Source organism: Amphibalanus amphitrite, unplaced genomic scaffold (assembly GCF_019059575.1).
Source record: "Amphibalanus amphitrite isolate SeventyFive unplaced genomic scaffold, NRLGWU_Aamphi_draft 000296F_arrow, whole genome shotgun sequence".
Lineage (NCBI taxonomy): Eukaryota > Metazoa > Arthropoda > Thecostraca > Balanomorpha > Balanidae > Amphibalanus > Amphibalanus amphitrite.
Genome location: NW_024881791.1, coordinates 206,735 through 278,340, shown reverse-complemented (window position 1 = coordinate 278,340; position 71,606 = coordinate 206,735). Strand labels below are relative to the sequence as shown.

Sequence of the window (71,606 nt, the reverse complement as noted above, 5' to 3'; positions counted from 1 at the left end):
AGCAATAACAGGGAAATGACCATCCCTTACAGTGTCATTCACGGTTGTTCTCATTTGAGGGAGCTCATCAATTTTGAAACTAATTTGTGGGAAAGCTATGCATTATCTTCTCCGTAGATCAGACTGAGCGATTTGCTTTTCTCAGTTCTCTGATTGCAAAATGGGAAACTGCTTGCCGCTTGTCTCCCCACTTACTTGGCTGAAGGACGTCACATGCCCCAGCGTCACAAAAGTCGGAATCCCTGGCTATTCGCTCGTCCGCACGTCGAGCTATTTACACTTGGAAATAGTTCCAGGCGACAGGAATGCTGTTCATTGGACACTCGTGCTGTCGATTGGCCTCCATATGGTCGTAAATAAATTAACATTGATGAGTTCACTAATTAATGGGTATGTCAATTAGTGGAGCGTGATGTTGACGCTTTGCTATGATTTGCTGGTGGGACGGATGCTTAGTTTGTGCTGTGCCGTATTGTGCTGACCGCTGTCCTTATCAACCGACTGTGTACTGTATGTTGTGCTGTGCTGGTCAGTCGATGGTTGCGTGCTGTGCTGGTCACTGGTCAGTCTATTGCTGTGTGTTGTGCTGGTAAGACGGCTCCTGTGTGCTGTGCTGTGCTAGTTGGTCAGTTGCTGTGTGTTGTGCTACGCTGAGTGCTATGTTGATCATTCCATTATGTGCTTGGCGGGTTAAAGACAGCTGCCAATTCTGATATGCGCTGCGCTGTGTGCCTGCAGCAGCCACGGCCATGGAGGAGGTACGACTGTTGGCCGCCAGGTACCGGCCCGAGGAGCTCAACAAGCTGGCCAGGAGCTCTCGCTTCACGCGAAAGGAAATCCAGCTCATGTATCGCGGCTTCAAACAGGTACCTCACACGAGAGGGAGAGAGAATGAATAAGAATAAGAGAGAAAAAGGGGGAGTGGGAGAAAAGAGAGATAAAGAGACGAAGAGAGGGAGAAAGAGAGAGAGAGAGAGAGAGAGAGAGAGAGAGAGAGAGAGAAAGGAAGAGAAAGAGAGAGAGAGAGAGAGGGGGGGAGGGAGAGAGAGAGAGAGGGAGGGGAGGGGAGAGAGAGGAGAGAGGAGAGAGAGAGAGTGAGACTGAAAAGAAAAGAAAGAAGAAGAAAGCATAATCAATTTTGTCACCCATTTTATTTTTCGCTTTGTTTCAGGAGTGTCCTTCGGGATTGGTGGACGAGGCTGCCTTCAAGCTCATCTTTGCGCAATACTTTCCACAGGGAGGTGAGTTATTGCATTCAATACGACTCCCTTTGTCTGCGAGAATGTTTTCATTTTGTCCCCGTAAACTTGACCAAACGGGTGGGTATGATATGAATATGGTCGTGATCTCTCGCACAGACACGCGAAGAAGTGGCTAAATTGTGTTTGGCTCGTTTTATTCGCAAGAGCCGTTGTGTTTATGACAGCCGTATATTTTACCACACTCTCGTATCACGAGATGGTGACCTGGGACACAGGGCTGTGCCTCAGGTCAGACGACTCAGCTTGAGTATGGCCACTGAAGGGAGAAAGTATGGCCCTTGTTTTGAGAGAAAATAACCACATTGAAATGAAAAATATTAATTTGCTGTGGCGCCAGAGTCAAAAAGACGATAAATATCTACCAGGGGTCTATACGCATGGTGTATATGTAAATAGCATCGTCCTTAAAAACATACTCGTTGAAGATCGGAGCTGCAATCTAACAGCAACAACAGCAACAACAAAAATCGAGACATTACGCGCCAATGGCAAATGCTGTCCCAGGTTTTACATTGCTTCAACCCAGCTTGCAGCCTCTGAGCCCATCGATCGGTGGGAAATACACAGAGTAGCATGTTCCTGCGCAATATCCGTGAGCGGGCACGTAGTGTAATGGCCATTGGTCGGAGAAGGGAAGGGGTGGAGAGTGGAGCGGCCTCCGTCAGCAGCGCCGTGACGGACGGTCACGTGGGGCCGGACTTCGCCGCACCAATGCACACTGCACCCATACAATAATGCATCCGCGGGATGTGTCCAAACATACAAACGTCAAACACAGTGCTTTGGATTTAGTTGAAGAAGAAAACTGTCGTATCAGCTAAAGGTGTGACTTTCGACATTGGTCTTTTAGCACTTTAAATGGGCACTCAGATAGTCGATAGACAACTCAGATCAACCACACGCCCCCAAAAGGCCGTTCAGACTAACCAATCATCCCATTGATCACCAAGCTTTACCAAATTCCCTCTCAAGACCAGCTCACGTCAATTCATATTTCATATCACCATAAGCATTTCAGTTCAGCGCTACTTTACGACTTGCATGGTACGCTATCAATGTGACTTCTGTTTGAAGTACCTATGTACCTATTGTCTCTTGTTGAGATGAGATGAGAGAGACGGAGAGAGAGAGAGAGAGAGAGAGAGAGAGAGAGAGAGAGAGAGAGAGAGAGAGAGAGAGAGAGAGAGAGAGAGAGAGAGAGAGATACCCTCTAAGCGAAAATCTCATTTCAGATGCCAACCAGTACGCTCACTATGTTTTCAACACTTTGAAGCCAAATCAATGCGGCCAAATCAACTTTGAGGTAAGTCCTTGGAGTCATTTATGAACGTTTGACAGTCCATAACTAGCATGCATTATAGGGATTCTTGGTATTTAATATGACGATGCATTATGCAATATGCATCATCTCTATTTTGCAAATTAGCTATCGACTATCGTAGCCAATTTCCATGAAAATGGTACCTATTGGCCGTTTTCACGACGGAATAGCAGGCATCTATTTAATCCCCATTTGATCCTAAAGTTCCTCAGGAATTTTAGTAGTTCTTTTTAGTAGGTTCCCCAGCTTTCGAATGAATGGTGCGTTAGTTTGCTATTTTTCTATTAAATATCACATCGATTTACTTTATCTAAGGATTTATCACTAATATCAACATAAAGCGTAAGTACAATTATAAAATTATGAAATTATTAAATACTAGTACAATAGTTAAAAAAAGATACTGAGTTGCCAGGCTACAAAGAATATATTCATTTATGGCGCACGACAGACATTTAGAAAGCAGCGCCCTGTTTTATTGCACGCTGCTAGCCGCTTCCATTGGGTTTTGCAGGCCGTCGTCATTGGTCGTTACACGTATGATGTCACGCGACTTGTGGCCTGTCACGGCTCTTTAATAATGATCTCCACTAAATGAATGCAACAATGGCCTTTTAAGTTGATCTCTGTGACCATCTGTCTATGGAGCGACCAATATGAAAGTTGGGTGAATTTACCGGGGTTACATGACTATGAGCAAGCAAATGTGTATCAGGAATGGATTTAGGTGGAGAATTGCGCTGGACCATGAGTGCTCGAACGCTCCCAATTCCACGCCGGTTTGGCTTTGGAGCCGAGACAGACGATGCGGGTCAAGGTCACCGCTGGGGTAACGGTGGATTGGGTGCGCCCGAGCACCCGTAACGCGGCACAATTCTCCATCTATGGATTTTCCTATTCGCTCAGCATTGTGATAGGCGTTCGTAATAGCATTTACTCTGCTCATGTACCTATCCCCGGTTATTTAAAAGAAGTTTTTGTGGGGGAATATCACGGCTTTAGGTACTCGGTGGCCCTATTCACGACTTTCAAAGAATGCTCCGATAACTATAAACACCGCACAGACCTACTGCATTAGTGAATCTGACAGAATGTCTGTGGAATTACATCCCCCCTCACCACACCCCTAAAAACTCATCCAGTGTCCAAAACCACTTTTATCGACTCGCAAAAAAAAAACACACACACACACACATACACACACAAAGCATGGGGCATGTCAGCTCTCAGTTCATTTATTATTGTCTTTACCATGGTTCAATTGCATTGCGCGATTTAAAGCACGTGAGTGCCTATATAGTATATATGTAGAAAATAATATCTACAGCAAAACATCCAAAATTACAAAGGCTACAATGCTTAAAAAGTAGGTTCATCAAGGAAGCCCATTTTTACTTGCGTTGTGTTCCCAACCATGCGATTCCAACGCGGGCTATTCGCAACGTCTGTTAAGGCACGTTAACAACTGACAAGCCGCCACCGCTGCCACTTATTCATAGATGGTTGATATCGCAGCTTGGGCGTCAGCAGCGCGGCCCACAACGCGTCGGCGCCAGCGCACGCAGCTGTTGGCACTCGGCAGCCGGTGTTGCGACTTAACGGCCGGCCGGCCCCATGAAGGAGAAGCTCTTGGTGAAGCTTTGTGATCGCCTCATAGCCGCCTTGGATGTCATCTTTCTTGGCAGATCCATCCGTTCAGATGGTACGGTGCAGTCTGGATAAAGGACGAAGTCCAACGCCGCTAACCCCGCGACCGCCACCCCACAACGTGGCCGCAGACCGAACGGGCGTGAGGGCCGTAAGGGCCACCCCGCCATCCGGTAGGTGGCTGAGCAGCCGGGCGCAGCGGCGCCTGGGCGGCGGCCGCGCTGAGATGAAGTCCCAAACCGCCATGTCGCCATCACCGCCATCACCATTGCTGCAGCTGTTCCCAACCGCCTCAATCGCCGCCGTTTTGCCAGCAGTCGCGCCGCGGAATGGCAGAAGCTCCAGAGTAGCCTCCAGCGCCCCTCTCCGCACGTGTGCAGGTGCACTGCGGCCGCCGGGTCCGACGTCCAGGCAGAACATGATATTTCCATGCTGCTCCGACGGTGGGCTGGTCTTGTTTGGGCGTTCCTCCACTGTGACGTCGGTCACGCCTGCCCCGGCCAGGGCGCAGAGGCCGACGTGTCACCATCCGGTTGCAGTCCTCAGTCGGGTCGCAACGTGTACCTCTTCCGCAGCGTGGAGCGCGCTCCCGCTGGGCAGCGATACAGCCAAAAGTAGCATAGCATGCGGGCGGCCAGCGCTGCGCCGGACAGCGGACCCATGCCGGGGGTATGCCGGTCTCGGCCATTAGCGGGGTCGTCGGGGCCGAGGCTGTACTATTGGTCTCAAGATAAGGGTCCAGGCGGCCTGGAGGTTTGATGCGGTGAATACCCTCACCCTCGCCACAGCTGGAGTGGGGGTAGGGGAGGGGGTGCATTCGGCCCGAGTTTGACAGCGGGGTCGCTCGCCGCAGTGTGGTGTCCCGCGGTGCAGTCGGAATCAGGCGGAATTATGCCGGCGGCGGTAACCGGCCGAAGGGTCTGGCTCAGTCGCGTCTCGAGACGAGTTACCGAGCAGGGTGTCAGCGATAGATGGGAGGGGTGTGGTCAGGGCGCTGTTTGATCACCAAATCAGCATGCTGTCAGTTTGCTGGCGTTTCTCATCTTCTCATTGGTCGTTGATGAACCACACGTGGTGTGTGCGATTGACCAATGAGAGACTAAGAGACGCCTGTAACTGGCTTCCATATATTGGAAAACCGACAGCAAGCTGAAAACACGACAGTGCATGGGGCGCACTAGCTTTGAAGGTCGCTCCGCAAAAGCATAACTTTCCATAGATGAGGGTGACGGGTGTTACCTACCCCAGACTTCTTGCGATTGCTCTCAACAAGGAAACCTGAAAGCTGAAAAATAGCACACCTGACTTGATTCAAGCCCATTCTCTGGTGACACCAACGACCAATTACATTTTCAATTCTTGTCGAGTCACTGACCTATGACGTCATACAAGACTTCACTCGGTCCCAAAATATTGCGGCTTGGCAACTCCGCCATTGCTAGGTCAACTTCTGCAAACAGGACTTCATATTCTTCCGAGACCTTGCAACTTTTATGTCTCGTAATTTCTAGAAGTTCACGTAAAGCTAGGTCAATGACGTGACCTCCCTCACCATCATAATTCAACAAGGGAAATATCAAAATTTATGTTGATGACAAAAAAAAGATTTACGACTATCGTTTGCACATGGAGTCGTGCTCGTGTCGCTTCACTACTTGCAAGATCGATGCTCAACTTTTGCGTTGTGAACCATGTGCAACGTCATAAGCGACGTTACGTAGATATTGGAGTTTTTTTTTGTCATTATTCCGCACCGTAGACAGTGTTTACAATTGCTTCACGTGCAAAGAGAAAAAATTGCCAGATGTCGTTTACCTGATTTGTTAAACGTCTAGACGTTTGTCTAGTCTGAAATATGCCGTATTTTTACATTAAATGTATTTTTTAACTTAAGTGACCGAAAGATGCCAGCGGTACGGGATAAAATTATTAAACCACTCGTAGGTAGACAAATATTTTAAACGTCTCGCCTATCGACTCGACGTTTCAAAAATTTGTCCTACCTACTCGCGGTTTAACATAAATTAACTACCGTTGCAACTCAAATACAAGGTGGTTATATATTAAACCGCGAGTAGGTTGAACAAATATTTTAAACGTCGAGCGGTTAGGCGAGACGTTTAAAATATTTTTCTACCTACGAGCGGTTGAATAATTTTATCCCGTACCGCCGATATCTTTTGGGCGCTTAATGATAAAAAATACATTTTATATAAGAATGCGACATATTTCAGACTAGACGAAATGTCTACTAGACGTTTAACAGTTTGTTAATCGTCTAGACGTTTAAAAAATCAGTTACACGACATCTGATAATTTTCTTTCTTAGCACGTGAAGAAATTGTAAACACTGTCTACGGTGCGGGATAACCGCATTTAAACATCCACGCGCTATCCTCTAAATTACAGGGTCATCAATAAAAGATGACATAAAGTTAGCCCCGCCAGAGGCGTAAGACATATTGCATAAACAGGTCACCGTTGGAATGATAAATCTTAGACATTTTACATAGCACAAACAGAAATCAGTTGTGTCGCTCGAAGAAAACTTGCTTCTCCGTGCGGCAGACCTCGGCCAAGAACTTCGCTCCGTGCACATCCTTGTATGGAATCAACTTTTGTGGATTCTTCGGCGAAGGAGCCTGTATTATTCTTGCGGGTGCTTGCTGTAGCGCGAGCCACTTTTCGTCACTCAATATCACCCTTTCGAACCATTCTTCCGCTTCACTGAGCCGTGAGCCAAAAGGTGAACGCTTCCAGCCTCGACACCATGCTGTCAGGGGAGATGACGGTCATTAGGATCGGACGATACTGTTTCCAGTTCAGTTTCTTCTTGTGGAGGAGTGTCCATATTAGAGATGTCAATAAAATACGAACTTTTTGGCATACCGATACAAAACCGATACCAACTTGGTATTTGGCGTTTCGAGGCTAACACATTTGGTATTTTGTTGGTATTGTAAATCCTTGCTACTGTAAAAGAGACTGTGACTTTGGTAAAAAGTTGGCATTTCCCTGATATTCCCAAGTCGGTTCGGTTTCGGTATTTTCCCACGGTTCCTGTTGGTATTTGGTTTGGTATCGGTATCACGACTTTCTGTAATTGACATCACAAGCTCATATATTAAAAAATGCCTTCCCAGGTTTCTTAAGCCATTGCAAACGTGAATACTGGACAGATTACTGAAAAATTGCTAGACTCTCTTCACCTTCGAGCAACTGAACAAGATCCCAGCACCCCTGGTCACTCTGCAGTCTGGATTTTTCCTGCCTGGACTTCACCGTTCAACCTCAAGTAACTCAAATTGCGGAGCGAACTCAAGAGTCCAAGACGCTTGATGAACTGAACGCTGCCGTGAGTCGTCGAAGGCTTCGTCTGCACGATGGCCGGCGATCATTTGGGGCTCCAGCGGGGGCTTACTTTACGTTATTCGCTAATGAGCAGTGAGCACCCTGCACCTGTGCACGTGACCTGACCTCAGAGGTCACATGCTGATCTGACACCTTTAACTTGATTGTGAATCGCTGGGTGTTGTTTTTGTTTGCAAGGCTTTTAGCTTAATAATGGGCGAAACGGCGGCGGGGTCCCCCCCCCCCACACACACACACACTCTAGACGTCTCTCGGTATTCAGAAAGCCGATAGGTCCGACGAGGAATAACGGATAAAACGACAACGAGATACGTGCACTCTTGAAATATGTTTGTTACGTGTGGATTTGATTTTTGAGAACATTTCCTTGTCTTGTCTACAAGCTGAAGCTCGCCAATCAGCCTTATGCATTACCTAGCTGCATCGCTTCGAGTCCCATCAGTGGGAATGGCTTCTTACACTCTACACTTTTAGTGCTTTCTTAGAATGATATCACGCTTGATAGAATTATAAAGCGAACACATAGCGAACGGGGCGAGAGTAACACTTAACATATTGTTTAATGGTTAACCCTACCGGAGGTTTAACAATGTAGTTATTGAAATGAACTGTTCAACACTTGTTCAGCGCCATACATGAAATTGTATGAAACAGTAGGAAATTAAAAGTTATTAAGGTTGAAATAATTCAACCGTTCAGATATAGCGGATTCTTCATGGCTCCGAGTGGAAGATAAGGATATCTTTTCCAAGCGGGTTACTGAAAAAACGAGCGACGAAGGAGCGAGGTTTTTCTGTAACACGCGAGGAAAAGATATCCGATCTTCCACGAGTGAGCCATGAGGAATCCTATATCTTTCTATGTTGAGGTTTCTTCTTAACCCTCGCCCTGGCAGGGGGGGGGGTCGATGCGACCCCCCCTAAGGTTTTTCGAAGATAGCGTAAAAACGGCGGCGCGCAGCGCCGCCAAATTTGGCACAGCCTATGCGGCAACCTTTTTACACATGAACTGAAAATTTCAGGTCCGAGTGACCTTGGGTCAGGTCACCAGGTCAGAAAAACCGGTACAAGGTCATGGTCAAATTTCAATTTTCTTTTTGCACCTGTCCAACTCACAGTTTTCGACTGATTTCCTTCAAACTTTCAGGATGTGCTAAGTTTACCGAGTTGTTTAAAATATAGTCCGGCTTTTTTGAGGTCACTGACCTGAGGTCAGTTAGAGGTCATTACGTCGTAATGTTAAGCCTATGGGAAAATACTAAATTCGGAAAATACTGGAGATATCCGCTTCGTTCTATCACTTTTGTGCTTTGAAACCACGGTACTTAACAGCAGGTCACTTGGTGCTTCTTTGTTTGGTGTACTTATCCATGGGTCAGGTCAAATGAGGTCAACTGAGGTCAAATGACGTTTTTGCCAATAACTTGGCACATAATGACGCTAGAGCTTAAAAATGGTATCATTGTGTTCCTGGTGATCAGTCGAATCGAATGATATGCGATATGATGCAATTTGGTTAACTTGAACTTAATTTATTAATTTAAGTTTACTTAAAATTTAAGAAAAACTTTAAGTACACTTAAGCAAGCTAAAAAGTATATCATTCGACGCGCCTTGACGTGCTGAGTTCACTGGTGCTTTTCTTTTTGCTCTATCTTAATTAGATTAAAAGTTATAAGCGAAAAACTTTTGACCTGTTTTTAGCGAAATTTTTACATTTATACCCCCCAAAACCCCCTAAATATTGACCTAGAGCAGCCAAATTTGCACAGGGGCGAGAACTCCAGGGGGCCCACCTACCTACCAAATTTGGTGTTTCTAGGTGCCATAGGAGCCAATCGCGAGGGGGGGGGGTCGCATCGACCCCCCCCCTGCCAGGCCGTGTTATGAAAAATGCCCTGCCAGGGCGAGGGTTAATTAATAAAATATTATCTTTAAATGCATTCATCTATGTAAAAATAGATTCAGAGTAGTTTCTTCTTATTTCATAAGTTTCATCCATAAGCAACCATTAAAATGTCGTTCGGTTATTGACCCATCATCACATGAACTCTTGATTTTTTCGCTATGAAGCCTCGAGACCTTATCTTTGCATCTCAGAGGGATGCAGAGATAACAAATTCTTATCTTTGCATCTCAGAGGAGTGCGAGATAGAAATATCCCTGCACTGTAGACCGAAATGGCAAATAAACCTCAACTAGAAAGATAATGATATAAATAGTGACGTTCTCGGCGGTATGCCGATCATGACAACATTAATTGCTATGTCCTAAACAAATTGCCACGTCTTGCAGTCTAAGGTGAAACTGCAATGAATGATGCGTGAGCTACATGGTCCGGCATAAGTTTTATCCTCTAAAAAAAATGTTCTCTCTAAGTTACTACATAGGGGACAGCGATTCTCTTTAGCGTTCAGTTTATTTCCCACGAACAGGGACTTACATACGAACGCAAATTTACATGTTGGCAACTAGGTTGTGCAGTAAATACGGCTGGATTTTTTATCATGCCCGTTTGAGCTGTAGCGACAAGGCGCCGAGGTTGGCCGCCGGCTTCTGTTTGTCCAGGTCCTGCTGGACGACACCCCGAAGTTCGTCGATCAGGATGAGGTCCGGCTCCGGAGGGCAGCCGGCTAGCATCTCTTTCCTTCAGAAGTGTGGCACGTTCAATTCGCACCACCGCTAGGCCTTGGCAGAGCGATGAGTTGGCGCACCGTCCTGATTGAAAATGCATGTCAACATGTCATTGACCATGCGTTGGCTTAGTATTGGGAAGAAGGTAGGTAATGAGCCTTGGAGAGCTCTTCCAATTGCGTCTCACGGTCCTGTTTGGAGATGTGATAGCGGTTCAGCGCGAGCCGCTTGGCCAATTTTGTCGCCAACTACTGGCCCCTCTTCCCGGTCGCCTTTTTCGATGCGATTTCTGTAACGTTTGAAATGGTAGGCGCACACCGGCAAACTGGAACGATCAGCAACACTGCCAGCAGCCGTATGCTTATCCCACCAACACCGGACTGTGCAGACAGTTCGTCTATAATTAAGACTTGCAAACAAAAACAACAGGCAGATGTTTCAACCAATCAGCAATGACACGCTGTGACATTTCGGCCTGGAGCATGCCGACTGTCTGGTTCAGCTCCCTTGATAGAAATTTCAGACATTCACGTAGCGACGCAGCCGTTCAGGTGGACAATCTCTGTGAAACTGGCCGTAGCTCGGTGATCCGTGACCCGAGGGTCGTTCGTCACCTCATGCTCTGCAGCCAAGGACTCGCAATGCAGGAGTGCAGCCTGAACCGTCATCCTTCAGGTGTGGACACGATTAGGAACAGGGAAGTAGTGGACATAACTTTTGCGGAACGATATATTGTCGTCCTGTAGTGTCTTTCATTGTCAGCGAGACGCTACATGGAGTTAAAATGGCGAGCGACCCTCCCGCCGGAATGGTGAGCGTCCTTCTCTGTCAAACGCGGCGCTAGTTTCCGCCTAAGCTCCGCTGGCCCGCTTAACTGCTATGTCATGCGGCACAGTCTACAAGTACAGGTGACCGGTCGCGAGATCGGAGCTCCGTAGCACCGAGCGAGTGTGGCGAAGGTGGGGGTATTCACCGCATCAAACCTACAGGTCGCCTGGACCCTTATCTTGAGACCAATAGTACATACAGCTGGTGACCGCGTGAGCCGCCAATCGAAGCTCACGGCTTATAAGCTCGACGCGGGCATCACACGCCGTCCCGATGGGAACTCCACGACGCCGCCGCGAACTCCAGCGCGGCTCGCAGCGCGAAGACCAGTACGGACGGTCGGGGCAAACGGCGTGCGGGAGTCGCAGGCGACGTTCTGCGGACAGAAAGGGTTGGGCATAAGCTGGTCGGCAGGACACTCTTGAGCCGAGCCTTTGATGTAATTACAGATGATCCAGAAGCATGCACAAAAATTCATGACACACTATTCTCATTTATGTATTTGCTACATATGATATGATATACCAGCTCATGATCAGTGACGCATTCTAGGCAATATGTTCTAAAGTGAAGTAACTGAAGTTACAGCTTAAAAGCTTAAAAAAACAGCTTAAAAAACACACACACACACATTCGATAGCTTATGAGAATAACATGCCTTGTGTGCTTAATGCAGGAAAATATTTTTTTTTTCACTTTTTTAGAAACAGCAAAAGAGTTGTCAACAAGCCATGTCAACTATCTAAACAATTTTTATGGAAACTGCTCTAGCTAGCTTAAAGTTCCACAACGTTTCCGGAGCACTGTACCCAAACTCAGTTCATGTTACAAAAAAACAGTAATAATGCCTCCTAATTTTGAATGAAATATAGGTATAAGTTATTTGATTTGGAAAGCAACAAATTTCCGAAAATCATTTTAGCAAAATCACTATTTTCTTCAGGCCACCAGGTTTTAAACAAAACTATAGTAAACTTTATGATCTAGTTGACACAAAACCAAAGCCCCGATTTTAACAAATGTAGATAAAATTTTAACAATTTAAACAAATGTATCGTGGAGAAAATAAAAAGTGTAGATTTGTAAAGCCGGGATATTTCAATTTCACGGATTAGGCACTTAAAGAAATATCTTCACCTTTCTTTGAGCCACCAGCCTTCACCCAAGTTTTACACGAATATAGTGAAGCAGACAATGTGGCAACTCAAAATTGTGATGGTTTGAGATAATTATGACGGTAAAAGAAAAAGCAACACAAGGTTCCTTACCCTCGTTTTTTCACATGGGTTGAGATGAGGCTTCAACTGTTGCCGACCTGAGGAGCTATAGGGACTTGAGCTTTCCAAAACTCAATTTCTAAGGGCACTGAGCAGTGTTTGGCTTTCACACGAATGCGATAGTAAGTTATATGAAGTTGACAAAGCAAGCAAAGCAAAGCATGATGCCCCGCGCGTCCGCCCGCGACCACGCCCCGCGTCCGACTCCCGACCGCCGCGTGACCCGAGGCGCCCGGCGGTCACGTGACCTACCGGCCGGGACTGCAAACAGCCTTCACCACCATTCTTGTATGACGTCATATCCTACTGAGGTGCTGATTGGTCGGAATTAGATACCTGAAGGTAATTATCTGCCGTAGTTATTTTTGTTTCATTGTTTTGCGTGTTTTCTTATATGAAATGTAATTAAAAAATTTGTCATATTTTAATCACCATTAAAACATAACTGAATAGGTATAAAAGAGAACTCGATATATACTTTCCTTGTTTTTAAGAATTCCGGAATTAGATACCCGAGGGAGCAAAGAGGGAGCAAGTTGCCACGCTGATTTAATACCTCATAGTTGAAAGGTGGGCTACTAGAACCAAAAATTGCTGTGTTTGTAAATAAATAAGTGATTTGAGGGCAAAAAATGCCCAGATTTAAACTTCTAAAATTATTTTGAACATAAAATATTTCAGTTTGAGGGATGTTAAGGCCTCTAAGGGTAGGTACTTTTTAGGTATCAAATAAGTTCCTCTGCGAAAGTTCCGTCGTGAAAACGGCCATTATGCATTTCAGACCATGTGGAACAGTCCTTTTCGGCTATTTCTCGTTGTATATGCGTTTGCTTTTAACCAAATTTTGGCATTGGTAGTTTGAGATCCCTACCTAATTTTTATCAATATGGTCTATTAACAAAAAATGAAAAATAAGGGCACTTGTCATTGAATGATAATGTTAAGGTCGTCAGAGGCCTGCTTAGAGGCTGATACAGACTGGGCGCCGTCTCCCCTCTGATTGGTCGTGACGCACTGGCACGCTGCGGCTAGGCTCCGCCCACCTGCGGTCCAGCCTCGGGTCATGTCGGCGGCAGTCGCAGTCTGGCCGGCCGGCGGTGGTGCGCGCGGCGCAGCGGAGTGGCACACTTGTTTGCATGTCATGAACTTTAAAATCAGTTGTTCAACGACTAATAAGGACGGAGGAAGGAAGAAAAAGGAAGAGGAGACAAAGTAACAATGAGACGAACGGTAGACGGTGGCTAGTGGACAGCAAACAGTATGCATAAACTCTAGAGCAGAGACAGGAGACAAAGACGGCAGACGCGAATGACAGAGACAAAGATGGTAGACCAGAGATAAGTGACAGAGATAGAGATTATAGACGAGAGACTGAAAAGGGGGCATGAAGGATGGGAGATCATTAACTCTCGATATTGCATATCTACATTTTCAGATTGAGTCGTCCTATCTTTCCCTATTTTATTGTTTTTCGGCCTTAACATCTATCAACAATATCCTTAACCCTATTCCTGGCGGGGGGGCCTCAGGAGCCCCCCCCCCTGAGGTTTTTTGGTTATTTCTCCCAAACGCGTTGAGCTAAGAAGCTCAAATTTTCTGACTTTTCCTAGAAGGCTTCTACGCAACATGTCTGAAAATTTTGAGTTGATCTGACCTCAGGTCAGGTCACCAGAGGCGGTTTGGTGACCCTACCTCAGAAAAGTTTGCAATCACGCCAGAGCTAGAGTTTTTGACCGATCAATTTCTTCTCTTCAGGCTTTAGTTAGGGTACCAGTATGTGCAATTTGTATATCTCGGAATTTTGATATCGGTGACCTAAGGTCAGGTCAGTTTCGCGACCTCCCCATTATAAGTCAATGGGGGAAAAATCAACTCCCTGTTTTTACCACTAAAACGGGTCGGAATGGCCCCATATACCATACATGACTTCATATACGATCAGCCTTCACTACCTTGAGGTCTGTTTTGCTGTTGGGCAGCTGTGAGGTCATGTGACGTCATCAAAGGTCACCAAAGGTTTTTGGCCAATAACTCCGTACAGGAACAAGATGCAGACGCGTGGATGGTCTCATTGTGTTCAGCTCATCAAGACGCATCGAATGATATACATGATGACCTCGAGGTCACGTGACCTGAGGTCAACCTTTGACCTTGACCTTTCGAGGTCAACATATATATCATTCGATGCGGATTGACAAGAGGATCACGATGATGCCCTTAGTTTGTTCCTATCTTGACTAATTCGAAAGTTATTCTAGAAAAACTCTCCATATCTAGCGCCGCCATTTTGACTTTTTCGACCCCTGTGACGTCATCTTTGACCTGACCTGAAAATGACCTTAGTAAAAATTGTAGACCTTGTCCATGCGTATCCGATGCCGTTTACCGCTTGTCGTTATCTTGCTTCGTTCTCGAGATCTCAGGGGGGGCCGAATCGGCCCCCCCCCGCCAGTTTCTTGTCCCGGCGGAGCCCGCCAGGAATAGAGTTAAAGCATTGTGGAAATATTATGGAGAAATTGAATATTTTTTTGCCCAAAAAATAAATAAATTGTATTCTCAAAAAAAAAACTAACAACGAGTACATACATATGTGGATATCCTCAATTAAATAAGGCCTTTGAATGTCACCCTACGCACGCAGATTCTGTCTCGTTGCTCTTTAAATGCGCCATAGTCTGTAGGAAAACAGGGCAGCGGAGAAGCTCGCTATAAATTATTGAAAATGACTCTTTAATTTTGAAGGAATAACATTCTGGAGCTTAGTCTGTAGCTAAAAGGAGTGCTTACCGTTTTATATATACATCGATCTGCATTGAATTTTTCATCCTTATTCTCTCCGCGCGAGATACGATATTCACGCAAGGATACCTGCGTTAGCGTGCAGAGGCGGATCCAGCTCAGAGGTTTGGGGGGGGCAAACCATAAAAATTTATCGATTCTTTCCATGCATCGTCCATAGGCGTAATGTTAAAATCATGCCGTTTGGGGGGGGGGGCAAATGCCCATTTTGCCCCCCCCCCCCCTGGATCCGCCACTGTTAGCGTGTGTCTTGTTCCAATCCGTCAGAGCTCCGCACTGCTCTGACCCCGAGCGGCGAATGGCCGGTCTCGGTGTCGCGGCGCAGTGGGCGGAGCTTAGCTGCGGCGCAACAGCTGACGCTGCTACGCCGTGCTAGCCTCTACCACGGCGCAGAGTTTTCCGATCAATTTTTACCATTACAAGTCAATGACATGTGCCTTTCATTTTGATATTTTGTGAAAAGACCATGTTAGTAAAAATTAGGTAGGGCCTTGAAACTCATTGTGTCAAAGTTTGGTTGAAACCAAGCGTATAGGTAACGAGAAAGAGCCAAAAAGGACTGTTCCGGAGGGTCTGAAATGCATAGTAATGTGCAAAGAGCAATGCTGCCACGTGCCACGTTATGCCATTGAATTTAATAAGTTCAAAAGAGCAGGATCGCTATCCCGAGTTCTCCCTTCCTTTATTGTCGCGACCGATATCCATGCCATATTACGCAGGCCGACTCTGGTCCCGGTTTATGGTCCCCGTTTGATACCTCTGGCCGTGGCCTCTGCCGCTGGATCAATGCCAGGTGTGACGGCTCGGCCGCAGTGTTGTTAGGACCGCCGTAAACCCTGTCGCCTGTTGATGTGTGCCGCCGACAGGATTTTCTTCACGCGCTGTCGCGGGTGTCGCGCGGCACCACCGATGAGAAGGTGCGCTGGGTGTTTGACCTGTACGACCTGGACGGTGACGGACTCATCACCAAGCACGAGATGCAGCTGGTGGTGACGGCCATCTACGACATGCTCGGTCGGCACGTGCACCCGCACCTGGACGAGCACGCCGCCAGGAACCACGTGGACACCATATTCCACGTGAGTAGTCGACTGTCCGCTGACCTCGGGGCCATGGGTGATCTTACGTCCTTCGGGGAGAGTCCAACGGCTGACTTGTATGGCGTGGGGACCACGAGTGACCCCTTCATCCATTGGAGAGACTTTTACAGGCCAACAAAATGCCAGAGCGACCTTGAATGACAGTGTTACCTGTAGTGATTCTGAACGACCTTCAATTAGCTTAGCTGGGGTGGCCCTGCGGTCATTCACGCCCTCTCAAGTGCCTTCGAGACACCACACTCACTGGAGTGACCCCTCTGTGGCCATCCAGCACCTGTTGTGACCCTCCAGCACCTGGTATATGAACCTATGTTGTTCTCCCGACTAATGTGACTAAGCAGCAAGTCACCTACTAAAAGCTGGTTTAGTGCCTTATTAACCCTCGCCCTGGCAGGGCATTTTTCATAACACGGCCTGGCAGGGGGGGGTCGATGCGACCCCCCTCGCGATTGGCTCCTATGGCACCTAGAAACACCAAATTTGGTAGGTAGGTGGACCCCTGGAGTCCTCGCCCCTGTGCAAATTTGGTTGCTCTAGGTCAATATTTAGGGGGGTTTTGGGGGGTATAAATGTAAAAATTTCGCTAAAAGCAGGTCAAAAGTTTTTCGCTTATAACTTTTGATCTAATTAAGATAGAGCAAAAAGAAAAGCACCAGTGAACTCAGTACGTCAAGGCGCGTCGAATGATGTACTTTTTAGCTTGCTTTAGTGTACTTAAAGTTTTTCTTAAATTTTAAGTAAACTTAAATTAATGAATTAAGTTCAAGTTAACCAAATTGCATCATATTGCATATCATTCGATTCGGCTGATCACCAGGAACACAATGATACCATTTTTTAAGCTGTAGCGTCATTATGTGCCAAGTTATTGGCAAAAACGTCATTTGACCTCAGTTGACCTCATTTGACCTGACCCATGGATAAGTACACCAAACAAAGAAGCACCAAGTGACCTGCTGTTAAGTACTGTGGTTTCAAAGCACAAAAGTGATAGAACGAAGCGGATATCTCCAGTATTTTCCGAAATTAGTATTTTCCCATAGGCTTAACATTACGACGTAATGACCTCTAACTGACCTCAGGTCAGTGACCTAAAAAAAACGAACTATATGTTATACAACTCGGTGAACTTAGCACATCCTGAAAGTTTGAAGGAAATCAGTCCAAAACTGTGAGTTGGACAGGTGCAAAAAGAAAATTGAAATTTGACCATGACCTTGTACCGGTTTTTCTGACCTGGTGACCTGACCCAAGGTCACCCGGACCTGAAATTTTCAGGTCATATGTAAAAAGGTTGCCCCATAAGCTGTGCCAAATTTGGCGGCGCTTTACGTTATCTTCGAAAAACCTTAGGGGGGTCGCATCGACCCCCCCCCCTGCCAGAGCGAGGGTTAAATGTCTGGTATGAGTCCACTGCTAGAGCTTCGACGGTAAATCTGCTTCGATGAGATATCGCATTGTGTATTTAATACTTTGCTATGCACTATTGCATACTGCGTCTCTGGAAAAAGCAAGCGATCGAAATAGCATGCGTTCAGCTGTTCTGGGCTTTCCGAGGGGAGACCAGGGCAGTAACGTTAGCAGTTACGATTGCAAGGGTGTGAGAATTTCTCGGTCTGAATCGGGAACTGCTCGGTCGGAACAAGCTAACGGGCCACTCAAACATTTACGCCGGGCTCTCAGGTATCCCGGCTGCAATGGCGAGCGGCAATAATTTAACACTCGCCGAGTTATCTATAATTCGGCTCGACGGTTGGTGCGGTCAGCTGCACTCAGTTCACATTGCCAGCCATTTTAAGGTAACGGGATACATAATGGTCTGATCTGAAACCAAGTGATAAGTCAGAAAATAGCATCCTTTTAACTCACGACTTGTCCTGAGGAAGTATTGCCGTATCAAGATTATCCCTCGCATGTGTAGGGGGGGGGGTCGGATGGACCCCCCCATGGTTTTTCGCGAATAACTCGCGTAAAAAGCGGCCGATCGCGACAAAACTTTCAGTACCCTCGCATTGATCAATTTGACACCTACCCTGAAAATTTCATGACCCTGACCCAAATGACCTTTGACCTCTTTTCCGAGACCATGTTTGGCCGGAATCGCGATTCGGCGTACGTCGGCTCGCATTAGCCGCGCGTTTGCAAGCTTTTCGTGATTTTAAACGTTCAAACATGTGATTTGATGTTGCTCCCATGCATTAGGGTGGGTGTCAAGGTCACCTGAAGGTCAGGTCAGGTCATTGACCTTTGGTGACCTCGGGTGACCTCGGTTCACTTTTTCGAGTTTTACATGTTTCTAGGCTAGTTTTTGGAGCTGAATTCGAATTTAGCAACCATTTGAACATTTACGAAGTAGTTTTAGTGCCTTCGTAACATGTTACGAAGCTGTCAGAGGCGGTTTACACGTACTACGAATACCCGTCACGACGCCTACTGATTGACCTGACCTGACCTGACCCGACCTGGTCTAAATGCTTAAAGACATCATCTGTGATCAAAACTAACACGATATTCGTAATCAGCACCCCGAAAAACCCCTTAGCAGCCACACTTTACGACTTTGTAATAGGTCCCGATTTTCCCGACTTTGGGTCATTGACCTGACCTGGAAGGTCAACCAATGACCTAGGACCTTAAAATTGGGTATCATCGGCTTCCTCTCGTCACGGGCAACACACTCGTTTTTTCCGCGAAGCTCTAGCTCGATCAGGGGCCAAACGGCAAGGGGGGGTCCAACCGACCCCCCCCCCCTACACATTAGAAGCTGGAAAACGCCGCACACATGCGAGGGTTATCATAGCATCACCAAACTTATAGAACCACCTTTCACGTGTATGTCTGTTACATACGCTCACTATAGGTACAGTCGTGTACAGGTTGATGGTCCGCTACTCTTTATCCACCGGGTTCCTATGGCTCAGCATTGGCAGCAGCCGCCTGGTACCGGTAGGCTGTGCCGCATGACCCGAGAGTGAAGCGGCACAGCCTACCCACACTGTATGACACCGGCTCGGGTCGCCTGGTAGAGCGATTTGACCGAACGCTGCGTTACACCGGCTGGGGGAGGGGGGGGGGGTAAGGGTCAGGCCTGCCGATTTGGCTCGGCTCGGTGGATGAGGCGGGCTGGACGGAGTACTGTGGTGTGGGGCGGGGGTGATGTGGGGAGGGAGTGAGCGGACCTGGGGCTGGGTGTGTGTGGTCACTTGTCGCATAGAACCGATCATTCGTAATCCACCCTCCAAAAATTCGCTTTAGAGATATTCACAAAACCCAAGGGGGTTCAAACACCCATCTCCCAAGTGGGGTGCGGAAGGACAGGTAAGGGTCCATACGGCCTCCTCATGAATTGCAGCAAAGAAAGAAAACAGACCTGTCACCAAATAATCTTTCTGAAAAGTGGATTATAATCGCATAGCCTCGGACACAGAAATAAACATCCAGCACGCGAAGCGTCTCGAACCGGGCCTCTCACTACCGGTAAATTTGACAGTCTAGCACTCCTACGCTGAGCTACACCGGATGGTAGCCACGGCCGGGGCAAAGTCTGGACGGGCGGGCGGCGGGGCTGGGAGGTCGGCAGCAAAGTCAATGAATGTTTTTGTGGTTTCGGGTGCCGGTCGCTCTAGCTTGGTGGAATGGTGATGGATCATTGGCAAATCTTTCAACGTGGAGTCCCGGTTCGAGCCTCATGGGGGCTCCGGCTACTTTTCCGAGTTAGGATCTGGTTTGATTTTAGTGGTTGCGAGCCATATATACGGTTTTATATCTACATGTCGATTGTCGATTGATTGATTGATTCATTCATTCGTTCATTTAACCCTCGCCCCGTTGGGGGGGCCATTTTGGCCCCCCCTGTGGTTTTTCCTGAATAGCAAGAAAACGGCGGCGCGCAGCGCCGCCAAATTTTCAGTACCTTTCCGGGCATCAATTTGACACCTTCACACCAAATTTCAAGTCTTAGGTCACCTTAGGTCAGGAGTTATTGAGGTCAAACTGAGGTCATGTTCGAGCAAAAATGAGCAAAAAACATGCAATCTTGAAACGCTCACCAAATCTACAGTTATCAAGCAATTTCAAAGTTCTTTATATGGTCTAATAGACAAAAAGCGGCGCTACAAAACTGCTATCTCGGATTTTCAAAATTTTGGGTTTTTGACCCAAAAAATTTCAAAAAATTGATTTTTTTAGAAAAACTAAAAAAAAATCCAAAATTTTTCCGAATTTCGAAAAAAAACGGAATATATGTGATAGTCCCTGCGCTCTTCTATATACATACCAAATTTCAGATCGATATCTCGTTTTTTGGCCAAGTTATAGCGAAAAAACTGTTCAAAAATGATGACGTCAAATTTTTGAACTCAATTTTTAGCGATTCTAGACCTCGTACGGCAAAACAAAGACCACAATTGAACTCCCCGTGACGAGCTGCATCGATTCGATACCCATTTTATGCAAAAATATCAACTTTGAAATTTGACCTTATTTGACCTGACCTTGACCTGACCTTGACCTGACCTTGACCAAAACGTGACCTAAGCTGGCCCCAAAGGCTGCCTGACCCACATAATCGCATTTGTCATGTAAAATGGACCATAAAACATGCATCACACGATACTTTCATATTGTGACCCCCCAGTGACCTGACCTCAGTGACCCGACCTGGTATCAGTGACCTCAACTAGCAAAATATGTGTTTGAAGAACATTTCCCCATCGATGATTTTCAATGAAACGCATTTTACTCGATTTTACAACGCATTTCTTGAAATGCCTGTAAACGGTGAAAATTGGACCTTTGACCTGACCTGTGACGTCATCGGTTTGACCTAGGTCAATAAAATTGGGTCACAAGGTAGTTCCCTGATAGGGCTATCCAACACCGTTTGCCGCTTGTCGCTACGTTGCGTGGTTCTCGAGATCTTAGGGGGGGGGGGCCAAAATGGCCCCCCCCCAACGGGGCGCGTTGCTCGGCAGAGCCCAACGGGGCGCGGGTTAATACATGTCGACATTTAGCATACGAATTGACATTCATGATCAATCCGATCAATCTACCATTTTCATAAGCGTATTGCCTAAATATCATGCATATAGTTATATGGCACAAGACCTATGGTTGCCTCGATACCGTGCCAAATCACGTTTTGCACAATGCACAAGTAAATTATATTCGCTGGGTCTTCCGTGCATTGTGCTTAGCAAAAACAGGAATGCAATTGTTCAGCGACGCAAAATGTGCAATGCAGCAAGTGACCACACACACCCGCCCAGCCCCCATGGTCCACCAACACGCCCCACACCACTCGCCAGCCCACGCCAACCACCGAGACGAGTCCCTCCCCCCGCGCTGGTCTGACGCGACAGCTGGTCTACAAAGCGCTCCACCCGTGACCCGGCGACCCGAGCCGATGTCAAACGGCGTGGGTAGACTGTGCCGCTTCACTCTCGGGTCATGCGGCACAGCCTACCGGTACCAGGCGACTGCTGCCAATGCTGAGCCATAGGAACCCTGTGGATAAAGAGTAGGGGACCATCAACCTGTACACGACTGTACTCGTAGATATTGCATGAACGGAAAATACATCGATCGAAATTCAGTTACGATTGTAAAACATGCAGACTGTAGTGAGATGAGAATCTCACGACTGAGGAAGCTGTGCTTCTGTTATTGTGTTATACCCACTGTTATACATAATCTCTGCATTGGTAGTCACCCGCACCGACCGTTTAGTACGGCTTAGTACGATTTAGTACCGCTTTGCTGTCTGTTTCAGCAAATCGACGTCAACAAGGACGGCATGCTGACGCTGGAGGAGCTGCGCCAGTGGTGCGCGCGCGACCCAGACTTCCTGCGCTCGCTCAACATGCTCGACACGGTTTTATGACTGGAGCAGTGGCCGGCCGGCGCGGCGCCGACCGGTCACCAGGCTCCCCTGCAGGCGGACCACCAGGCTTCCCTGCAGGCGGGTCATCAGCCGTCCCTGCAAACGGGCTACCAGAAGGGCTACCAACCGAGCCACCAGTCTCCCCTGCAGACGGGCCATCAGATAGGCTACCAGACGGACCATCAGTCGGGCCACCCTCCGCCCCTGCAGACACATCAGCCGGGCCACCAGGCACCCTTGCAGACCGACCACCAACCTGGCTACCACCCGGGCTACCAGGGTCACCAGCCAGACTACCACCTGGGCTACCAGGGTCACCAGCCGGGCTACCAGCCACCGCTGCCGGCCCGTCACCAGTCGCCCGTACTGACGGACTATCCGCCGCCGCCCGCCCGTCACCAGTCGCCCGTACTGACGGACTATCCGCCGCCGCCGCCAACCGTAAGAGGAGACCCGGGCTCGGCTGCGCGCCAACCAGCGCATCGGCCCAGTAGAGAGACAGAGGTGTAGCCCCGTGCGCCGTTATCTCCTATTCGGGAGAGTTTGTGCGTATTGTACAGAGAAAGAACAGTCGACCTGAGGGGATTGTGTGAGGTGACATTGACATTGCTGTCGGGGTATAAATGATGCCGTTATAGATGACGACGCTATATGATTGCCAAAGTGTTACGCTACTCGTAACTAAATTATGGAGTGAATAGCATATATATGTACCTACATTGTACATACATTATGCATGTACATACAATAGAGTGATATAAATTATAACACAACTTATTGGAATGATAGGCCAAGCGTCCCTCGGAGGCGTTCAGCAGAGGTCACCCTTACCCTTCCAATGTCTGCCTAGTTGATAAAGAACGGCCATAAAACCAATTTCGAAAACGTGGCTTCCTCAATGTCGATCGGGTCATGCCGTGGCTTGGCTTTAAGAACATGCGGTATTACGTTGAACTTCAACATCGAAGTTCAAGGCAACATGTTTTAGGTTTAGCACGATTTGTTGTTTGTAAGTTGTGGATTTTGAAAAAAAAAATTTATGTGTAAACATTTGATTAACATAATGTTACATAAGTCACACAAATATTTTCCATCCTAAAGCAAGAAATCGAGTATTGCCTGGTCATTTTCTAACTAGATAATAAAAGTTGTTTGCTTGTGCATCCAAAATGCTGTTGTCAATGTCATGAATCTTATTCTTAGCATTTCGACATAAACGATTTAATCAGGGATGCGGAGCCGGAGCCGGAGTCGGAGCCGGAGCCGCCGGAGCCGGCATATTTTGCCCGGAGCCGGAGCCGGAGCCGGAGCCGTGAAACAATATAGCCCGGAGCCGGAGCCGGAGCCGGAGCCGCCAAAAAAGGGGGCGACTCCGGCTCCTTTTTATTTTTTGAAGAGGAAAAAATTGACCTAGTTCGGTTTGACAGTACAAGGCAGTAAAACATATGGTACTGTCATGGGCCATCAAGTGAATAAAAAAAGCCGAATATCCCCAGTATCCCACAATCAACTTCCTGTCTGCTCCTTCCCCCCCCCCACACACACGTCTACTGCATCCCCAGAACATGAGGACCGGTCATCAGGTGACGGCCATTGTTTTGAAGCCAGTGCAGTGGACTGCGACTCCCAGCACCGTCTCTTCCGACCCCACCTCACCCCCCCCCCTCCCCACCCCTCAATGCAGCCGAGACGGGTGTCAGCTTACGATGCAGGTTCAGTGAACTCCGATTCGCGGCGACTGCGTTTCCAATGCCATCGCTTCCTAGTCCTTTGTTCTACCAGTTCTCTCCGAGGTGCGTTTGCGCGGGGACGCGGTGAGCCGGTCATGGCCAAGAGTAACGCGTATAACCAATCCAATTTTTCTTCCACCCGCATTTAATTGATTGCATAGGGGATGTAGAGTCGACTACAGAATGATGTTCCACTTTTCACAGGCAATTATTTGCCTGGAGTGGTAGGCTGTGCCGCATCACACGGGCTGAGTTCACAAATTATAGCTTTGTCCCAATGCTCACAATTGACAAGCTTAATTGCGTGATAAACGGCACAACTTAGCGCCCCGGTCAACTGATAGCTTCTGAGGAGTGGAACATCATTCTGTAGTCGGCTATACTGAGTCGGAGCCGGAGCCGCCGGAGCCGGACCATTTTACTCGGAGCCGGAGCCGGAGCCGGAGTCGCCATAACATTTCACCCGGAGCCGGAGCCGGAGCCGGAGCCGATCTTTTTCTCCGGAGCCGGAGCCGGAGCCGGAGCCGTCTGAAATATCCACGGCTCCGCATCCCTGGATTTAATCGTTAGGAGAGCTATCAGCAACTATCTGCTCAACTCTAGCTGAATCAGTCTCCCTCCGCGCTCACGGTTGTATGATGTTATAAGGTGTCCATCCTCGATTTTATGATGAAACCTTGCTCGATTGCGACCGTATAGTGTATGTATGTACGATATCGTTAAGCTTTAATGTATACATATTGAACTCCGAAATGCACCATGCACCCTATAAATGACATGACATGAAGAGTGAAACTAAATAAACTGGAAGTACCGACTCAAGGTCGTGATTTCTGACACGATCCATATGGCTGCGGTTGGAAAACCGCAGAAGCGTTCTCGTCCATTTCTTGCATGTTCTGCATATCAAAAGAATTATTAATCCAGTCATAGATCCAGTTAAAAACATGCATCGCCCTAGGTTAAGACTATGCTTAAGACGCAGTTACCTACATGAGGTATTAACTTTGTCAACACCTTAATTTGCAATCTTTTTATATTTTTTTTTTAACTTAAGGGTAAATTGTAGACCTACATTTATCCATCCAAATCACGTACCTGTTAGTTCACAACGACTCTTGTGAGATCGTTTGTCCTCCCAGCATTTCGGTCTCAAAATATTTCCTAATTTGTACCTAATATTTTCCCACAAATTGCTGATAGAAGACACAGGCTATATAACTTTTGGTATGGAGAGGAAGTAATAGCTTGGGGGAAGAAGCGTAACAATGTGAAAAACATATTTTTTTACAAGCTTATCCTTCTAAGTCCTCAAAAGCTTAAACTACTACATAACAAAGCTCTAGAGGCGACGGCATTTTTCCAAAATACTTTCAAGTCGACCTGCGGAGACAGGTCGCAGGAATGGCCGCCGACCACGACCTCAGCGGCCGGCAGCGCCGTTCACAGGGCGGCCGGCAGCGCCGTGGCCGACGAGCAGCGCCGCTCTCGGCCCGTTTAGATGACGGACGGGGCCGGCTATGAGCCGGCAGAGGCGCCGGCCGGTCCACCCGCTGTCACCGCCCGCCAGCCGAGACGGCCGCCGACCGCAATAAGCCGGCCCCGAGGTGATCCCCAGCTCAAAGGCCCGGCCGCAATATGCAAGCCGTGACGTCACTGATGAGGAAACACGGCCGGCACTCTGCAATTCCCGGATTGGATGAGAAGCCACCGCGCCGCCGACACCATAGAGCGCTGGGACCGCTAAGCTTTTGAAAGGAAGGCACTATGTCCGTATCTGTGGAAAGCCGATACTCTGCAACAATTGGCTCTCATAGCGCAACCTAGCAGGATCCTGTGAGCCGACTCAAGGGTGATCTTTTCCGAACGAAAATTGCATTAAATTATGTCATCGCTTAAAAGCAACGTTGCAACGGACCTTGAATGTGAAATCAAGCCACATATTACCATTGTCAGTGCTTACATAAAACAGAGAATCCATGTACGTATAGGTAATAGGCGGTTTCATAGAGCAGATACACATACCAGGCAAAACAAAACAAAAGTCATTTTATCTACGAACGAGCTACAAGCGAGTGGTGCGCCATTTTAAAGAGAATTTTGGAACACTTATGCTCAGTAGGTATGCAATTTCCTAATAAGCAGCCTTAGGCCGCCACCTCTCACTCGTCCACCTTTGGCCATTTGTTCACGGCGCATCGCCTCCAGCGATCCACGGAAGCGATCTCAATCTGGTGTTTACGCCGGCTGAATTGATGGGGGACGTTGCCCTCTCCAGTATGGCACCCAGCAGTGGCATGTCTGGCCTTCGGTAGCAGGTGTTTGACTATGGGTGGGCGGAACAGATATAGAGGGGGGGGGGGAAGACGCCGACTAATAGGTATTGACTCGTCTTCTTCCGACTTCGCCGGGCTAGCGAACTGAATTCTTCTCTCTCTCTCTCTCTCTCTCTCTCTCTCTCTCTCTCTCTCTCTCTCTCTCTCTCTCTCTCTCTCTCTCTCTCTCTCTCTCTCTCTCTCTCCTCTCTCTCCTCTCTCTCTCTCTCTCTCGCTCTCTCTCGTATCCGTCTGAGATGGACGATGATGAATAGTTCACAGGCTGCGATTATAACAGCCCAGACATAGCCCGGAGCAGTTCCCAGTAGGTACGTTCGCTAGGTGCAGCTCCACCCCACCCCGGACGGCGGCCCCTAGTCATTGAACTGCTCAGGCATTTCTCCTGCAGTCAATCAGCAACCATTCGTCTGCTGAGACTCAGCGTCGGGCAACCAATTATACATCCAGTTAGTTAGTTACTTCGCTGCAGACGCTTTGATCATACAATTAATGCAAGGACTAATTCAGCTCCATTCGATTTCAGAATGCCCATAATAAGCGATAAGTAAAAAAAAAGTTGGCGCTTAGCCAGGCCTCCTTGCATAAACGCAATAAAATGTGTGGACACATTTACATCCAACATCGTGAAATATAGCCAACACCGTTGCCACAGGTGCCTCACATCACGTCTGGGGCCCATCCATCCTTTACAACGGCGTCTTCATATTAATATGGGCCGCACCGTGTCCCCTGAATAAGGATAGACGTGTTCAGAAAACAGCCGCGGCACTTTGGCGCCCGCCTGGTGTCATCCGACCCGCAACAGCTTCACGGGTTTCTGGTGCATGGCTCTGAATTCTCAGTTTTCCAGGAACAGTTGACGCGGTATTCCGTTATGTAAGCTAATGCAACGTTTAAATCAACTGCAATCACAAAACTGTGCGCTGTTAGCTACAGCTTTGGACAAGAACTCCCCGGATATAGGAGAATCTGCATAAACTCGCCATTCCTGTCAACCCGCCCACATAGCGGCAAACAGGCTACGACAGCGAAGAGCCTGCAGTCCGTCCATCTATTGGCATTCCAAAACAGCGACCTGGACATCATACCTTAGACACAGAGAACACATTCCTGGTTCGTACTCACATGCGAATGGATGCTCCATTATGCTTTATGGTGGATTCAGTTGAGCGATTTGGAACGGAACTATAAACAAAATTACATAACATGAATGAATTTAGCATGAAAGGAAAACAAAGTGCAAAGCCATAATGCAACTATAAATGCTTCCATATGCTATGTTATGTTTGCCACTTGCTAGCGATCCTAAACACACGAGCACTGCTTTGGCGAGGGCAACAGTTTGGAAAAGTTAGAATGAGCTGCATCTTGAAGCACAGCCTACAGGCCTTGTTGAAGCGGGTCACATCAAGTGCTAGATGAAATGTTTTTTATTATTAGCTCCATGTTATTGTTAACGGAGTGTTAAGTCGATGTATTTTTGTGACTGATTCTGACTCCGACTTCAAAAATCGACTCCGACCCTTAATCCGACTCCAACTCCGACTCCGGACATTTCTCAAGTCCATACAATGAACGTGAATCTCATGTCGGAGATCTTTTTTATCTTGCCTGAAATGGCCCTAGGTCATGGGTTCCGAGCAGGGATGCAGAGCCGTGGAAATTTCAGACGGTTCCGGCTCCGGCTCCGGAGAAAAAAATCGGCTCCGGCTCCGGCTCCGTGTGAAATGCCATGGCGGCTCCGGCTCCAATACTCAGTACATCCCCTATGCAATTAAATACGGGTGGAAGAAAACAGACGATGGGATTGGTGCGCGTTGCTTCTGTATTTGCAGGAGCTAACGAGCATTGTCAATGCATGAGGTGTTGTCCATCTCTGCACTGCAGAGCGGAGGTCATCTGGTGACCGCCGGCTACACTGCACCGTCCGATGGGCCTATCTCAGCTACGGCCATTTGTCTCCAGTCACGGCACCATGCACAGCCACATTTACGGCGTGTGGAAACACGGGACTTCAGCCCGGCCGGCCGCGCCCACAGCAGAGCACGAGGGTGCAGAACTCATTTTAGCGGCGTGCGTTTCGCAATTTTGCTGGATATGAATTACAGACCACGGTGTCAGTTGCACGCTCGATGGAACCTTGATTGATATTGGTCTTGTACGAGCCGTGTACTAATTAACGTCCACGGCTACGTCATAAATTACTGCATAAAACAGCCAATAAAGGGTGGCACGGACTTGATAAATGGCCAATATGGGTGCTTCTTCTATATAATTTTACAATCACGGGTACAAGGCAATGACTTAGAAGCTGTAGAGATTCATTTAGCCATTTCAAAAGGGGACTCGCTGGGGCCTTGACACATCAGTGACAGGAGGGAAAAGCAGTTCAGTTTCGGGTCTGCAAATGGCTCTCTTCTACGCATATTCAGTGGCGGATCCAGGGGGGGGGGGGCAAAATAGGCATTTGCCCCTCCCAAACGGCATAATTTTAACATTACGCCTATGGACGAGGCATGGAAAGAATCGATAAATTGTTATGGTTTGCCCCCCCCCCCCAAAAAAAAACTCTGAGCTGGATCCGCCTCTACTGTTTTGACACTAATGTCCCATTTCTCAACGGGAGCAGCTCGTGGGCGTGACCTCCCTAAGGCCCATTCAGGAAGAGACATAATGGGGTTCTGCCTGGAAAAATGGGACGACGGGCCACTTATATGAGATGAGGACTGATCCTACGTGGGAGAAATGGAGCTCAATTCTCAATCGGGTTCTCAATCAGTCCTCAATGGGGAGAAACCGGATGGGACTCGGGGCTTTAAACTCGTAAAGAGGCGGGACCTCAATTGAGGGCTAGTCAGACGCACAGTGCACAGTTAGAGAAGGCTGGGTGCGGCTCAGCTGGAAACAACGAGGTCCCAGCCACGGACGGGCGTCAGGGACTTAGCCCGAAAGAGACGACGGGAGACTTAATTAAAGGTTAATTTCGTGGGGCAAAAATGGGACTTAGCTAGATATTCCAATGTAAAGCTTCGAACAGAGACACTCTCCTTTTCTATCTAATTGGCATTGACAATGAGGTGAGTCCCCTGAATGTGATAGATAATTTTCGTATAAGACAACCCAAATTTGACTCACTCTTCGCCACTCTCGATATATTTAAATGCCCGTAGAGCGGAGGTATCGGACCGCACTGAGGAGGGTGGCTGTGGGATGGGCGCAGCACGGGACGGTACGGGCAGCACGCCGCAGCCACCACGCACGAGCGATCATCGTGCAGCGTGCGGCCGGGCCGCGCTAACCGACGGCGTGGGAGCGGCACCAGCCGAGGTCGGCGGGGCGTCAGTGGCGCACCGGCAGTCCGCTCCCCGGCCCCCCCAGGCTGCTACCTCGGCACGGCGCATAGCTCCGCCGTCCGCTAACGGTAACGGTTGTGCCCCGATGTCGCTCATACCGGCGTGACTGTCCCCGCGAGCCTGCCGAGCAGCTGCTGCTGAAGTGACGCTGTACCGGTGCGCGGAACAACATTCTACGTGCCAGGCTCCGGCCGGTTTTCACGCCTCCCTCTGCTGTCACGGCGGCTACTGTGACAAACACAGTGACACATGCCAAAGGCGATGGATCTGTTTGGACTCCGGAATCACTAATGCCTATTTTTAATGCCGCACAAATTTGATGACCGTTCGTGACTCGCCAAAGATAGAAATGCGACCCTTCTAAAATTTGTCTTAAACGTACCTATCGTTACCGTATACCACTTTCATAGGTCAAATCAAATTGAATTTGACTTTAGCCAGAAACATCGTTCGCACTCTCATACCTACATTTGGTATAATTCACGCTGTTCACATTGTACGTAGATACCGTTCACACAACACACCAGTAGATGTAAACTTGTTATGATTCTTAGATCACTTCAGCATATATGTCGTGGACCGTTTAGAGGCCAGTCCAGCCTTGTTGATGCAAAGCAAATCTAGAATGCACAGGAAACACCACCAGTTACCTCGGTGAGTTGGGTATGCACCAGCTGTTCTACGCTCAGTGGGATTTGACATACAGATGGATGCTTGTAACAGGCAGTCCCACCGGAATCGATGCCACGTTAGGTATTTCGATTACCATGCGGCAGAGGTGGCTATAAAAAGACGGGAATTTCATTGGAAGAGACGGCTTCCAGGAAGGAGGGATACGTCTGTCTATGACAAAACAAGGTCACTATACGCCACCGTCCGCACGCGACGCACATACGCAATGACCGGGCATGGAGTCAATTGGGTGAAAAACAGAGGGAACCGTTTTGGCAGCGTAAGCACCGACATCTTTTTACCTGAAAATACGCATGTCGAATGACGACGACAGTGACCACAATGACGATACGTGACGTCACGTGGGGCACGTGGCTGGTCACCCCAGTCTTAGCCCCGGTCATCCGTTACACCTTACACGTACCCATACGACAGATTTGAGACGAATCACACCTGTCATTGCACAGTACAGTGTGAATCTATCAATGTGTTTTATCCATTCAGATTCAGTCAGATGTCACTAGTTTTTGTCCTTTCAAACCAAAGAGCCACAATGTCTGCAGCCTACTGGTGCCCACGCACACCTTCATTGGTGCTTACGCACGAGTCTATCGGCGTTTGTCGGCTCGCGACTATTGGGGTTGGAGATCATTGGCACTTCCTCGCACGCCACCTGTTGCTTACGCACGATTAAGGAAACGTGCTAGAACAGAGAAAGAAATGCTGAAAGGTTTCACACGTATACAATGAAAGATAGAACGCTTTACAGACACATTGCTGATTGCACGCTTTCCACGACAGCATAGTCAAGGTCAGAACTGTTTGGCAGATTCCTAGTGGTTATATGCATATGCAATATGCAATATGCATCTAATCTACAATTCTATAGTATCAACCGTCTCAGAAGAGACCGAGAGCTGAGGCCACGCATGGATGCGAAGCACACGGCCAGCACTGGCCACTTATCTGAGACGTGCGTCTGACCGAGGACAGGGCCAGGCTTAGGGCGGGGCAGCCCCTGCACGCACGATGGGGTGAGCGTTCGGTTGATAGCCCACGCGCTCTATGTATAGCTCGTCGTCACTGCAGCAGGGGTGGCCGTCCGGAGCCGGGTCGCCGGCGGCAGGTGCCGGGCACTGGCACTTCTTGCCCTCTGAACTGCAGGCAGGAGGCGACGTGCCGCCGGCGGCAGCGCTGCTCCCAGGGTGGTACCGCCGCTGGATGGATGGTGGGTGGACGTTGACCTGCGGCTCAGCCTTGACCCAGGGCGGTGCGCGGCGGCGGCCGGCCGGGCGCCGGTAATGACCCGCCGCACTGCACGGCGATCACTGCCGCCGGCGCGGCGGCCCGACCAGCAGACAGGGAGAGGGGCAGAGATAAGAGGAGGGATGGTGGGTATAGGCAGAGGTAAATGGAGCTGACTGAGACGAACAGGGCTGTCAACGGTCTCAGATAGAGAGGGATCGGGAGGCACTGCCCATCGTCCATCTAATTATCTTATCTAAAATATGCCATCAATTACAATCAACTCATTTTTTCTTGATTGGTGACAACGCAGATGGGCGGGGCGGACCCGGAGCGGAGCTGTTCCATTTTCGCATATCTGCATTGTTTGCATTCACTGTAGGCAACTCGATTGTGGCATGAAAGTTTTCTTAGTATCAGACTGGGCTTTCCATTTTTCTTCATACTTACCTCCCTATATGACAACGAAACACATCCCAATTTCGCTATAGTACGATCCTGCCCCCAAACTAGCCAGAGCAGCCGAGTCGGAAAAAAATACACAGATTTACACGCGCGTACAAAAATAAGCTCGAAAGACACAGCACCTCTTCCAGAGAAAAATAAGCTGTCGGAGGTAAGGGATTATTTACAAAGTGAACAAAATGTATGCATTTTAATTTACACTAGGTTCCGAGGTGACGTGAGCTTCAGTATTTCCTACAAGCGCAAAAAAAAACATACCTAAACATATTCCACCAGGGCAAAAGCAATAATTCAGTTTTATTTTTCGGGCAAGGTATATCACTAACCCAACAAACCTGCCATTGTCGTCAATCTGCAAATCTTCGAATCTAAACAAAAGGACGTGAATCTCTCACCCTTGAAGTATCATGTGCAGTGTGCACTTTTTACTTTGAACAACACTTTCGGCTTTGAGAGAATGTCGCCTTTATCATCTTATCCAAAGATTCTGAATCGATCTTATTGAATCGCAAAAGCCGAGCCCAGGAAAGCAAATAAATACGACTTCCTTACGTCATTAAATGAAGGATCATGATGTTTTCACCACTTGTTCTTATAGTTCACATATAAAAGGTAGTTTACTGGTACCATTAGACGTACAAGGAAATGGCAAAACTGAAAATACCAAACACCACATCACTCGCTGCCACACGAAGCATAGCAGCTCATTAGAGGAGATTCTCAAGATGAGCTCCACCGCGCTGCCTAATCATTGGTAGCCTGACTTGCTGCAGGTTTCGTCGGCGCCGGGCTCCGTCCAGAGATTTTGTCAAAATGTAAGCCTCTACGCAAAACGACTTCTCTTCATTTGTGCACATCGTAGAATAAATGTTTGACGTAGAATAAATGTTAGAATAAAGGTTCAAGCGTGCCAAGATGTGCTCTATCATTTCATGAAATATTAAAATATTGGCACGTGCGGGACAAAAATGAGATAAAAATATTTGATGATCCCATTTAATGACACCCGGTACAACAGGTTGTTACTAATCAAGGAACGCTGTTGCTCAAAAGGGGCCACCGTCTTTTCTACGTTTATTGGCACCGAAGCGCGGTGGAAATTAAATTACTACAAAACCAGTAAGGGCCTTTTGGGCGAAGAACGAGCGAGCAAGATAGTGCGCCCTGCACGTGCGGAAAGGCGAGAGGGTACTTCCAACGGGACTTGTGCAAAGCACCCTTCTAACCGGTCGCTAGCGGTGTGCCAAATTTGAACGCAATCGGCCCAGCCGTTCCTGAGATCTTGAAAGCGGCATTCTGCACGTGCGCACGTGCAAACGGGGTCCACACTGACATTTGCACTGCACCCTAGTAACCGGTCCCCAGCCGTGTACCAAATTTGGGCACAATCGGCCCAGCCGTTCTCGAGATCTGGAAACGCCCCCTGCACGTGCGCACGTGCAGTAGCACCCTAACCGCAACACATGGGAATGCATTGCCTGGTGGGTGCCTACCTGTATGCCAAGTTTCAGCGAAATCGCCCAGGTAATTACCGAGTTATTAAAATGGGAAAAATTTGACACCTCTTATTGTTGTATTTTGCACGTGCACTGGGGGTGACCCACATGCATCGAGAGCATCCTATTTTTGGAAGAAGGGATGCACCTACCCTACAAAAATTACCGCAAGACAATCGCCCTAGCGGCTGCTGAGATATGAGCCTCTCAAAATCACTACTTTTGCAAAACAGCTTGAACACCCTTGACTTTTCACGTGGCACGTGCCACGACGGTCACTGAGATGTATCAAAAGTACCGTAAAGTGGGGCTATTTGAAACGGATTTTACAGTTTTTGGCCTCTCTCTTTAAAACGGTTCATATTTCTTATAGCATGTAAATTGCAACAATGTAGTTCTCTGTGAACTCTTTCATATAGGTGCATTTTGGTTCAGCTGGTGATAATGACTAAGGCTATTTGTTTAATTAAAGCCTGTCTCAAATAGCCCCATAGGGTGGGGCTATTTGAGACAGTTTTAGTTGCAAAGAAATTGAAGAAAATCGGTCACGCTAGAGATAATTTTTTAAACGCCATACAATTGGAAATCAAATTTTGATCATTTTGGCAAAAAATTGTTTTTGCGAAGACTGTTACATGTCCTTTATAATCAATCTTTTCCTTTTTCGTAGAGCACTTCATTTCGATAGGGTATAAAATTGCATCACTTTATGCTAAGGTTATCATAATATGATGTGACCCTAAACTTTCAAAATGACAGGATCATCATCAAGGACTATTTTAAAGTCAACGACAGTAAAATTTTGAAAGTAAGTTTTTGTATATAGCCCTGGTGACGTGAAAACAGTTATACCGAAAGCCGGTGGGGCTATTTGAGACAGGCTTGCTAGCTTATGAAGCACACCGTAATGAATGAAACAAGGCAAGGTTTCCCGGGTTTCCCAAAACATTTAAGTGAATGGTCTGCATGAATGCTTGTTCCATTGTACATCTCCATGCGAAGAAACAACAAAAAAATGTTAAACGGTTTTGATTTTATGCCGATTTTCCTCGATCGCTGCGTGCTGTATCAATTGGCCGGTTACCCTACCACATCAAGTACTTGGATAGGCTCATCTAACAGTACGTTCATGTGGTAGCCTTCAATGGTGTTTTTTGGTCAACCTAGGTAAACATATGTTGATTGTCGACTGAGTCAGTGACTGATGAAACACATTTTAAGCACATATTCATCAGAATAACTAGTTTGGTCACCAGCTAAAGGGTCATTATGTCATAATACGAACATGTAAATATTGCTTGCTGCTAAAAGTACCTACTATGAACCCACTGCACGTTTATGACCATGACCGATTCACCGGCGCTGCTAATGTCGAACGTTCGATGTACTCAGGTAGATGGCGGTAAGTCTTCTCGGGTGCATCGCATCACCATTATCATCAGCTATTTGGCATATCCGTTGAGGTTTGACCAGGTGGGCATCATCGGGATTCTGAGACAATGGGTTACATAATCGGCAGTACCGCTAACAATATATAATATTTTCATGAAAAAATGTGGTTAGCCTATAAGTAAAACGGTAGTAACGATAGATCCAGTGGCAAAGCTATCAAAATTTCAACTCTGTTAAGCTGCAGGTAGGGGTCCTTTTCGAGCAACTTAAATTGAGCGTTTTTCTGTATTTCGTATTTTATGCCAAATTTCTTTCAGAACTTTTCGAAATTTTCAAAAAAAGTTATTCAAAGCATTCACTGTTCAATTCCACGTCAGCCTAAGCAAAAATGACGAAAAAACATCAAACGGTTTTCATTTTACAGCGATTTTACTAAACCACTACCTTACTGTCTCAAATAGCCCCACTTTACGGTAGTCAATTACGGGGTAGAAGGGATGGGGCTACCCAACAAAAAAGACCGCAGGCCAATCGGTCCAGCGGTTGCTGAGATATAAGCCTCTCAAAAGCGTTACAGGCCGGGCCGGGCCGGGCCGGGCCGCTCATACTGAGATTTTCCCGTTATATTGAAAAGCCTTTGCTTCGCTCGCTGCGCTCGCTCGCTCGTAACAAACCAAAAGAAACCAAAACAGAGCTTAAACAAATATTTTGTTACGGATAATTCAAAGGCAAAGAAGTGGCATTTTATGAGAAATTCGCTCATGAAATTTCAAAAGGTTTCATTTGATGAAAAAAAATCAGGAGGCTTCACATCACAGATAAGTCTTTCGTGACCCAATATTAAGCAAGTCGTGGACCCCTCCACCATCGATCGACCGCCTCCGTCCCTAAAAATCTCGGCAGGCGGCTTTTATCTTTGCCCATAAGTCTCCCTCGAGCCAGCTGTATTACCGTCTCAGCGCTGAGCGTCTCTATTGGTCTTCGCTTGGCCGCTCTGCCGGCCACTACCGTCTCCTCCTCCGAGAAGGCCGCTACCGCCTCTCAGCTAGCTCATCTCCCGCGACTCGTCTCCCCGATCCGGCCGCTACCTTCTCCCCGATCCGGCCGCTACCGTCTCCCCCGTCGGGCAGCTCCCGTCGCACCATCTGCGGCCCGGGGCGCCGTGTCGTGACGTCACGTCACGGTCAGGCCTTAAAGTGAGCGCGTGCGATGACCCGTGTCAGTCCGGCAGTGGCGTGGTGCGTTTGGGCGAGCGGCTGCGTCGGCTCCGTCACTGGTCCACGAGCAGAGAGGTAGGTGAGCTGAACCCTGAACGGTCCATCTTGATAACTTCTCAGCCCTTCTCTCCTCCCTACCAAAATTCTAATTATGACCACAAAAACCAATCTGCGACAAATTGAGAGTAAAAGTGAATCCTCGCGCAACCGTGTAGCTCGATGAGAGTGAGAGTGTTTGCCAAATTCAGCTTCAGAATGACGTTGAAAGTGAGAGCGACTCCCAACTTCAGTTCTGGGTCTCACCGAAAGTGACAGTGAAGCGGCACAGAGTTATCTTCGCCCGAGCCTGGTTGCGAACCGTGCTTTGGTATACTTTAGTTGCTGTGGCTCTTGCCTTGGTATCGAAACACAAGGGCTGGTTGTTTCCTGCTTTGTACAGGTGAACTTTTTAAAGCCGTAAATGTGTCATTGATTTGTACGTCGCAGCTAGAAAAAAATACGCTTCCAAATCCAATGGTGGGCGTGAGTATCGTAAAATCTAATGCCTTGGAAGAGTGACTGAGCAATGTGTAAGCATAAATAGGAAAAATAAGCACCCTAATTTGCCTACAGTGGTGTCAAAGTGGATATATCTTCCAGACATGTGCATGAATCCGAGAAAATTGATCTAGAGTTTGATCCCACGGATCCTGATCTCCGTCCCGTCGGGATCATGGATCCACCTCTTTAAATTATCGAGAGATCCGTTAGAATCGTAGATCCAAGTCTAATTCTTTGCTTAAGATCCAATGAGATCATAGATCCTCATTTATTTTCAGTCAACACAGAAATCCCAAAAAATCCCTCGTTGCAACTCACAAACGTTCTGTTTTAGTGATTTCATGTGATTGCATGCTATAATCCATTATTTTGTGGCACTTATTGCCATAAAAACACTTGCAAACCTAGTTTCGAATGTTGTGCATGATGGGATCCACTCAGAGCATAGATCCATATTCCGGGTTTTATCTTCAGATCCTGTGAGATCATAGATCCAGAATATTTTTTTCCCGTCAGATCCGGTGGCATCATAGTTCAACCTGCAGTTTGCTTCGAGATCCACTGAGATCATAGATCCATCACTCGGATCTATGCACATGTTTGGTATTTTCAGCGATTGATGAGACAGCATCAGCAATATGTATGCACCACAAGTTGAATCAGCTAATGCAGGGCTCTCAGTCCCCTGTCTGAATATTACTTAGTTGTGAGGAATTAACAAAACAAAACAGTATCTTTGTCATTTTTTTTTTAAATAATATGTCGGGCACACGACGGTAATTTAAAGGTTTCATCATGTCAAACAAAAAATGTTGTTAACTTGCATATAGAGGTCATGTCAGGTTAAAATGATGGCATATCGCAAGTACCCTATGGTCATTATTGACTACTTGCCAGTCGGCAATGGCCGAATGAGATTTGTGCCTGACGATTACGAGCCCTAATTAAGGACATAAGCACGTTGTAACATGACTTCAACCGGCATGAATTCCATCGAGTTTTTTTTTACAAAAGGTTTAATGTTCTGAAAAGTATTCGTTACATGCACGGCTGAGCCCTTTTCCTGTCGCGCTCGTGAGTTCCGTCCTGCTGCGGTGACGGTGATGAGGGTTTCTCCCGAAGTGCCCGGCTGTCGATCTGTGTCGCCGACACGTGTAGCCGCTGCACTCGACACGGTGGAACGGCCCACCAGCAGCACTCGGCGCTGCCGCCGGAATCGAAATTCCAGCTCCGCCGCACACACGAGCGGCAGCAATCGCACAGCGCCAGAGCGGCAGGCCGTGCAGGTACAGTCCCTTTCCACCACTGATATGGAAGCAGCACATATGGAGCTGGCACAGCCGGCCCAGCTCCCCTTCCATGAAGTCATTGCAACTGAAATGTAAGATAATTCTTTTTCTTTTACAGCCATGATGGACAAAACTCAACTGGCCATTTATATTGTCACTTTAGAAAGTGACCGAAAGTGTATGGCTTAGCCACATGATCACTTTGATCAATTGTCAACAATCATTTGCAAATACCTATTTGGCGACCGCATTGTCAAAAAAGGCTTGATGTGCAAAAAGCAATAATTAAAATGGTGTTTTATCTTATATCATAAATCGTCTTATCTATGACAATAAAGGTAAACCATTCCACACTGTCACATTTTGTTAGAAGAACGTAGCAGGTACTGGGGTTATTTGGGAGTTCTTTCTGCTACGTTCAGGCTCTGCTTGCTGAGTTGATGGTACTCGGCACTCCTACAAACCTAAATAAATGCGGATCATGCTTCAACGCAACCTCCCGCTTTCACAGCTAGTTAACAATCTCACGAAAATGGGATGGACAGTAATTTGCAAGAATGATGCCAGTAGTACTTCAGGGCAAGTTGTTGCATGATGCAACCGGCAACAACAACACTGGTCCGTTGCGCGATTGAGTGTCTGTTGGTGATTGGTCAGCTTGGCACCATCCTCATTTGATGGCCTCTTGCGAACCAATTCTTGCTTACATCACTCTGACCTTACTCTTTGTGAAATATTGGAAAGCAATGCATTCCGATTTACTGCAGAGCATGTTACAAAACCTGCAACATCGTGATCAATTTGCAAAATTGCACACCTCTGGAGTCATCGACGAATCTTCGTTCGAATATCTAGGGCGACTACTACCTACGGGTCACGCAGACTGACCCTGACCCTATCAAGACGTTTTGTAATCGCCTCGAACATTCTTTGTGAAATGTTAAATGCGAAACATTTAAAACATTCAACAAATACGGCATTATAAGGTCCGATGAAGAAAACGTCGAACAGCTACTTGCTCGGGCTCCGACATCGCATTTGTCATTTTACGAATGTAGGCATTACATTGACCGTTGATGAAAAGAATCGTTCTTCAAAGAAACTATAAATGAAATTAAACATTTTTAATAAATATATTTCAGCCAAGAGCAGAGTAAGTACATACTTCATCCCATCGGCACACGTTAGGTATATGGATATCGACATTGCGGTCCGAGTCGTCTGGCCCACCGAGTCTAAGAACCCTCCATCCTTTGAGCCGCAAGACCGGCAAGTCTGTCACACCCCGCTGTTCGGACTGAGCGCAGCGTGGGACGTGGGCAGTAAACGCTGACAGACAATCTCTGCAAACCCAACCGATCGAAAAGGAGCCACACCACTCAGCCCAGCTTTCACAATTATGTAGACATTGCTAAACCAAACCGCATGTCATCTTTATTGAAACATCGGGAATCTGTCCGGAGTCGTGCCGGGATGCTGTCACGACGGCCCGCGGCCAGTCTGTCCAGGAGGGCGCGCCAGACGCGCGCAGGTGGGGCCGGCCCCATGACTGGCCTCAGGGCGCGACCAGGTGCAGTCACCAGGTGCCCCGATACTCCAGCCAAGGCGTCAATCGGTGAGCGGCACCGGTGGCCTTCTGTGCCGGCTCGGCCACCTCAGCACTCTATCGAGGACACAAATCGCGCTCCCTGCTCAATAAACTGGTGCCCGGTCAGGCTCTGGCGCGCCGGTTGCGCCATCGTCACCAGTCGGCGTTACCCCACTGGGTGCCGCGCGCGCACAATCCACTCCACATCAGCGGACAAATAGAAAGTCCACGACGTCGCTGGCGTTACCGGGCGAGCCACACCACTCTGGCGTCGTCCCCATCTCGCACTCCAGACAGCAGGCGCGTCCCGGAGACAGCCCTCACGCGGCCAGCCGCGGCCCCCTTCCCTCTCAAGGGCTCCGCGACCGGGCGACCGCTGAAATTTGACCTGCGCGACCGGCGCGAGCGCGCTGGCCTAATAGCCCTGGCGGGCGGGCCGGTCCGTGCACCCGATATAGTCCACAGTCTCCGAGATAAAGGTATGCAGATGAATGGTTAGCACGTATGCACGGTGCACGTGCAAAGTTTCCACTCATTGAGACGTGGAAGCCTTTTAACCCGGCAGTTGCTGGGGTATTTCGCCACCCACCGTTTGCTGGGGGGGGGGGGGGCGTTAAACGCCCCCAGCCGATAACTCAAGAACCAATAGGCGCAGCGAAACGCACGAGGCGGCAAACGAAAGAGCGCGACGAGACGCTTCAGATGAGTACTTTAAAGTTGAATTTTGAGGTCACAGGTCGGGTCAAGGTCAGGTCAAACACCTGAAATCGGGCTTTCAGTAGCATGGACTTCAGGACTTCGCAATGGGCGCCTCTCGCCATAAACTCTGTCAAAACGGTGCACAATCCATCTTATAAGGCCTACAAGAGTGTCAGCTCCATGTAGGGGTCAGTCAAGCATAATAGGTCAGGGTCAAGGTCAGGTCAACCGGGTAGGCACATATCCCCGAAAATCAAAACTGATATTCGCAGCCTGTGACACATGTTTTATAGGTAATTTGGGGCGTAGAACACGATAGTGACATTCATTTTATCATATGTGTACGTGTTTGGCTCAAAAAGTTCAATTTAATAAATTCATGTATCATGGTCATGAAGTAGTCACGAAAAATTGCCAAGATTCAGTTCAAGATTATGGAAAATGCGGAACGATAATCAATAATCGAAGATAGCCATTTGATTGACCATGGTATTGGCAGTCTAATGGCGTTTACGGCATGTCTGTATGTCTATTCTGTGATTTTATATGATTTTTTGAACATATGCCGTTTTTGGTCGAAAACTCAGAAATCATGACGTCACTAAAACCTCGATATCTTAAAAATTTTCCGACCGATTTTTTTGAAACTTTGTCACAATAACCTTTGATCAATTCCCTACAGGTACCTAAAATTTGGCGCGCCTGCGGCGCGCCGTTTTTATGGTATGGCCCGGCGAAAAAAGTGGGGGCGTTTAACGCCCCCCCCCCAGCAACTCGCGGGTTAACTTCTCCCCGTTACGAAATTCCCTCGGGTGGGGGTATGGGCGTTACCCTCACCCAAAGAGCATGACTTGGGGTAAATGTCAGGAATACATAGACCCGTATCCACCAGTCATGTCTTTGCAAGCGCAGCGGGACGGAGAAATGTATTTGATGCGCGCGACTAACAGTGGCGCGCAGCAAAGCCTTTCTCTGCCCGCGGGCGCAAACTGTAGCCTGTAGCGACACCTACCGCACGACGTGAGCACCACCGGCCCTCAGGCCTCAGTGAGCGCCAGCAGTGCCACGTGACAATATGTGTTCTGTCCACCGCCACCCCGCCGCCGCCTGTCTCGTTTATCTTGTAGCACTGTGAACGTGCTCCCGGCTATGTATATTGTTACCCTGATGTGTACCTCACGGGGGCGTTACCCTCACCCAAAGAGCATGACTTGGGGTAAATGTCAGGAATACATAGACCCGTATCCACCAGTCATGTCTTTGCAAGCGCAGCGGGACGGAGAAATTCCCATAGTCTGAGTTACCGTCTGATCTTCGAGTCTACTAATGGCCCAATAACAAGAATTCAAACGAAAATGCTTGAAGCTTAGGTTGCTTGTGTTGAATTGATCAATTTTTAAATGCCTGGATGTAATCAATCCCTCTCATTAACGATTATACAAAACGCTTAAACAAAATAATAAGATACCCCCAAGAAATTCATGTCTGTTCGGACACCTACACAGACTGGTGTTTGATTCATCTGTGATTGAATCGATTGGATTGAATCAAACAAAATTTGTTGAATCAAAAAGGTTTGATTCACCGTCAGGATTGTTTGATTCACAAGCCATGATTAAATCAAACGCATTGGGAATCAGGGTTGATTGAATCAAAAAAATTAATGATTCATGAACTTAAAAAAATTGATGTGAACGAACATAGTTTTAACACTACTGCCATTACATGACAACAAAAAGAACACAACAAATACAATACTATCCCTGATATTTTGTATAGGGTAAGGTGCCTAATTAGCGACCCCCTTAATTTGAACCGTCATTGCTCACGCTCTGTGGGTGGCACTGTGTTACTGGCTTGATTTTCGGAGAGATCGTTCATTTTTCTATAAAAATATAGCCGTTTTCTGCCCCAATGTTCACTAAGTTATTTGTAGTGAGCATTTTGGCAAACCATTGCAAAAAAAACGCTAATAGGGAACTCTTCCCGATTAGCGACCGGGGAGGGTCGCTAATAAGTCTATGGGTTTCCCCATATTAAAAATGGCAAAAAATGCGACGCCTGAAAAGATGAAATATGATCTCAAAAAGGTAACCTATACGCAAAGCACTCAATCACTCGAACAGGAACGTTTATCCAACACATTTACGTAAGTAAAAACTGATAACGTGATGCACCGAAGGCGAAAAGAAGGCGGAAACCCAAATTTTGCGGGCTATCTTGTATGATATTCGAGGTCCGCGCTGAATTCGGCACCTCTGCAGTCGGTGACGACATTTGGCATCCCCTGCCACACATTGCAAGCTTCAGCAGCACCTCATTTTCATTTCTTTCTTTTCCCCTTTCTTTCCCTTCTTGAGCTATTTGCGACCATGTCAGGCGCAAATAGGAAATATGAGTTGCCACACAATTTTAACCGCCATGCTGTGCACAGTTGAGCGATTCACTATGGGAAAACGGCAATCAATTAAAAAAGGTATGTCGATTCAGAATAAAAAAGGTGCATCATCCTAATCTGCATCGCTTTTCATCAGAGAGGGCCCAAACACACACGTTTTGGATAAGAAACTCGTCATTTTTATTTGAACTCACCTGAAACGTCCCACCAGAAACATCGACGACCGGAAAATAATTTAATTTGATAACCAAAGTATGGCTGACCTTTTGACGATGTTTCTACCCCGTTTTCTCCTGCCAGTTTTTCTGTAGGGAGGTAGGTCGCAAATCGGAAAGGGTCGCTAATTAGGCACCTTACCCTATTTTATTTTTTAACTGAATCAAAAAAGAATCATTCAAAAAAAAATTGGCTGAATCAAACGTGAATCATTCCTTTTATTGTTTTTTGATTCTCTGAATCAAAAGGAATCGATTCACCAAATTTTTTGAAGGAATCAAACGGTGAGTGAATCAAACAAAAATCAAATGAATCAATGATTGAATCGATCCAAAAAAGGTGAAACAAAAACCAGTCGGCATCTACAAACTGTGCCCACTCATATGAATTCACCACAAAGTCTGCATTGTTCGGAGTAGATCTAGACAGCTGATCTGAGAAGATTTTATTCATTCATACAGCTATGGTGAGAGACGATGCCGTCACGACGCCCAAGGGGAACACTGATGTAACCCATAGGTATCGATGATTCAGGCACGGATGTGAGATATCTGCTGTCGACTCGGCATGGAACAGGGCCGCATATTTTTAACTCCCATCTGCAGCAGGGCCGCGTGCTCCTGACCCGCCCGGAGCAAGGCCGCGTGCTCCTGACCCGCCCCGAAGCAGGGCCGTGTGCTCCTGGCCCGACCCAGAGGCGTGCTCCTGACTTGCCCAGAGCAGGCCCCCTGCCCCATTTGTTTTGCGCACGCTGCTGAGAGTAAAAACGGATCTCTGGGGCAGATGTGACGCGTCTCGGCGGCTCGGTTGTTTGGTCCTGTCGACGTGCCGTGAGAGATGGCCGCTGGCCATGCGGCGGCTGTCGGCGGCTGTCTGGGACTGTCGAGGACGGCGACAGGTGCGGCGCCGACACAGGCCCGATCGGGCAGCCCCTGACCGACTGACCGGAGCGCGGGCACGGCCGACGCAAAAACCGACAGCGGGGAGTGGACGCAGAGAGACATGGGGCGTGAAATCGCGTACGAGTATGGCGAGCGTCGGCTCATAAAGACAAGTGGAAATGCACACACAGATAACGCTGCCGCCACGCAAAAACTGCAGGCAATGTTCTTGGCTGTCGCGTTGAAAGGCCTACGCAATGACTTGTAAGGACAGGGTATTACGGTATTACCATATCCGGTCCGGTTGCTTTAAGCGTTTCATTCGTCAGCCATTTCGCAAACCTATGCGGTTTTTCTATGAGTCAATAGATACCGATAGCAAGTATGTACGAAGGCACGCCTACGTTGCATCCAAACGCAATGCCACAAAGCGTTGCAACTGCGTGGAAATTCCTCGACAACACGACTGTGACAGGCTGTGTGCCCGTTGAGCCATTTTATTTCAAATGCCGTCAGCAGGATTTGAATGCGTCTATAGCTATGCATAAAATATACAAGATAGGTATGCTATGGGGAGTGTAGGTAACCTGTCGCATGATTTTAGGTACACGAGTGCAGGCAACCGTGCAAGGCACCTATGTTCCTAATGTTCAGCAATCAATGTATGTATTATGCATGCAGAGTATAATCAAATAGCATATGCAAATTACCCAGCCCTGTAGAGGCGGACGAAAAGAGACGATCCATACAATCATCAATGTATCGAGCTTACATCCATGAGATTGAGAATGCATCGAACGAAGCATAGAACAATATACTTGCACACTAAGTTTGAAGTGCAAGCTGCGTGCATGTGGACAGCTGTGACTCTCACTGGTATAGCTTGCTGAACACTGCTTGCTCAAGTCTCAAAGTGTTGTCACGTTTTCACGCAGTGCGACTGACCGGCCGCCCTCCCGTCCGTCCGCAGAATGGCCTCTGCCCTGTACCTGAGTCTGGTGCTGAGCGGAGTCGGCGTCTGCCTCGCCGCTCCCGACTTCTACTCGGCCTGGTGCCCCTGCAGGCGCTCCAACCAGTGTCCCGTGCCGTACGGCAGCTTCTTCGACGACATCGCCCTGTTCGGAGAGGTGCCGCCCTGCAAGAAGTTCGACTACGTCCGCTGCTGCTCGTCCAGCAACATTCCGGAGGGTTTCGACTTGGCGCGGCGGCCCGAGTACCTGCCGCGCGCGGTGGCACCCGCAGAGAACAGACAACAGGGCCGGCTGCTGGCCGTCGCAGCCGACACCGAAATCGACTTGCAGAGCATCGAAAAGCGACAGGATGTCATCGACTTCAAGGCAGCCCAGGAAAAGCTGAAGCGCGACATCGCCAACGGGATTGACAACCCGAACCCGCCGTGCGGCTGCTACACGGCCGGCACCTGCCCGGGCCGGTACTCGACCAAGTCGACCGGCCGCGACATCGGCTGTCTGGCCGGCTTCGAGACGTGCTGCTTCCTCGACGACCCGTGGCCCAACTACCAGGTCACCAACCTCACCATCAACGCGCCCTGCTCCATCGAGGAGGCGTGCTCGCGCTTCTTCGGCAGATCGCCGTTCGACATCGCGTCATTCGGTCCGCTGGAGCCGTGCTACCTGGGCCAGAACCGGTGTCTGGACTACCTGGCTGACAGCACCGGCAACACTCCCACCGTCGTGAGACCCCCCACAACGCAGGCGCCCACCACCAGGCGAACGACCACGCGGCGCACGACCACTCGGCGAACAACTACGACGCGGCGTCCTACGACTACCTACCGCACCACGACACGCCGTCCTACAACCACCTACCGCACCACAACACGACGTCCCACAACCACCTATCGCACTACGACACGTCGTCCTACGACCACGTACAGGACCACCACGTCGCGACGTTTCCCAACTACCTACAGAACCACGACGCAGCGCCCCACGACCACCTACCGGACCACAACCGAGAGGCAGCCAGAGCCGGAGCCAGCTCCGAGCGGCGGCAGCAGCAACAACATCATCGACATCATCACCAACGGAGCCTACCTGCCCCCGTCCTACGACTTCGGCAACGCGGCGGAGCGGGCAGAGCCGGACGACATCCAGTTCGCCCTACCGTTCTGAGCAAGCACTGCTGTAAGTCAGAGATTCTCACAGAACACTCCTGCAGTGATCTTTGTGCTTTTGGAGGAGGGAAGGGATTGTTGTGCTTTGAGAGCTGCTGGCAAGCTGAAGTGTCCTAATCTACCCAAAGCGCGCAATCAGTAGCCAATTTATGTAGGCGGCTTGTCCTCAAATTTCAATGATAGAGTCGGTAGTCACCAGAACGTGCTTGAAAACAGGCCAGTGGAAAGACGAAGGTGTAGCTCTTGTGTCGAACGAAACAAGGTAAAATTGAGTAGCGTTGGCCAGTCCAGAAATGGAGAACGTGAGCCACCATGGTTGAATCTGATGCCTGGTTAGGGGATGGCGGCTCAACGCATCCCTCAGAAACCGGGGCTGTCTGTCTGTTGGGAGGAAATTGGCTAAGTCCCATTGTCGATGATGAGTGTTCACCACGTCCCCTTACGGACCAGTCCTGCCGCTGCTGCGCCAGTCGGCTGCTCTGAGTGTTGTTCTGTATTCAGTTTATGAGCGCGCTCGTGGCGCCGTGTGTGCGTCGGTCGTACGTCGGGTGTGTTTTCGTGCCTGCCGGACCGGTATCAGATGAAACGGCCCGGCTCGGACGCGAGGCGTCGGAGAGTCGCGCCGCTGAGCGCGACAAATCGCGCACGCCGCTTGTTTTGTTTCTCGTCGACGTAATACAGTGTGTGTGCGGAGGAGTGTAACGACGCTTTCTTTGGAGATACCATCCAGTGAGACAAGGTCATCAATATGCATTGAGTGAGCCAACAGCAGTGATGTCCGTACTTGGGTCACTAGGTCGACAGCTATTGATTTTGCAACAGGATGCACATCGAAATATGAATATGACGAGAAACGTTACCGATGACACGAACATGTGATATGGCCATGGACCGGAGGTCAGTCTCGGGCTCCGGACAGCGCGGCCATGAGCGCTCGCCCGGAGAGCATTTGTCTTGGGAAGGGCGACGGGGACGCACGGTGACAGGTGGATCAAGGTCCTGCACGGCGCGGCTGGCGTGTCATCCCGTGTGCGACTCGGCCACGTCAATAGAGCCATGTCACAACAGTCGTGTCACTGCGTCACACGGCCCTCGGGAACGTGTAGCACACAGGCCGTCACAAAGCCCGGCTGTGCAGGCCGGGTCGATGCGTCACACTGCAGCGGCGACGCCAGCGCTGCCAAACCACACGGCCTATAGGAGCGCTTCGCTCCGGCGACCAACATAACGCCAATGCGGGGAATGCGTAACGTCTGACCCACATCGGCGGGTCACAGACGATGAATCAGAACTGCGCGCTGCCAGTCAGCAACGCCACACCATCCGAGTCGGACCTTTTTCACAACCGCAAAAATGGCAGACAGCACATCAATCAAATGGCGCACAATTCCTCACGGCCCGAGGGGATCCCACAAAGCAGGACTATGCCGGAGTTGGCCTCCGTCATCAGAGAGCCGGCCATGTGGCTGGCAGGCAGCGCCAGGCACAGATTCAGGAGCCTCATTTGCTGCGGACCGTGAATGCTAAACGTCGCGTTGTGAGCGGTGGCAACAGGCACAGAAGCGCGTCTGCCGTCTGCACATGCTCAACTTGCTCTTTACATAAATTTACATGTGCGCGCGTGTTGCATTTGGGCCATCCCCAAATCTTCCAGCCGTATTTAGTTAAGTTGGCTACTTAAACCAGGGTATATTGAGTGAAGGGTAGGACGAACTTTGGTAGGAATTTCTAGTATAACTACTAGAAAACCTACTATATGTGGTCGGGACTAGCAAAAAGTTAATTCAAACTAGAATATGGTAGCGCTTATGGTTGACAGTCGTCACGCGCACGTGACATTCATTTCTTAAATTCCTTAAATAACAGGTTTTAGGGGCCGATTAGTGGGCAGATACATTCAATTAGCTATTAATAATTGATTATGCAAACATTCAAGAATCTACATCATTCAATTCTAGCCAAAATCACGCGGCGCTCCCAGGATTCGAACTCACGACCCTCGGATCCGTAGGCAGATACGCTACCGACTCCGCTACCGCGGACCGCGCGCCGACGATCGGAGAGGCGGATCGCGGGTGCTGGCGTGCAGAGAAATCTTTACCCTGTACGCCGTAGAAGATCGGCTGGGTTTCGTGAAAAATGGTAGAGGAATCGTCGAAAGAAAATTCATCGATCTATCATTTGAGACCAAGAACCATTGATTCCTACAAAGGTTGACCGAGATATCGCTCGCCGAAAACAGGCCATTTAACATGTAAACCCTATGGGCTGGTAGGAAATGTACGCCGTGGAGCAGCAGTGCTACCAACTAACTTCGGCGGGGGCCGACTTAAACCACATCACGCATTGGCATTCAGTTCAGGTTGCTCTGCATTAGGCCATGCCACCTCCATTTCAGACGACCAGCATACCACACAGTAGCATTGATTTCCCCCTCACGAACGCGGAAGTAGCATGCATAAACACCTTACGAGCGTTATAAGACTGTATGAAGGCGTTAATGGGGATAAAACGACCTTATGCCAATCTATAAGCCTACTGTACAGTGTAGGTACACGTAGTGAGGAGTTGAGGGATAAGAGCCCGGGATGACCCGTTCATAAAACTGGAAAATCCGAGTTTCCGACGGGCGCCGGATCTCATGACATGATACCTAATGTATGCATTCCAGTGGCGCCTTTCTGATCAGTGCGAGTGAGAACAGCACCGGCCATGGCTGTTACGACAGCGCGGAATATGCATCCACCTGCGGGCTAACCGGGTACAAGATACGTCTGCAGATGACTGCCGGGTAGACCCGTCAGGCTAGGGAATACCTACAGGGGACAGGTGCGATTCAAGATGAACGCCTGCGGCCCGGCAGACGTGCGACGAAACATGATCACTCGCGAGCCGAGCGGGAGCGAAACGTGACTCCAAAGGAACGCTCGGATAGGAGTGGTTTGAAAGTCAGATGAAAGATAGATAGTCTCCATATTACTTACTCAAACATGGAAAATGCAGAGACGACCAATTGCACAAAACTGCCGCATTGTGACATCCTCAAATCGAAGTTTTAACTAATGTTGTTTTAAATGGAAGATTAAATAGCTTCAAAATTTTCGGATGAAAAAAGGACAATGAATAAGGGGTTTGGGCGCCCCCTTATTCATTGTCCTTTTTTCATCCGAAAATTTTGAAGCTATTTAATCTTCCGTTTAAATAGCTTCAAACAAATAGGACAATGAATAAAAAGCATACGAGACGCTGATGAACGTTTCGATGTCACCGCAATATTCTTGGTCAATAACGGCTCATAAGTTAGTCTCTACTAGTGATGTCAATTACGGAAAATCGGAATACCGATACCAAACCAAATACCAACCAAAACCGAGGAGAAATACCGAAACCAAACCAACTTGGTAACATGAGGAAAATACCAACTTTTTACCGATTTCTTAGCCTCTTAAACATAAGCGAGGGTTCGTGATACCAACAAAATACCAAACACATTAGGATTGAAATACCAAATACCGAGTTGGTATCGGTTTGGTATCGGTATACCAAAAAGTTGGTATCCGATTGACATCTCTAGTCTCTACTTTTTTTTTAATAAAAGTCGCTTTCGAATTTCACATTGCACGTACCAATATTACATATTTTTGTTTTGGCTGATGAAATGAGACGGTGGGGGGCCCAGAGAGGAACATTTGACCGAGGCGATTTAACAGACTAGTGACGACTGTGACTCACACGAGACGAGTACCGCCGGGTACGGCAGAACCCTTAGGATCCACTGTATGAGCGGACCGGTCACCAGCCTCTGTTTACCTGACAACTCAAACTGTTATCCACTGCAAATTCCCCGGAATTGATCCACGCTGACAAAGTGCATACTAGCCTTGATTTAAGACCATTTCACGGTGACTTGCACCGCATATCACAACAGCTGAAACGTTTGCATTAGTTGATGAATTCCAGAGACTGTGCAGTTTTGACACACGAATCACGCCAGAAGTAAAGCAGGTGCAGAATGAGAAAACCCTTTTGCAGTCTGATAAAATACCACAAATTCTCTTTGAGATGACTGGACGACGGACGCAAAAAGTCAACACCGGGATACCGATGCGATTTGCTGCAGTAGCCAGTATTTGTCGGAGCCAGACCTGCTGCAGGAATCAATGTGGTTCATACACATTATACACAATCCTATATCCCTTAGCGTCTAGCGGTAGCACAACTAGAACGCGTACATAGGTTGTTGCCTTTTGAGTTGTCTCGAGAAACAGGTCACAGGTCAAATGTCACTGGCGCCAGGGCCATGACATTTTTCAGAGAATGTGTAAAGTTGATAAGTCGAGGGTGCTTGAAGTTTCAGCCACTTTTACGCGAGTTATTATAAAAAAAAACAATAGAGGGGGCCATCAGCCCTCCCCCTTCCCTATAAGTGCGAGGATAAAGATGCTTTTTTGTCAGTGCCGTTTATTTAACAATGTCATGTTGATTGTCGTCATGCTTTTCTGTACACAAAGGAGAAGCACAAATGCGACTGCGTAAGTGAAGTAAATAGATGTTAACACAAAAATCCGCTCCGGCTAAGATTGCAAAAGTACATAACCTTTTCCAAAATTCAACTAAAAGCTAATATAGGTTTGATGACTGCATATGAAACGGTACTAAATAAATATTCTAGTTTTGCTGTATAAAAAGCGATAAACAAAAAGCGCATACAAACTGCAAACTAAGCATACATGAACACACCACATACACATCACAAAAAGCTGCCAGAACACGATCAGACTATGCGATGAGATTCGATGAAATTCACGCTAATTACGTCCCCATGTCACTATGTGATTCCTATAAAAGCACGCGCTCGGCCTCCGTGCACAGGCCGGCTGGTCTCAGAGTGACTGACGGGAGTGATACGCCCCTGGCCGCCCCGACACTCCCGGGCGCCGACACTGGGCAGCCAGCGGGGACAGAGATGTGTGTGGGGACCGACTGGCGCACTGCTGAGAGCTACTGACTGCTCTAAACGTGACTATGTCCGCAACAGACGTAAACTCTGATCAATAACGGTAACACCGCGAACAGTATATCACACAGGATAGCTGAACACTGACCCACAACCACCGCCTGCTACGGAACAGCTCTCCTAGAAGCTAGTTAGTCAAAGTTGCACAATCACTATGCTTTAGAAAATAAGCAGCAATTTCAACTTTACAGGTAACGTTCGCCCATACTAGAAGTTACAGTGACCATCTCAACTTAACATTAGTTTTGAGTTGAGATAGCCAAATTGGGATCCCTGGCTTGCAATTACCGGTTTGGGCACTCACAACATCGAGAAATGCCTTAAATCGAAAATATTTACTTTCAAAGTTGCAGCACTTTGGATTCAGAGGGGCTATTGCATGTCAATGCCCCCTCTGAATTTGTAACGTCAGTGCCAAGCTAACGATTTTTAAATCATAAATCGCATGCTAAACCCTTTGGCAAAACGTGGTGGTATATGCTGTTCTGCGCGCAACATCTGCCGCAATTTAAGGATGCCATTGCTTCCAATTGACGTCACAGGAACAGCGGAGGTCCCGAGAAGTATACAAAAGCTAAAGTGTAATATATTGAAATGAAAACCAGTGAACATTTTTCGGTGAAATTTGGTAGATATTCGTTTTTGCTCTTTCTGAATCGAGCGATATCACTTTTATGCCAATGCATAAACCTTTTTTTAAGGTGGGAGAATCCCTTTTATTGTACCGAAATATTCCCCCGACTAACAGTAACAACACGATAGATGATTTCTCTGAGAGTTCAAAATGTATGTTTTAGTCCATTGTTCCCGGCGTTCAATAACTAGCTTTACAAAACTATCAATGAATTTCATTAACTGATCCTTATCCTAGACTAAGGCGTCACATTACCGATCACTAAAAAATTTGCACACTACGCGGCGTCTAGCTTCAGGAAAAGCATCTATCACCACTTATTACATTCATTATCACATATGGTCACTGAAGAGCGCTCTTCTTTGCTGGTCTGCTCACTGCGAACACTTCTCACAGACCAACAGACCCGCCTCACAACCAACCAGCGAGCGGGCGAAGAGAGCATTCATCCACAACCGGGTTCTGTACTCTGGCGACCTATGGGCGGCACCGTCACATCACAGCACTGCCTCTCCGGCGGACGGCAGCACCGTTGGGCCCCTCTGCCGGCGCTGGTGACTGTTCCCCGCCCGTGGCGCCTCTGACCCGGCCCAGCCCGTACCGGGGCGACCCCTCACGGGGGCGGCGTCGGCGGCGGCCGGCCGGCGGCGCTGGCGGAGCAGCTCGGCCGTGCCGCCGACGCCGACGCCCCGGGACAAATGCGGGCAGTCATCTCTCGCAGCGCCTCCAGTTCGCGAGGTTTAACCAGCTCGAACTCGGTGACAAAGTAGTAGAAGTGCTTGTAACATGTGTTGACATGGGCCTCCTGGTGACACAACGTGACTTTAATCAGCCGAGATGCTTTCGGATCAGTCTTTTGCGTCTAAAAAAAAAGAGATAAAAATAGCCTGTATAATGAGCAGTTTACGATTCTGAACGTGTTTATTGTCTGGTCTAACAGTTCAAAGGCCCAAATAAGATTGCCATAAACTAGCAAGAGACGAGTTCTCTTCAATATGTCGAAAAAAAATATCGCCTAAGCGAGCCGATCTGACCCGACCATGACAACAAAGTCTACGCGTTAAAAATCAGCCGGATCGAGCAGCCACATTCAAGCATTGGATCCAGGATCCTATGATGAAACAACTATTCCTGCCCCACACCATCTAGAGTGCAGCGAAACTGAAGATGAAAATCCAAATGACTCAGATAATGAACGAAATCTCCATCTAAAAAGCAAAGCTGTAACAAATTTAAAGAAACTTTAAAGCTGTTAATGGCTTATTTAGCTTCTGCTATAGTTCGAGGATCTCTGCAGTCTACACAATGCCCAATATCAATAAAACTTCAAACAACAGATCAAGTATAGGCCATAGCGGTCAATGATTGACTGAATTCCACGGCACTACTGGAATGACAGCCAACTTCTAAGCAAACTGTTTAAACAATACACGAAATCAGGATTTAGCAAGTTGGTTCTCGGAGATTCAGAATATTTCATCTGTTTCGTTTCTTGCCTCAACTCTGGCTCCAGAGATCACAAGAACAGTGTCATGGACTGTCAAGCTAGCCCAGTGTCGCGCGTCCTCGACCACCACTGAGCTGGTGAAACTTTGTCTTGAACGACAGCGCCGGGCTCATGCCGTTCTACAATTCTACTTTCAGCGCAAAACGGGTACTCACCGCTCCTATGGCGACCAACGAGTCGAAGTGATGAATGTAGACGTGTACGAATACGCGGAACAGCCGCGTCAGCATCTTCTTGCACTGGCTGATAAACGTTTTCGGAAACGGTTTATCTGAAAAGGTGACGGAAAATGATTTAGTGCTACTCAATATGAAGAGCCTTGTCTTGCATCCACACTCCTCTCGAAAGCTGCGGAACTGTTGGTACCGGTGGGCGGTGAATCATCACAATAATTAAATCGGCAAACGGAGTAATAGAAGCCACATATGCACGCCTAACGCATCATGAATTGAATATCGATTTCAGAATACAGTACGCAAATAGTGCGATACCCATGCCAAAAAGTGGCTTCACAGACACAGTGGCATGCAGACCGAGCAGAACTCACCGACAGTGGCCGGGAAGAGCGACTCGTCGTTGATCTGCGTTTCGACCCACTCCATCAGCAGTGTGATGTACTGGGGTGCCGGCAGCGCGGTGGGCCGCTTGTAGCGGACACCGTCGGCCCAGCGGTATTCGAACTTCGGTCCGCCGGACATCACCGGACACGACTCCTCCGTGCAGTTGTCACAGACCGTACCGTAGATCAGGTTGATCCGGTTGAAGAAGTCTACCACTGGAGAAAACAGGTAATCAAAGATGGATATTTTATCCGCAACAAAAGATATCATCACCACCATCATCGGTTTTTCCCTTATGAAGGAAATATTTCTCATATCAAAACAGTACTCATAATGACCCAAAAGTCACCTGAGAGAAATTAAGTTTAAGTAAAAATTTAGCACCCCTTCAAAGCAAGAAAGCATCTTTACAAGTATCGGTACAAGTGATAAACGAACATACGTTGAACTTACTCTGAAGTCACTCTCGAGTACCGTGTACCTTCCACGCGATTTATGGATACCAACTAGAAACGACACACATCTAATCTGCCGAGTCCGGCGGCCTCGCCCCGTACCGTGCACGGCGATCCAGTCGTTGAGCTGCTCGCCGGGCGGCAGCCGGACCGCCAGCCGCAGGTCCAGCCCGCAGTTCAGCGATGCCTGGGCGTGCTTGTACAGTGAATACTTTATCGTGCCCGGCTGGAAGTTCTTCTTCGGCCGAAAAGTCTGCAGATCGTAAACGAATATTTGAACAAATGAACGCTCCACTGAGCTACTTGACATTGTGACAAGTAGCCCAGTAACAAGTGAACAGTTAGCACCACATGGGCAACGTCAATGTCAGAAACGAGTTTCAGACTCGTAGTAGTTTCATCAATATTTCTATACAGAATGCATGGATAAGTAGTACCTATATTGAAGTCACACATCATATTAAGGCTCTTTTCTGGCACCATCTTACCTTCCCCTTGTGGAATAAGTCAGCGAGGCCTCCCAAGGAAGCCATGTCGAAGCTGGGAATTGCTATCGCAGTGAGGTGTTCACCTGTTTATTGAGTGGCTTTACATCAGTGCCAGTTTGTCTAATATACCGCTGGGAAAAGAAAAGCAAAAACATGGTCAACAATAATGTGACTTAGCTACGCTACAGTAGATAAAATTACCAAATGGAAACACCAATGTAGCATTACCTCTTCTGTCACCAATTTGTAAGTAAGGAGATAATGTAAGAACCTAGTGAAATATGTACCTACCTACCTACCAAGAATGACAGCAAACAATAATTTAACACATCAGTGGCCAATTTTACCCCCCCCCCCCCGTCCAGCTAATATAGATTGAGTCCAACAGCAGACACATAGTCAGTCACTGTGAAATGTGAATGCTGCCACTGGCACAGTGGCCAGTGCACATGTCAGCTCAACCACAACATGCCCTCACACACCATAAATGTGCTGAGGACTAAACAAACTTCGGACACTCACAAAATAAATTCATGAAGAGAAAGAGTACATCCTTTTAAGCTTGATAAGTTACACCTCACCTTGATGCTTACAATACTTTTCACACAAATCCAAAAGTTACACCCAACCAGACCCTGAGTGTGTTGAGGTTGGAACTTTGATTACCATAGGCTAGATTAGGTTAGTTTTTGATATTTATGGTTATAGAATGCCTGTTTTTTGGGGGGAGTGATTACATTAATGATTTTCAAGGTCATTTTAACCAAAACCATGCAGAGAATCTGGTGATCTTCCTAACAAACTCATGAACAATTCATCCATTGAACAAGTAAGAAATCCATGGTTTCCTCTTGAATGGTTGGGCAGTCTCTAGCAAACTTAGTTTCAATGGTGCAAGGTTTTATAGCTTAGGAAATTTACCGAAATGACCATTGAAAAACAATTCTTCCAAATCCAATGACCATTGAAAAACAATTCTTCCAAATCAAGCATACATATTGAAAAAACGCCACCCATGTTATGCTGGAAATTGTCTTCAGGCTCAGGTTCAGGTTCAGGTTCATGTTCAGGTTATGAGCTAGGAGTAGACGTCAGACGATGTCTATTTGGTGCTCATATCGTGGAAGGCACTGATCAGAGGATGAGCTTTCAAATACACAATTTTTTAGCACTCAAGGCAGTCTTGGCAGTGTTTCACAACCACGCTGCCAGCTACTGCCAGCACATTTCGCGAGCTGATGACATATCTCCTTGCGGTAGTGTGGAGCTATGCGTTTGTTGTTTCCATGGAAATCGAAATCGGCACATCTGCTGGCAGCGCGCTGGCAGTGTCGCCCGTCGGTGAAACACAACCCTTAAATGGTATTTTTATGCTTTTTTGGCAAAGTAAATTAATGTAGGTACCTACCAGGGGGGTACGCTCCGGCTGTTAAGCATTATGAAAAATGGTGACAGACGTTTGTGGAGGATTGTCGACGAACTCTTGTTCCGTGAGCAGTACTTACACGCTAGCGGAAAATTCACCAATCAGCGCTCGGCGGTACTCGACGCTGATTGGTCCGACGCTCGTGACGAAATTGCGGGGGACCGCAGTTATTCTCTATGGACCCGAATAGGCTTTTGGATTTCGGAGGGGTTTCTTTAAAATTATATGCTGTTTCGAGCTGTTTTCGAGTTGAAATATATTTCTTATGACTGTTACCTATATAATGGCACCATAAAATCATGATTTTGATAAATATTACCGATGAAATATCGGCCGAAAAGACATGCTGTCATGGTACGGACTGCCCTGCGGCTGATGTGGGGTCCCTAATGCCAGCGTATGGTAATAATGGGGTGACGAAGGGTTATTGGAGACTCTTAGAGCCCCATCAGCATTCAGCATAGGGTCATCAGAGGCCGGGAACGTCCATCAGGGGTCTGAGTAGGCCTGTCATAGGGGCATACATGACACATCATGGCCCATGGGTCAATGTAGATCCATGGGGCCGTTGAAGGGCCAGCATTGTTCAGCGTGGGCTCGCAATTACCTCTGATGGGCATATGCCGTGCCCCGATGGACTAACGCTGGCCCCTGATGAACCATCACCAGCCCCTGATAGGTCTACAAAGCCCACTGCTGGGTCTAAATTGGTCACTGATATGCCCAAATGGGCCACTGAGAAACCCGTACAACATCCCCTGACTGCACCTGCTGGACCAGTGCCGTCCTCTCATGGGCCCACCACAGCTCTTGAATGACCTTTTCAAGTCCCTTGAAGTGCCTTTATTGGCCTAAATGGCCCCTGATTGGCTTATGTGGTCCCTATTGGTCCTATATGGCCCCCATGAGCCCTCAACGTCCCTAGACGGCCTTACATTATATGTCACTGGGCCCTGTTGGGTCAGCACCGGCCCCTGATAGGCTTGCACTGGACCCACCGGGCCTATACCGACCCATGAAGGGCCTATGTCGAGCCCTCATGGGCCTCCGATGACCACACGCCGGCATGTGTGGCCCCATCAGCAGTGGTCCGTCTATCCCATGTACTTACGGTCTTTTTGGTCGATGTGACACCGGTAGTATATAGAAATGTTATGATTAAATGTCGTTATTACACAGTCAAAAGTCACAGAAAGAATATCCAAGCTCAAAAATGGCCTCAAACCCAACAAAAACTGGTACAAATCCCCTTCAAAAGCCGTAAGTCTATTAAACGCCATAGGGGAATAGCTGCAGTCCCCCGCAATTTCGTCACGAGCATCGGGCCAATCAGCGTTGAGTATTGCCGAACGCCGATTGGTCGATTTCCGCTAGCCTGTAAATGCTGCTTGCGGATATAGTTTTGAACAAAAGAGGGTCGCGGCTACTAATTATCGCTTGTCACCACTTTTTCGTCGGGAGCGTTCTACCTGGTTTATATAGCCTTGGTACCTACCTAACCTAGGTACTTACTACTTGCCTTGTAAGATTTTAAACTCCAGTTATGAGTGAGTTATGTTGATGTGTAAGACAATCCTTATCGTCTTGGCAGCTGGCTGAGACCAAACCAGAACCCAAAGGAATATCTCGACCAATCAAAATCTTCACCTGGACCACCCTAAGCAACACACACCAGCATCATGAATGGGATTGACCATAAAATAAAAATAACCACGATATATTAATATTTTCGGCCGTCAAGCTCTTTCTGCCAACTTTCTGCCCTTTCTAATGCACAGTTGCGCAATTTTGTTCAGTGCTTATGTCAGCTGTTCATTTAAGGCAATCTCCTGTTTCACAAACTGACGTCATTTAGCTCTTTTGTTCAAAAATGGTAAAAAATAGTCTCAAAAATGGACAACACTATTCGACCGCCACCCTTGCAGCCATTCTATAACTCAGGAACTACTGGACCGATCGGAACGAACGAAACACCATTCGAATCAGGAGGTACGATTTTATCAGCCGTTTCGAAGCTCGTGACCCCAGGTGACCTCGGTGACCTCAAGAGGTCAACTCGGCATTGACGCCAATTGCAGCCATTCTATAACTCAGGAACTACTGGGCCGATCGCGACGAAAACACCACCAGTCGAATCAGCGTATGCAATTTCATCAGCCGTTTCGAATATGGTGACCTCAAGTGACCTCGGTGACCTCAAAAGGTCAACTTTACGTTTTCGCCTATTGCAGCCATTCTATAACTCAGGAACTACTGGGCCGATCGTGACGAAAACACCACCAGTCGATTCAGCGTATGCGATTTCATCAGCCGTTTCGAATATGGTGACCTCAGGTGACCTCGGTGACCTTGGGAGGTCACATGACCAATGTGGCCTATTGCAGCCATTCTATAACTCAGGAACTACTGGGCCGATCGTGACGAAAACACCACCAGTCGATTCAGCGTATGCGATTTCATCAGCCGTTTCGAATATGGTGACCTCAGGTGACCTCGGTGACCTTGGGAGGTCACATGACCGTTGTGGCCTATGGCAGCCATTCTATAACTCAGGAACTACTGGGCCGATCGTGACGAAAACACCACCAGTCGATTCAGCGTATGCGATTTCATCAGCCGTTTCGAATATGGTGACCTCAGGTGACCTCGGTAACCTTGGGAGGTCACGTGACCGTTGTGGCCTATTGCAGCCATTCTATAACTCAGGAACTACTGGGCCGATCGTGACGAAAACACCACCAGTCGAATCAGCGTATGCGATTTCATCAGCCGTTTCGGATATGGTGACCTCAGGTGACCTCGGTGACCTTGGGAGGTCACATGACCAATGCGGCCTATGGCAGCCATTCTATAACTCAGGAACTACTGGGCCGATCGTGACGAAAACACCACCAGTCGATTCAGCGTATGCAATTTCATCAGCCGTTTCGAATATGGTGACCTCAGGTGACCTCGGTGACCTTGGGAGGTCACATGACCAATGTGGCCTATTGCAGCCATTCTATAACTCAGGAACTACTGGGCCGATCGTGACGAAAACACCACCAGTCGAATCAGCGTATGCGATTTCATCAGCCGTTTCGAATATGGTGACCTCAGGTGACCTCGGTGACCTTGGGAGGTCACATGACCGTTGTGGCCTATGGCAGCCATTCTATAACTCAGGAACTACTGGGCCGATCGTGACGAAAACACCACCAGTCGATTCAGCGTATGCGATTTCATCAGCCGTTTCGAATATGGTGACCTCAGGTGACCTCGGTGACCTTGGGGGTCACATGACCAATGTGGCCTATTGCAGCCATTCTATAACTCAGGAACTACTGGGCCGATCGTGACGAAAACACCACCAGTCGAATCAGCGTATGCGATTTCATCAGCCGTTTCGAATATGGTGACCTCAGGTGACCTCGTTGACCTTGGGAGGTCACATGACCAATGTGGCCTTTGGCAGCCATTCTATAACTCAGGAACTACTGGGCCGATCGTGACGAAAACACCACCAGTCGAATCAGCGTATGCGATTTCATCAGCCGTTTCGAATATGGTGACCTCAAGTGACCTCGGTGACCTCAAAAGGTCAACTTTACGTTTTCGCCTATTGCAGCCATTCTATAACTCAGGAACTACTGGGCCGATCGTGACGAAAACACCACCAGTCGAATCAGCGTATGCGATTTCATCAGCCGTTTCGAGTATGGTGACCTCAGGTGACCTCGGTAACCTTGGGAGGTCACGTGACCGTTGTGGCCTATTGCAGCCATTCTATAACTCAGGAACTACTGGGCCGATCGTGACGAAAACACCACCAGTCGAATCAGCGTATGCGATTTCATCAGCCGTTTCGAATATGGTGACCTCAGGTGACCTAGTTGACCTTGGGAGGTCACATGACCAATGTGGCCTTTGGCAGCCATTCTATAACTCAGGAACTACTGGGCCGATCGTGACGAAAACACCACCAGTCGAATCAGCGTATGCGATTTCATCAGCCGTTTTGAATATGGTGACCTCAGGTGACCTCGGTGACCTTGGGAGGTCACATGACCAATGCGGCCTATGGCAGCCATTCTATAACTCAGGAACTACTGGGCCGATCGTGACGAAAACACCACCAGTCGATTCAACGTATGCGATTTCATCAGCCGTTTCGAATATGGTGACCTCAGGTGACCTCGGTGACCTTGGGAGGTCACATGACCAATGTGGCCTATTGCAGCCATTCTATAACTCAGGAACTACTGGGCCGATCGTGACGAAAACACCACCAGTCGAAACAGCGTATGCGATTTCATCAGCCGTTTCGAATATAGTGACCTCAGGTGACCTCGGTGACCTTGGGAGGTCACATGACCGTTGTGGCCTATGGCAGCCATTCTATAACTCAGGAACTACTGGGCTGATCGTGACGAAAACACCACCAGTCGATTCAGCGTATGCGATTTCATCAGCCGTTTCGAATATGGTGACCTCAGGTGACCTCGGTAACCTTGGGAGGTCACGTGACCGTTGTGGCCTATTGCAGCCATTCTATAACTCAGGAACTACTGGGCCGATCGTGACGAAAACACCACCAGTCGAATCAGCGTATGCGATTTCATCAGCCGTTTCGAATATGGTGACCTCAGGTGACCTCGGTGACCTTGGGAGGTCATATGACCAATGCGGCCTATGGCAGCCATTCTATAACTCAGGAACTACTGGGCCGATCGTGACGAAAACACCACCAGTCGATTCAGCGTATGCGATTTCATCAGCCGTTTCGAATATGGTGACCTCAGGTGACCTCGGTGACCTTGGGAGGTCACATGACCAATGTGGCCTATTGCAGCCATTCTATAACTCAGGAACTACTGGGCCGATCGTGACGAAAACACCACCAGTCGAATCAGCGTATGCGATTTCATCAGCCGTTTCGAATATGGTGACCTCAGGTGACCTCGGTGACCTTGGGAGGTCACATGACCGTTGTGGCCTATGGCAGCCATTCTATAACTCCGGAACTACTGGGCCGATCGTGACGAAAACACCACCAGTCGATTCAGCGTATGCGATTTCATCAGCCGTTTCGAATATGGTGACCTCAGGTGACCTCGGTGACCTTGGGAGGTCACATGACCGTTGTGGCCCATGGCAGCCATTCCTCCCAAGGTCACCGAGGTCACCTGAGGTCACCATATTCGAAACTGCTGATGAAATCGCATACGCTGATTCGACTGGTGGTGTTTTCGTCACGATCGGCCCAGTAGTTCCTGAGTTATAGAATGGCTGCAATAGGCCACATTGGTCATGTGACCTCCCAAGGTCACCGAGGTCACCTGAGGTCACCATATTCGAAACGGCTGATGAAATCGCATACGCTGAATCGACTGGTGGCGTTTTCGTCACGATCGGCCCAGTAGTTCCTGAGTTATAGAATGGCTGCCATAGGCCACAACGGTCATGTGACCTCCCAAGGTCACCGAGGTCACCTGAGGTCACCATATTCGAAACGACTGATGAAATCGCATACGCTGATTCGACTGGTGGTGTTTTCGTCACGATCGGCCCAGTAGTTCCTGAGTTATAGAATGGCTGCAATAGGCCACATTGGTCATGTGACCTCCCAAGGTCACCGAGGTCACCTGAGGTCACCATATTCGAAACGGCTGATGAAATCGCATACGCTGAATCGACTGGTGGTGTTTTCATCACGATCGGCCCAGTAGTTCCTGAGTTATAGAATGGCTGCCATAGGCCGCATTGGTCATATGACCTCCCAAGGTCACCGAGGTCACCTGAGGTCACCATATTCGAAACGGCTCATGAAATCGCATACGCTGATTCGACTGGTGGTGTTTTCGTCACGATCGGCCCAGTAGTTCCTGAGTTATAGAATGGCTGCAATAGGCCACAACGGTCACGTGACCTCCCAAGGTTACCGAGGTCACCTGAGGTCACCATATTCGAAACGGCTGATGAAATCGCATACGCTGAATCGACTGGTGGTGTTTTCGTCACGATCGGCCCAGTAGTTCCTGAGTTATAGAATGGCTGCCATAGGCCACAACGGTCATGTGACCTCCCAAGGTCACCGAGGTCACCTGAGGTCACCATATTCGAAACGGCTGGTGAAATCGCATACGCTGATTCGACTGGTGGTGTTTTCGTCACGATCGGCCCAGTAGTTCCTGAGTTATAGAATGGCTGCAATAGGCGAAAACGTAAAGTTGACCTTTTGAGGTCACCGAGGTCACTTGAGGTCACCATATTCGAAACGGCTGATGAAATTGCATACGCTGATTCGACTGGTGGTGTTTTCGTCGCGATCGGCCCAGTAGTTCCTGAGTTATAGAATGGCTGCAATAGGCGTTAATGCCGAGTTGACCTATTGAGGTCACCGAGGTCACCTGGGGTCACGAGCTTCAAAACGGCTGATAAAATCGTACCTCCTGATTCGAATGGTGTTTCGTTCGTTCCGATCGGTTCAGTAGTTCCTGAGTTATAGAATGGCTGCAAGGGTGGCGGTCGAATAGTGTTGTCCCTCAAAAATGGGGGCTATTGGTAAATTACCATAAAGTATCAGCATCATCTATTTTACCGAAGCCAAGGCTATAACCGAAGCTATATCCAAATCTCATCTAAAATTAAAAAAAAATTGTCTGTTGCCATGGAAACAAAGCGACCTAAGCTACGATTATTTTATTGTGAACACGATTGCTCTGAGACCGTTTTTTGGCGCTCTTTAGACTAACGTAACGCAAGCAATTATTTGATGGCCGGGGAATGCCTGAATTATTTAGTGAGAGTTTTTATATCAAAATACCTTGAATTATTTGTAGAAAAATCTGAAACGCAGTTGAGATAGAATTATTTGGTAAGGTACCGGTTAAAGGTATTTGTAATTGGATCATTATATTACCTTTAAATCTTTGTACTTAAGAGCTAAAAGAGTTTTTGTAGAAAGTCATCTTCTATAGCCTTGAAGCCATCCCTCCATGACCTGACTCCATTCTGACTCCATGCAAAGGCTTTATCTTGATATGTCCTGTACAATCGGTTACACCGTTCCGTGCTTCTATCCTCAGGATACTGAAATCCTTCTCCTCCACGCCGCAACCCCCCTCCGGGCTGGACAGGCAACTTTATCTCATGCGGGCTGCTCCCTTGGAGCGGCACTGCTGCTCCCGAGGGAGCGCACCCCGTAGCCGGGTGCAGTGAGAGCCTTGGGGCTGGGTGGCCTGTCCTCTGGACGGGCTCAGCCCCGGCGACTCACTAGGGTGCCTGCCCAGACCAATGTCTCCCCTTATATCCTATCATCCTCCCGGCTCTTAAATGGGGTTTGTTCCCGTCGCTCCTCCAACCTCCTCCAAGCTCCTCTAACCTCCTCTCGTTTCAAAAAATCGTTCCCGTCGCTCCTCCAAGCTCCTCCAAGCTCATCTTGATTTCACATCTCACCACCACTATTTGCCTCCTCCCTCATCCCAAACGAAAGTTGGATTTTTGGAGGAGGCTCTGCGTAGACATATTTGGCGCACGTAATACAAATGTGGATTGTTTATAAATGAGGTTTGAGGGAAGTGGAATTGATTTTAGTGATCGATGAGGATGGGATATCTTTTAAAAGTAATGCTAGATATAAATATAAGGTTATTTTATTAGAAAGGGATTGTTAACTCTAAATAACTGTTTGCGCGCCATAAATCGCCGACCGTTACAGCCCGCAAACAGCTGATTTCCTCCCAAAAATGTTCCCGTGGCTCCTCTGAAACGGCTCTCCTCCAAGCTCATCCAACCTCATCCGAGATTTTTTGGGAGGAACGACGGGAACAGACCCATGGTCTTGTCAGACCGAAAGGGCCTAACCCAACAAAACAAAACAAAACAAACAAACAATTGGTTACATTTTGATCTCCACAGCACATGCCCACTCGTGCTACGTGTGCCTCACCAATAGGTACCTACCCTTGCACCTTGCCTTATACCTACCAAACTAGATGCCATTCAAACTTTATATTCACATATACCATGACAGGTGCGTGAGCCAGGGCCTCACGGGGCTCACAAGTCCTTTTGGACTTTGCCCTCATTTACTTACTCCAACTTCGTAGGTTTTGCAACTTGCCTTCTTGTATCTTGCCAGCTTTGAGATTGAACCTATTTTAGCCTTGCTGTTTGATGTTAATGGCTTAATTTCATGTTGCCATATCCAATTAACTTTACCTTACCTTACCTTACCAGGTACAGGAATTTAGATGGACAAACTTGGCCTGTTTTGGTCCTGATCTCATCGAGCTCCGTGCATGAGGACAGACATAGGATGAGCTAGTCTGGGATGTCAAAGCGGGATGCATCCCAGTGCTTGTCTAGTCGTGCTTTAAACTGGTTGAGTGAGCTTGAAAGAATCACCGACGATGGGAGCTAGTTCCAATCGTTTACTGCGCATACTGCCAAGACATTTCTTCGGGCGCGAGACATGGCTTGGCCTGTTTCTCCAATTTTGACTTGCTTAAGACTGATTTCCCATGCTTCAAACTTCATAGGCATGCATTCCAAGCCTAGGTATTTTATCAGACCTCTCACCTTATCCTTCCAGGCGGTGGGGGGGGGGGGCATTTTTGCCCCCTTTAGTTTTTTCGATATATCTCCAGAACCGCTGCGCCGATCGTCACCAAACTTTCAGTACCCTCCCGTGAACAGCTATTGGACATTGTGACAAAAAAAATCCAAATGCTATGATAGGTTGGCCGCTAATGACGTCAGAGTGTCGTCATTTCTGCCATTTTCGACCCCAAAAAAGGTTTTGCGGGAAGAGCTGTCAGGCCTACAGCTTTAGAGATACAGAAAAATGTTTCATACATAAAAGGTGTAGAATTGTAAGTGCTACAAAACTGCGATCTCGGATTTTTGAAATTTTTGGATTTTGACCCCCAAAAATAAAAAATAAGATTTTTTGAATATTATGGCCGAACAATCCAGATTTTTTTTTTAATTTCGAAAAAACGGAATATATGTAATAGTCCCTACCGCCTTCTATCTACATACCAAATTTGAGATCGATACCTCTTTTTTGGCCAAGTTAAGCGAAAAAAACTTCAAAATTAATTACGTCAAATTTTCAAACTCAATTTTTAGCAATTCTAGACCTCGTAGCGCAAAACAAAGACCACCATTAGACTCCCCGTGACGAGCTGCATCGAATCAATACCAATCTTATGCAAAACTATCTACTTTGAAATTTGACCTTTTTTTACCTGACTTTGACCTGACCTCCACAGAGAGTGACCTAAACTGTCTGATGGTCTTATAACCAACACCATTGAATTGGAAATAAAAAATTGGCCATAAAACATGCATCGCACAACCTTAGTAAAGTTGGGTTTATGTGGTCAGCCTTGGTGACCTGACCTGTGACCTGACCTGGTATGACCAGTGACCTCGCATAGCAACATATGTACTAGACAACTGACGCCCTATCGCTGATTTTCGACAAAATGCGTTTTCCTCGGTGTTATAGCGCTTTCCCTAGAAGACCCGTGAACGGTGAAACATTTTATCTTTGACCTGACCTGTGACGTCATCGGTGACCCCGAGGTCAATGAAATTTGGTTTCCTTCGACGAATTTGACAGGGCTATCGAACGCCGTTTGAATTTTCCGGATCCGTCCAGTAGTTTCGGAGATACGGGGGGGGGGCAAAAAATGTCCCCCCCCCTCACCGCGCGGAAGGTGGCCGGGAGGTCCACCGCCTGCCGGGTTATCCTTGATTACTTGGCTGGGGCCCCGGCCCTGGCATCATTAACCCGTGCCCCACTAGAGCTCCTGGATTTCTATCCCATGTGGGGGGGGGATGTTTGAACACCCCGTCCTTCTGACTCGGCTCCTGGGCGGGGGCCACGTAGTGATGCGGGATAGGCAGCATTCTAAAGAGCGTCAAAAATAATGACAAAATTACTTGGTCACTTTTTTGGTCAGGTCAAAGGTGACCAGGTCAAATTTGGCCATCACCAGAGGTCATTGAAGGCCAAATTTCGCCGATTATCAGGTCGAATGTCGACAATTTTCATCAAACGGCGCATAACTCGGAAACCAATAGAGCAGTTTTCAACAACGCCCCGGAAAAGTGCATTTGATAGACCCATTAACGCTCTTTCTGGTTATTACACTCAGATTTTGACCTAAGGTCAACAGTTTTGCTTGCAAGGGGCAAAAACTACCAAAATAGACGATTTTTTGCGGAAACAGTTTTTCTGCAATAACTTTTGACCCAAATCTTGCTCAAGTTTGCCCTTAGCTGCTTGTAGCTGCTTAGCTTAGCTGCTTTTAATTCTTTAGTTGAAATTGCAACATCAATTATGTTAGGTCATAGACGACAATAGCAGGGTCATAATTAGCTTTCTCACGTCTTTCCCCAATCCCCATCGCTGGCGTCCTCCACTGTGTTTCGACAACGTTATATATCGGTTAGCGTAGCATTAGGTTACCGAGATTAACGCCGTAAGACTCAGTCGAAAGAAAATCACTAAATGCATTCATTCTTCTCGATGCAATGTTGGCCTGTGTTGTAAAACGATATGTCAAATTAATGGAACATCATTTTCAGAAGAAAAGGAAATGTCGAAAATGGCAACACTTGTGGACAGCATTGTGAAGAAGACTCGAGTTCTAACTAGGATACCAACACTCCTAAAAGCATCAGTTGCTGGCACTAAGGGCGGCGGTGTTGCCGAAATCCAAACGACTTGGTCGCAAAGTGTGGTCGAGACTGCCGAGACGGTTCAGTTTGAGCGTACGTTTGTTGTGGAGCAGCCCTCCCTGCGGCTTATTGCGGCCACACCATCACAAAATGTCGGCCAAAATGTTGTCGTCTGCTACTCGCCGTCTCATCAGAAAAAGGCCGTGTTCCGAAAGAAGGAGGGCGAAAACAAAAAGGAGAAGTGGCTGCTGGAGATTTGGTCCCAAGGCAATATGAGCCAGGTGCTGGATCTGACCGCCATGGACAAACATGGCGCCGTGTACAGCAGCGGCGACTTCAGCTCCTTCCAGTGGAGTGACGACGAGCGGCTGCTGCTGTACATCGCCGAGAAGAGGCGGCCGCCGGCCGTCTCCTTCTTCGACGAGAACGCCCGCGAGGGCTCGGAGCGCGGCGCCGAGAGCCGCTACTACGCCGACTGGGGCGAGCAGCAGACGGGCCAGCACCGGCCGGTGGTGGTGGTGCTGGACGCGGCCGCCGGCCAGCTCACCGTGCTGGCGCCGCCGCAGGACGTGTCGCTCGGCCAGGCGCGCTGGCGCCGTCACGGCGACACAAACTCAGTGGTGGCCATCGCCTGGGAGAACCAGCCGCGCCGACTGGGCCTCATCTACTGCTCCAACCGGGCCTCGCACGTGCTGGAGCTGCCCGTGGAGGCGGACGCGGCTGGCGCCCGGCTGAGCGGCGAGGCGGCGGTGTCGTGCCGCAGCCCGCGCGTCTCCCCTGACGGCAGCGCCGTGCTGTGGCTGGAGTCGGCTGCCGGCGGGCCGCACCACGCCGGCGCGCGCCTCATGCGCCGCGACATGAACAGCGGCGCCGTGAGCGTGCTCATCGACCTGGTGGACGTCCCCGAGCCGGACGGCTTCAGCGGTCTGTACCTGCAGCAGCTGCCGACCCAGTGCTGGGTCTCCGACACGGCGGTCTGCTTCTCCACGCCGGTGGGCACCGGGCTGTGGTCGCTGACCGTGGACACGGCCTCCGGCGCGCGGACCCGTCTGGAGGCCGCCGGTGTGACCGTGCTGGCAGCCACGCCGCGGCTGGTGGTGGGTGCGCGCTCCGGACTGCTGCAGCCGCCTGAGCTGGTGGTCCTGCCGCCGGCCGGCGGTGAGCCGGTGGCACTGACGGAGGCGGCGCCCGCCAGCGCCGGCACCGTGCGGCCGCTGACGTTCAGCCGCGCAGAGCCGGCCGAGCTGGCGACGCTGCCCTACAGCGGCCTGCTGGTGCTGCCACCGGCCGGCGCCACCCCCGCGCCGCTGATCATGTTCCCGCACGGCGGCCCGCACGGAGTCATGACCGACGCCTGGTCGGCGCACGTGGCGCTCTTCAACCAGCTGGGCCTGGCCGTGCTGCTCATCAACTACCGCGGATCGACCGGTGCCGGCGAGCGCTCGCTGCACGCGCTGCCGGGCCGCGTCAGCACGCTGGACGTGGCCGACTGCGAGCACGCCGCTCGCCAGGTGCTCTCTGCCGAGCCGTCGCTGCTGGACGCTGGCCGGGTGGCGGCCTACGGCGGCTCGCACGGCGGGTTTCTGGTGACGCACCTGAGCGGCCAGCACCCGGACCTGGTCAAGGCCGTGGTGGCGCGCAACCCCGTGTGTGACATAGCCGGCATGCTGGAGGGCACAGACATCCCCGACTGGAACCACGTCGAGTCGGGCGAGGCGTACGATCCGCTGCTGACACCGACGCCGCAGCGGCTGGCCGCCATGCTCACCTGCTCACCAATCAGTCACGTGGACAGTGTGCGCGCGGCCACCCTGCTGATGGTGGGCACGGCCGACCGGCGCGTGCCGCCCTACCAGGTGTTCTACTACGGAGAGGCGCTGCGGCAGCGCGGCGTGCCGGCCGAGGTGCGCGTCTATGACGACTGCCACCCGCTGGCCAAGGCGGCCGTGAACGGGGACGTCATGGTGCACGCGGCCACCTGGATGTGCGAGAAGCTCGACCACAGCCCGCCGGCCTAGGCTCTCCACCGGAGTGTCTCCGTCGGCCGCCGGTGAGCCAACTACCGATCTTGCCACCTCATTTTGCTAATTCTTTAGAGGGATTTGGTGCTTATTTAGCTTGGGAAAACCAGCAACATTCAGCACCGGTGCTTATGTTTTTGTTGGTGAAATGTGCCAAAATAACTTGCTTAATGGTTATGCTTACGTGCACTGTTTACGGTCAGTCGTTTTTAAAGGAGTGCTTTTTAAACGCAGTTCACACATGACCGTCAGTCTGTCGGTGTCGGGCCCGTCACCGTCGACCTGACGGCCTGCAGCCCGTCAAACGAAAGTTGAGATTTGGTAGCTCCCATTGGCTGCCATATACTGTGACAGAAATGGCGCACCATTTTCGAGATTGACGCAGATGGGGGAAGGGGATGGGGGAGGGGTAGAGGCCGAGAGGTTAAAATATTATTTGAATTACAGAAATAAATTACCACGCATTTACATTTTTATGTCAAATAATGCTGCAACTTTATTTAAATGAAAGACACATCGGTTCGTTGATTTAAATCAGGGATCGAATCTCAAGATATCGTGCCGTAATAAATACTTTCATCTCAACAAATGGATGGAAAATGGTATAAATGATCCTAAAAATGCATATAAGCTTCATGCTGCATGATAACGTTCCTTTTCCTCTTCCTCCAACACGCAGACATTCAAACCGACGGGCCCGTCACCGTCAAAAGTTGAACATTGCTGAACTTTCCAAAGCGACGGCCGTCAGGTCCGGCGCCGGCGCAGTCAGCTGTTGCCGGCCGTCGAACGCCGCCGGTTCACACATGCCCGTCGACCTGACGGCCGTCGCTCCGTCAGTTTCGGCCGTTTTGACGGTGTCGGGCCCGTCACCGGCAGACCTTACGGGCAAGTGTGAACTGCGTTTTAGGGAGATGTTAACCAAGAAGAAAGTCACATTGTCACAAAGGACAAATACACTTGCACGCACTGTAAGTCTTAGTGCGTGGTTGAAATAGTTGTTTGAAAACCTCTCAGTCACATCAGTGCAGCAGCCCGTCTAATCTCGGGAAATTGCCAACCGATTTGGATAGAACAAAGGGCATTCGATTACTTCCATAATTCATACTCTAAAGAGACGGCATTTTAATCCTTTGACAAAAGCAAGATCGGAACGTAGTACGAAGGACAAAAGACGCTAACTAGGTGATGGAGATTCCCTTTCTTTTAACTTATGCTTATCAGCGTTATGATCGAGGCCATTCTCCCACTTTCGAAACCTTGAATCGTATTTCATAAAAGATGAAGTCTCGATGGTTATGTTTATTTATGTTTGCCTTGTTTTATTCTGAGTTGAAGACGAACCAACAAATTTTCGAACGATAAGTGAGCTTGTCGGCAGCTCTAAAGTCATTGATAGTGCCGATTCATTGTACTGACTCGAGTGCTTGATTCGTCGAGCTTGACTGTTGTCTCTTGAAGGGTTCAACGACACCGACTTCGTTATGACAGCCCTACGACCTGCCGACTCGTATACCGGTTTATTGGGTCGTCCGCTGTGATGAGAGGCTGGGCACACATGTGGACGAGAGTCCCACCGACCCTCAATGTACGGTAGGCGAGCCACTCGCCCCACTGTGTGCCCCTCCTTAGTCTGTCGACGTAATTCGAGCCGCTGTGTAGACCCACTGTAGCCGCTTGAACAGCCGGGTGCTCTTCCGTAGCCGCTTGAACTGTGGGGTGGTCCTTCGAAGGTGCTTGAACTTTGGGTGGGATGCTCCTTCGTAGCCGCTTGAACTGTTGGGTGCTCCTCCGTAGCCGCTTGAACTGTCGGGTTTTCCTCCACAGCCGCTTGAAATGTTGGGCGTTCCGTTCCTCCGTAGTCGCTTGAACGACACTAAGCTCCTCCGTAGCCATTTGCACGGTTTCGTACCCCTCTGTACCCCTCCTCGGTTTCGTATCTGTTTGAACAGTTTTATACTCCCCTTACCCGTTTCAACGGCTGTGTGCCCCTCTAGTCGTTTGAACATGAATAATTCCTTTGTAGCCGTTTGTACGGTTTCGTACCCCTCCGTAGCTGTTTGAACGGTTTGGTTCTCCTATCTAGCTGTTTGAACAGTTTTATACTCCCCTTACCCGTTTCAACGGCTGTGTGCTCCTCTAGTGAACATGAATAATTCCTTTGTAGCCGTTTGTACGGTTTCGTACCCCTCCGTAGCTGTTTGAACGGTTTGGTTCTCCTCTGTAGCTGTTTGTCTGGTTTTGTACTCCACGGACCCGTTTGAACGGCTGTGTGCTCCTCTGTAGTTGTTTGAACATGAATAACTCCTTTGTGGCCGTTTGTACGGTTTCGAACCCCTCCGTAGCTGTTTGAACGGTTTGGTTCTCCTCTGTAGCTGTTTGTCTGGTTTTGTACTCCCCGTAGTCCGTACCCGTTTGAACGGCTGTGTGCTCCTCTGTGGCGGCTTGAACAACAATAAACTCCTCTGCAGCCGTTTGAATGGTGTCGTACCCATCTGTTGCTGTTTGAACGGTTTTGTACACCTCCGTAGCCGTCTGATCCGGTTGGGTGCTGCTGCGTAACCGTTTGAGTCGCCCTGACACTGGCAGTAGGTCGTTATTGAATTGCGCCATGGAACCTATTTGCCCTATATTCGTAAGGGGAATAGTTAATTCCGTATTCAAATTTTCGGACGTCTGTCTCTCCGCCTTGGAGAGGAACCCATTACCCAAATAACAGTTGTTAGGCTTTCTTATGCAGCTGAAAATAGTGCTCACCGGTAGCGCTGATGGCCGCCGCTGCTTCTTAGATCGCCGGTCAACGGTCAACGGTTACCGGTCACTGATCTCCGTTCACTGGTCCGTTGTCACTGGTCAGTGGTCACTGCACTGTTCATCGGTTACCTGCCACTTGTCACTGGTCACTGCTTTCCGGTGACTGGTCAGCGGTCAAGGTGTCTATGGTCAGACCACAGACCAGAGCACGAGTCTGTAGTCATTGACCATCGGTCACTGGCCACCAGTCATGCTCACTGATCACTTGTCGCTATTCACTGACCACTGATCACCAA

At 48.6% G+C, this 71,606-nt stretch overlaps 4 protein-coding genes across 11 annotated transcripts in view; 3 read left to right on the top strand and 1 right to left on the bottom strand.

Moving 5' to 3' along the window:
* The window catches only part of LOC122387724 (Kv channel-interacting protein 1-like), a 24,386-nt gene extending 1,056 nt beyond the window's left edge, over positions 1-23,330 (top strand). The window contains exons 2-6 of the mRNA XM_043378144.1: positions 739-866; positions 1,172-1,241; positions 2,495-2,565; positions 16,006-16,218; positions 22,010-23,330. Coding sequence (XP_043234079.1) covers positions 750-866; positions 1,172-1,241; positions 2,495-2,565; positions 16,006-16,218; positions 22,010-22,120 — 582 coding nt within the window. The 5' untranslated portion in view covers positions 739-749 and the 3' untranslated portion in view covers positions 22,121-23,330. The remainder of the gene's footprint in view (positions 1-738; positions 867-1,171; positions 1,242-2,494; positions 2,566-16,005; positions 16,219-22,009) is intronic.
* Positions 23,331-36,031: 12,701 nt separating this feature from the next.
* LOC122387723 lies at positions 36,032-46,476 on the top strand. Its single transcript, XM_043378143.1, has 2 exons — positions 36,032-36,101; positions 44,608-46,476. The coding sequence occupies exon 2, from the start codon at positions 44,609-44,611 to the stop codon at positions 45,770-45,772; it is 1,164 nt and encodes a 387-aa protein (XP_043234078.1). The 5' UTR covers positions 36,032-36,101; position 44,608; the 3' UTR covers positions 45,773-46,476.
* A 3,742-nt stretch (positions 46,477-50,218) lies between these two features.
* Positions 50,219-57,655, bottom strand: LOC122387722 (MOB kinase activator 3A-like). Of its 2 annotated transcripts, none has more exons than XM_043378140.1 (6): positions 57,381-57,655; positions 54,436-54,566; positions 54,050-54,200; positions 53,480-53,707; positions 53,088-53,203; positions 50,219-52,230 (listed from the first exon to the last, which is right to left on the bottom strand). In XM_043378140.1, exons 2-6 carry the CDS (start codon positions 54,478-54,480, stop codon positions 52,039-52,041), a joined length of 732 nt encoding a protein of 243 aa, XP_043234075.1. In that variant the 5' UTR covers positions 54,481-54,566; positions 57,381-57,655; the 3' UTR covers positions 50,219-52,038. The 2 variants fall into 2 exon arrangements, with proteins under 2 accessions (XP_043234075.1, XP_043234076.1); XM_043378141.1 differs by lacking the exon at positions 57,381-57,655 and adding an exon at positions 55,844-55,888.
* A 4,922-nt stretch (positions 57,656-62,577) lies between these two features.
* On the top strand, positions 62,578-69,551 carry LOC122387721 (acylamino-acid-releasing enzyme-like). Of its 7 annotated transcripts, none has more exons than XM_043378139.1 (3): positions 62,578-62,717; positions 66,443-68,778; positions 69,461-69,551. In XM_043378139.1, the coding sequence occupies exon 2, from the start codon at positions 66,454-66,456 to the stop codon at positions 68,551-68,553; it is 2,100 nt and encodes a 699-aa protein (XP_043234074.1). In that variant the 5' UTR covers positions 62,578-62,717; positions 66,443-66,453; the 3' UTR covers positions 68,554-68,778; positions 69,461-69,551. The 7 variants fall into 7 exon arrangements, with proteins under 7 accessions (XP_043234074.1, XP_043234069.1, XP_043234073.1 ...); XM_043378134.1 differs by having other exon boundaries at positions 62,609-62,642; XM_043378138.1 differs by having other exon boundaries at positions 62,614-62,717; positions 66,446-68,778.
* The last annotated feature ends 2,055 nt before the right edge of the window (positions 69,552-71,606 follow it).

Coding starts and splice junctions, on each gene's coding strand:
- LOC122387722 (XM_043378140.1), bottom strand. CDS start 54,480: ATGGCTTCCTTGGGAGGCCTCGCTGACTTATTCCACAAGGGGAAG. Junction 53,708..54,049: donor CGACTGGATCGCCGTGCACG/GTACGGGGCGAG, acceptor TGTTTTCTCCAG/TGGTAGACTTCTTCAACCGG. Junction 52,231..53,087: donor CGTTGGTCGCCATAGGAGCG/GTGAGTACCCGT, acceptor TTGTGTCACCAG/GAGGCCCATGTCAACACATG.
- LOC122387723 (XM_043378143.1), top strand. CDS start 44,609: ATGGCCTCTGCCCTGTACCTGAGTCTGGTGCTGAGCGGAGTCGGCGTC.